The sequence below is a fragment of the Adelges cooleyi genome, unplaced genomic scaffold (assembly GCF_023614345.1).
Source record: "Adelges cooleyi isolate 19-005CV unplaced genomic scaffold, UGA_ACOO_1.1 ACOO_flye_CR_arks_rails_tigmint_CR_PRNA_30, whole genome shotgun sequence".
Classification (NCBI taxonomy): domain Eukaryota; kingdom Metazoa; phylum Arthropoda; class Insecta; order Hemiptera; family Adelgidae; genus Adelges; species Adelges cooleyi.
Genome location: NW_026095971.1, coordinates 23,451,448 through 23,512,395, shown reverse-complemented (window position 1 = coordinate 23,512,395; position 60,948 = coordinate 23,451,448). Strand labels below are relative to the sequence as shown.

The 60,948-nt window shown below is 31.6% G+C and overlaps 2 protein-coding genes across 13 annotated transcripts; one reads left to right on the top strand and one right to left on the bottom strand.

Annotated features, from left to right (window-relative positions):
- The first annotated feature begins 2,048 nt into the window (after window positions 1-2,048).
- Window positions 2,049-30,225, top strand: LOC126839134 (uncharacterized). 12 transcript variants are annotated; one of them, XM_050574209.1, is made up of 11 exons: window positions 2,049-2,297; window positions 4,064-4,130; window positions 4,196-4,225; window positions 4,316-4,378; window positions 4,506-4,565; window positions 5,181-5,210; window positions 5,426-5,455; window positions 5,701-5,751; window positions 6,054-6,080; window positions 6,427-6,513; window positions 6,819-7,075. In XM_050574209.1, the coding sequence occupies exons 2-11, from the start codon at window positions 4,070-4,072 to the stop codon at window positions 7,055-7,057; spliced, it is 678 nt and encodes a 225-aa protein (XP_050430166.1). In that variant the 5' UTR covers window positions 2,049-2,297; window positions 4,064-4,069; the 3' UTR covers window positions 7,058-7,075. The 12 variants fall into 12 exon arrangements, 8 of the variants coding, with proteins under 8 accessions (XP_050430166.1, XP_050430167.1, XP_050430171.1 ...); XM_050574213.1 differs by lacking the exons at window positions 2,049-2,297; window positions 4,064-4,130; window positions 4,196-4,225; ... (6 more) ...; window positions 6,427-6,513; window positions 6,819-7,075 and adding exons at window positions 15,341-15,403; window positions 24,716-24,799; window positions 26,963-27,029; ... (6 more) ...; window positions 29,335-29,421; window positions 29,736-30,225; XR_007685788.1 differs by lacking the exons at window positions 2,049-2,297; window positions 4,064-4,130; window positions 4,196-4,225; ... (6 more) ...; window positions 6,427-6,513; window positions 6,819-7,075 and adding exons at window positions 15,353-15,403; window positions 24,559-24,799; window positions 26,963-27,029; ... (6 more) ...; window positions 29,335-29,421; window positions 29,736-30,225.
- A 4,640-nt stretch (window positions 30,226-34,865) lies between these two features.
- Window positions 34,866-54,349, bottom strand: LOC126839122 (zinc transporter ZIP1-like). The gene is made up of 2 exons (XM_050574186.1): window positions 52,298-54,349; window positions 34,866-35,323 (listed from the first exon to the last, which is right to left on the bottom strand). The coding sequence occupies exons 1-2, from the start codon at window positions 53,466-53,468 to the stop codon at window positions 35,196-35,198; spliced, it is 1,299 nt and encodes a 432-aa protein (XP_050430143.1). The 5' UTR covers window positions 53,469-54,349; the 3' UTR covers window positions 34,866-35,195.
- Window positions 54,350-60,948: the final 6,599 nt, after the last annotated feature.

Sequence of the window (60,948 nt, the reverse complement as noted above, 5' to 3'; positions counted from 1 at the left end):
TCATATCTCATTCAAAATAAGGTTCTTTCGTGATACACAGTTGTTGATTTTCTAAATGTGTTCCTTAAGTGATTTACACAAAAAAACTTAAATAACTTTAATACAACTTTTGGGAAGTTAAACTAAACAATGTAGTGTGATAAACTTATTGCTTAAAACTCTTTGACTTTTGATCAAACTGTTGATGTTATGTTAAATCCACTCTAATCACATACTATCGACTTGGACTCGATTACTTTTTAGAATACGTATAATTGCCTAGACGTTTCAATAATATGCTGACGCCATGAACTATATTATACTTATTTAACGTTGAGTTTCGACTTTTGTTGTTCGCGCTAATTGTTATTGCTAAAGCCTAGGTGAGGATACTGATGATTATATGGTACACTATGTAGATAATATACAAACGACATTCACAAATCATAATCTGATCACCTACTCTTAGGTCATTAACAGGTCTGTACAACTTTTCTCAAACTAGAAGAAAATATACTTAAGTGTGGAACGCCACTGAGAAAGTCTAATAAAATCTTGTTTCTGAGTCAACTCCAAAAGTGAAAGGTAAAAAAAGTATTGAAAACATTGTCGAAGTTATAAATTAGGCCTTTCGGGACGTTTTAAACTGCCCGTTGTTGTTTTTATACACCTATGTATAAATGTACATGGTTAAAAGGGTTTGAAATAATATTTTTGGTGTCAAGTAAAAACAAGTGTTATTTGATAGTACCCCATCAAGCAGCATAATATTATGTATAGTATATTAAATCGGATGATTCGGTATCGCTTTTATAAAATGTGTAACTAATAGTATAATTTCTGTTGCTTTTTGTTATTTTCAAACCGATAAAATTCTTACACGGGTGACCTACATATAATTTTAGTTTAACATGAAAACATGTTATTATTTGAACAATGCACGTGTACAATATTTTTCAGCAACGTGTATTACAACTTAGATTGTACTTAGACCCTGAACTGAGAGGCCTCTGTCCCTCGGAATTTGCCTTGTTATTTAGCAGATAGCCTGTTAAAGCGGAAACACGACTTAATAAATCATATTTGTAATGATACAAGAACCACTATTTATTTAAATAACGATTTTGTCCAACACTGCCAAAGGGGCTATAGCCTGCCCCAGAATTTTTTTTAGCCGCCCTCTCTTGATAATACATATATTTTCTACGATCATGCTAAATGTGCAACTGAAAAGGTTTTTTTTCCTTTCATTTTCCCACATAAATAATACAACTAATGGCGAATAATAATCAACTAACAATTTAATTTCCATGTCAAAGTGGTATCTGCCTGTTACGAGCATTAGGCTTTCCGGATTGCGGCACGCTATACATTTTTGAAAAATTAACACTTATAGCATTAATAGTTCTAACTAAATATCATGAATCTCTTGCTGTGTAATAAATTTGCAAGCATTTATTTCGCCTTTTGCGTGGTGAATCAAGATTGTTTGCTAGTTTGAAAGAGGATCAGATTTTGCAGATTTTTAGTAAAATATTATTATTATTATGAAAAGTATTCTTAGCGGTTGACATTGAGTTGACCTTTGAGAATTTCGTTCATATTTCATATTTTTTTTATGTATACAAATGATCGCATAACATACCTACGTCGTTTTTTCCCTAAGCAGAGCTAGTGAAAACATTTGGCCGTTGTGTACACTGCACGGTATAGCTGCGTCTCGAAAACCAAAATAACGGCTAACTTAACGTAGAACCAAACTTAGCGGTGAATGTTATTCGACCTAAATTTACATTATAGCAAAGAAAAAAATATGTTAAATTCAATTTTCTTATACTTTCGAAAGACACTGGGCTAGCTTTTAGCAGCCGAATTGTCGACGAATAATAATATAATTAATATGATTAATTATATCACACCATACTATAATGTATGTTATTCGAATTTTAGTATTCCGATAAAGTTAAAGTCGCTTTAAATTTCAATATTTGTAACAGTTGAAACATTTTTTGTAATTCCATAATAATAAAAAAAAAGTACTATTTCGTCGAATAACATATTTTTTTTATTCAAGCGTATTGCGTAGAAAAACATAGTCCAAACGCCGCTTTTTATGTATTGTTTGTCCACGATAAATCGCAAAAATAAAAATGAACCGATTTTGTAAATAAATGAACATAATACTTACACTGCAAAAAAATATTTGGATTGTGATTTTTCGGTCGACATAAAAGCCCAACCATAAGTCACAAGCAGTACATTTAGTTTCAAAAGCTGAACAAGTCGACTGTTGTCCAAGAACCAACGCCACAATTTAAGTGAGTATTTCTGTTAAACTCTAAAAATTGTAGTAACGTTTAAACTAAAAAGGTATGAGCCTAAAGAGTCAAAAGTGTTTAAGAACAGTAGTAGGGTTTTACTATTGCTAGTTATTTTTTCAATCGATTCTTTATCATCGTCTTACAATATCCACGTTTTTGGAGAGAATTCTATAATAGATTTTGGTGTTTTTTGGCTTGGAGTGTACCATAGGAAGTGTAGTGAATAAAGGCATTTTTTAAAAACGTTGTCATAGTACCCCACAAAAGTAGAACTCTTTGCGTATACAACCAAGATTAAAAAAATATATATTTTGTCCACCCCAAGTGCAAGAAGTAAAATTCAGCAGAATAATGAAAAATATAACTTTATGGGGAACTAAATTTTGAAAACTATGTATAGTTTTATATTTTTAAGAATTTTCTGTAATCACCAAAATAAAAAAATTCCAAACTTAAAAACATGCAAAAACAAGTGTTTTTCTTTTGGAAAATGATATTTACTACACCGTTGACTATTTTTTTTTTACAAAAAAATAATTTTAAAAAAATTAACATAAAACCACAATTAACAAAACATTAAACATTTTTTATTTTAAAAGAAAATTTGCAAAAACTAATTTCTATATATGTTATAAGAGAAAACTATAACACATTATATAACACAAAATATCATTTTGACCCATGTTGATGATGTTTTTAAAAAAGATCAATAAAAAAAAATTAAAATAAATATCATTTTAATGATAAAATATAGGAAACATATATTTTCTCGTTAGACTTGCTAAAAAGCACTAAGCCATAATAATTTATTGTTTGTTTAATAATTATCAAACAACGTATAAGTATATAATGTTTATAATAAAATGATAAATAATAAATAATAAATGATTAATAATATAATAAAATTATATAAAAAGAAAATGTTTTTATCATCCATGTTTTTTTGTTTATCGTTAAAACAAGTCAGTATACAGTGAAGAAAACATTTATTTTCAAAAAAACTGTATTATTCTCTTTAAAAATTAAGTAAAAATTAAAAAAAACTAATTTTCATGTGTTTAAGTTTTTAGTTTGAAAACGAAACGCTAAAAACCATTTTTTTTCCTTGTATTAGACAAAAATGAATACTTTCCAAAAATTAGATTTTATTTATGATGTATTATGATGGAAAATCTAAATCATTTTGCTGAATATTCCTTTTTGACTTGGACGAAATATTTGTTTTAATTTTTTTTTTACGCTATTATCAAGACGTTACCTTTGTGACATATTATGAAAACGCTTTATAAAATTTCGTTTTTTACTCCATCTCTTTAAAATGTAATCTTCTTTCCACTATAAACTCATAAATAGTTTCGCTTTTAAGCTATTATGCGTAGTCAAGTTTAAACACTTGAGAATTAAGTGTATATAACATCATAAAATCTAACGTTAATAAGAACATTTCTACTTTTTTTCTAATTTCCATTTTGAATAGTGTAACCTAATTATTTTATACAATGCAATTTAAATAGTTAGGAGAATTATTTTTATTTTTGTCTATCTTCATTATTAGTGAAATAACTGTAATTTAGGCCAAATAAAGTACTTTTAAAGATATACCTTCCTATTCAAAAAAATCAGTTTAACGGTCTAGGAAATATATATATATTTATTTATCATATAAAAACTGCCAAAACCATACCTAACCTAATCTTCTTATCTTTGCACCGAAGGCAACTGTGACTAATAGAAAATGTTTTTTTATTTATTATTATTCGCAGATAAAAATGAAACTCTTCTGTTTATTAGTATGTTTTTTTTTCGTGGATGTTTTGGCAAATGATTTTGGTAATTATTTTATTTTCATAGTTTAAAGTAGTTTGATAAAAATTCAATATATCACTTTTTTACAGCGAATTATAAGAAATATGTTTTCCAGACAAGTCAGTAACATTTTTATTTTTTAAACAAATGTTTTAAATGTTTTTAGAACCCATTGTTTTAATACATATTTTTTAAATTATGTATCACAGCTGAAACTATCAAACATGCTTATTTTAAGAATGATTTAACTGTAGGAGATAAATCTGGATTAAGTAAGATATTATATTTAAAATAATGTACTAATACATATATATACATATATATAGATACTTTGTTTTGCCTCATTTGATTTAATTTTAACATTTTAGTATATCCAAAGTCTTCATTTGTTTATTTTAGATGGATTGGAGTATGTAATTGAGACAATGAATGATAACACTGAAGACTACAAGGATTTCTGTAATCATAATTAAAATCATAATAAAAAACATCGAGACAAAAGTAGAAAAAAAAATTTGTAATTAATTTAACAACTGCATCTCTAGTTTATTGTTATGTAATTGATGAGTGTTATAATTGTTATATTTTTCACCGAAATCTAAACAGAAGCTTTACGAAAAAATACTGACGTTAGCTCAATCAACCTCGCCTGTTTAATATATTTTATTCTCATCGACTAATCTGCATAAATTCAGCTATTACATTTCATAAGGATTCTCTAGTCTGTATTTATAGTTTTTTTCTACTTTGACCTTCGTCTTCTAATTTATAATTAGTTTTAGTTTGTTAATGGGTGGGCCCAGAATGGGCCCATGCACTCAGACCTACAGGTCCATTGTGCGCAACCTCTCACCGAAGTCCTGTTTCACATAGTTTGTCATGCCCATGTCCTGCTTAGTTAATAACCTTCTAAGTTGAATAGTCCTGATTCCTTTATAAATCTCAATGACTCTTTTATCCCAATATCCTTGATTTCATCCTGTCCAGGAAAAGGTAATTTATAATTATACAATGTAATAGTTTACTATAGGAAATACAATGAAATACTATTAATTTCTATAATGTCAATTTCAGGCAGATATAATTTTTTGCTTGCTGTACCAGGTAATAGTTTTTGTTGAATTTTATGAAAAAATTTCCAATATTTCATTTCTATTGAATTTTCCAAAGAGACTCTCATCTTAATGAAAATACTGTGGAGCATGATTCTTCAAAGTTACTAACACACATGTTTTTCCTACCATGAAATTCGTCTTCCTGTTCATAAAATAACAGAAAATTAAAGGCAATATCACTAATTTATATGTTGTTAATTTCAGAACATACGGAAATTCTCCCCAGATTAGCAGGTAATAGTTTTAATTGGACTTTATGGAAGCGTTTCCACATAGTTGTTTGATATTCTTTATGCACACGAACGAAAAGTAAAAACCCCTTTTTATGGATCATATTTATCATACGTATTCCATATTTATTATTTATAATTACTTTGAGTATGATCACATGTATTTATTGACAAATGCCATTATGAAACATCGGTTTCAATCATAAAAGTATGTAGGGACAATAAAAATTATTTTTTTTTAAATTTTAGAAGCCAATAATATTTTTGAAAAAATGTTACAAGACATAGAAGTATTAATAGGTAAATATACAATTAAAAAATTAATAGTTAAATATTTTTGTAGTTTTAAAAAATAACTCGATTTATAACATAAAATCATAAATCTGTATATGTTTTATGTTTAAGCTTTTAAGAACCATTCAAAATATAAATCAAACCGTTTATTTAATCATCGCTATAAGATATAAATTTAACATTTAAATCAAATGTTTTGCATTAATTAGTATTGATCTAATTATTCTCAGTTGTAGAGTGAATGTTATGTAAAAAATGTATAAACCGGGTTTTAGTAACTGCATAATGCTTCGCTGTGTTTGTTACAGGTTATAGATTTAATGGAAATTACCATGGTAATTACGAATTTTTTGATAGTCGTAAATAGCCTTAAAAGCTTGGTTTTTTAGAGTTAATACTTGCTCAATATTACTTATTTAGTGTTCCATGTCAAATAATTGTTATAATAAACTTAATATTTTGTTGAGGAGAGTATGACTACAGTGCTTTTGCGTAATAAATTCTTTGGGATTTCAAGTATAGAAAGAATACATTTGTTGAGTTGCAACACTAATAAATGGTTGTATATAAAATTATATGTATCACAATTATTTGAAATGTAATGCAATAATTTTGTATAAAGAGAAAATAATATATTATTTGTTTCTTCGCAACACGATCATTTAATAACTATTTTCATAGGTTTGGAAACATTGAAAATACTTGCAGACAAAAGAAGAGACTTTGTTGCTTGGGCTATAAAACTTATAATCGGACGTCGAATAATAGGTATATATTATTATGGAGTTGCATGTTTTTTTAACACTATTAATATATTTATATAATAATGAACAAGGATTCAACTGAATTTAGTTTTTAACAATTAACCATAAAAAATTTAACTACTAACACGTATTTACATGTAACACAAATGACATGCATGTACAATACGTACAGACATGCTTATTGTATTATTTTTTTATGACTTTGTAATAACAAACAAAACAGTCGTGTCGTGCACCAAAAAGAAAAGTAGTAACTGGTAAACTAATATTAGCAAACTAAAAAAAATATGTTTTCAAATGTTTTAATAGGAACTGTGCAGGATGGAGATGATGAAGCCTCTTTATTACTCAAGTGTCGTTTTCTAGCAATATACCATAGTACACAATATCCAGAACTTTACATAACAGAAGTTGAGATTTACTTATATGCCCGTACATGTATCTTAACGGATAAAAACGATGACAAAATACCATACACGACAGATGACGCCGAAAAACTTAAGGAACTAATACGACTTGGACGTCCTCAAAATCCACCCACAACCTAACCTAATGTTAGAAAAACACTGGCATCTGTATTTTGTTCATTTCATAATAAATTATAATTTATCTTTACAATTATCTTATATCATATAATTATCAATTATCTCAAAATATCTATACAATTTTAGATATTATAATGAATATAAAGATTCATTACAATATCTGAAATTGTAAAATATTATACATATACTTAAGCTGACGGGAAAAGAACCGTCGGTGGATTTTTTTCAATAACATATTCCACATAGTACATTTTTTTGTTAGTACATAATATAATTTGTCTTCATCTGTTTTATGGCATGTCTACTAATATAATAAACAATTACCGAATAAGTAAGTTGTATTTTTATCTAATCTATTCCATCTATTTATTTTTGCTTTTAAGTCATTTCCTTATTTCTGTTGTACCTTTATTAAATGACTGTGCAAGTTTTGGTGACAGGTCCATAAGTTTATATTCCTAATAGATAATTCATCTTAATGGTTATTATATAGAGATTTGATTTTAGAGGTAACATAACCTAAATGGAGTTATAATGTTGGGTGACTAAATAAAACAGTGTAAAATATATATTATATATATGTACTGCCAGTTAGAGATCTGTATAAGTTATCTGCTATTTGATTGGTCTCCAACACTCATACTTTATCTAAACAAGTTAATAAAAGAGATTTTATAGCATATGACACTACTGTACGATACACAAATAAAGAATTTGGTAAGAAATTTGTAGATTACCTAGGTCCAAATTCGTTACAACCTGTTACCATTGGATTTAAAAAAAGTATAGTTAATTGTAAAGCGTTAAAAAATAATATTATGTACGTCAAGAAAATTGTTAAAGTTTGGTTATTAAATGAACTAATGTAATGTTAGTGTATGTTATGTAATTATGTTATGGATAATTTTAAAGTTTATGTTGTTATTTTGTACTTGTTACATCTTAGTTATATTTTTTTCCCCTGCAGTTTATTCCATAAGTTTAAAACTTGATTTTTTGTCTAGTTAGTATTGTATTGTGTTTGATTATCATTTGTTTTTCATTGTACTTTATTATTATATTTTGTTTTCTACTGTGTTTTTTTGTATTGCGTTTAATAATATTTGCTTTGTACTGTACTCTACCGTTATTATTGACTTTGTTTTTGTGTTGTACTGTTTTTCTAAATATTAACGATGGCCTCGTACGACAAATGTGTTCTTAATAATATCGTTTTGTGTATGTATCCCTATATCTCTGTATCTTCTTCTTCTTATCTATTTATCATTTTTGTATATTATTTTTTGTCTATGTATCTTTATAACTTCTTCTTATTATCTATGTAACATTTTTCTACATTATTCTTTTTTGTGTATATATCTTTCTTCTTTCTTTATAACTTCTTCTTTTTATCCATTCACTATTTATTGTGTACGTATCTTTGAATTATTTTTGTATAATATTATCTATTTTGTGTAAGTATCATTTTTGTAAAATTATTTTTTTTATATGAATGTAATTTATATTATGTGTTAAAAAAAATATAATTGTTATTGGGAAAAAAACAGGACCGGTTACAATAACTAGACTAGATACCTAAATAGCAATGCAATGGTATTGTATTGGTTTAAATATGATTTAAATAAGAACAATGCCGGGTACGAAAATTAATCCTATATCATTGTATTTTAAATCAAAAAGAATGTCGATTTCGCTTTTTTTTGCAACGCACTTATGTGTGCTAAATTCTAAGTTTGTAAAATGGTTTATGAGAATTTTGTATTTGATTTAATGAATATGTTATTTTTTTTATCTAATATTTTTCAACTATTTATTTCTGCTTCTAAGTCCTTTCCTTATTGTTTTACCATAATTAAATGACTGTTCAAGTTTGGGTGACAGGTTCATAGTTTATATTCCTAACAGATAATTCATCGTAATGGTTATTATATAAAGTTTTGATGTTAGAGGTAACATAACCCAAATAAAAAAAATGTCGATTTAAATTTTTTTTTTGCATCGCATTATTGTGTGCTAAATTCTAAGTTTGTAAAATGGTTTATGTGGATGTGTATTGATTTAGGGAAGTGTTTTTGTGTGATATTACTCATGTTTTGTTATTCTCATTGCTACGAAACTAAAAAAATAAGACGCTAAAAACAATAAACATTTATTTGGTTTTTTACACACAGTAACTTCAAGTATCTTTTATGCCTAACGCATTAAATAATTTTAAAAAAAATGTGGGTATTTTATACAACGAAAATTCAATGTATTCAATAAAATCCAATACATTATTAATTGTAAACCCAAATTTGGGCCTCTTATTAAAGAATTCCGTACACGTTGAAAAATCGTTCTAATCGTTAAAATTGTTCTAGATACAAAAACAAATATTATTAAGTATTTTAATATTTATTAGATATGTCATGAATATCCAGTGTTGAGATGTATCCTAATTAAAATATTGTAATTCATTTACATCTATTTGGTTATTTAGATAAATTTTCAGTTATCATCTCGTCTCAACACTGACTGCTTTTTCTAATACTAAAATGGAATTGTATTGTTCGTATTGAATTTTTCATGTTATAAGATAAATTTGAATACATTTTGTATGTAATTTCATACAATTTTGAACACACGTTTTGAAAATTCTAATACTAAACTTGCTTTTTTCAATTTATAAAAACTTAAGATTTAGTTTTTTTATTAAAAGGATTCAAACAAATTTCCTCAGGATCCTTACCCAGACTTTTTTTAGCAACTCAAAAGGTATTCTTTTTTTAATTTTCCCACATAAATAATACATCTAATACCGAATAATAACTAACTATACGCAATACATTTTTGAAAAATTAACACTTATAGCATTAATAACTCAAACTAAATTTCATGAATCTTTTCCTGTGTAAATAATTTACAAGCATTTATTTCGCCTTTGCGGCGTGACCCAAGATTGTTTTCTACTTTGAAAGAGGATCGAATTTTGCAGATTTTTAGTAGAGTAGTATTGTTATTATGAAGAGTATTGTTACCAGTTGACATTGACCTTTGAGAATTTCTTTCGTATTTCATTTTTTTTTTTATGTATACAGTTGATCGCATAAGATACCTACGTCGTACTTTGTTGTTGGTTTTTTTCCTAAGCAGAGCTAGTGAAAATATTTGGCCGTTGTGTACATTGCACAGTATAGCCGATTTAATTTAAAACAAAAAACGTTTTCGAAAAATATTTAAATTTTGTTTTTATTGATTACCAACAGATTTGCTTATGTATATATTTCAAATTTTTATTCGTTTATTTATCATACACAACTTTAGCAGCTCTGTGGTGAATGAAGTGTATCAGATAAAGTTCTGAAACTCTTTGTTGAACTTCTACATGCCAAGGTATTAATTCTAATAAACATAAAATCAGTTCATCGGTTTCGGAGATCTGCGAGTGTAAAGAAAATTAGGTAAAACTGTCAATTTCTTTAAATGTAAAAAACATTTCATTTTTCATATTTTGTATCTTCTTGACAAGCTCTTCCTAATGAGCTTAGAAGCGACTTTCTATAACTTTTGGTATAAGAAAAAATTGATTCAAAACGTCATAAAATCGAAACACGCTGACTTTTGTACCGCATTGGTATGAAATCCTATCTACTTATATCTTATTTTCTTACATAAAAGCTAAGACAACTGACAAGCAATATTTATCTTCTCACTTTTAGTGTGTAGAATTATGATTTTTTTTTCCTATTCCCAACATTCTCTTAAAGTTAAAGTCATGTTTTTTTTAGTTTTATAATTGTTCATTAATTATAATAAACAAAATATGAGTATTATTTAACGTTTTAATTCCATTTATATTTTTGTATGTAAAAAAAAACTATTGCTCGAACTTATACCGAATTTAATTAAACTGATACATATGTATTATACCTACCACAGGCATAGGTCCGGATGGTCACATAGCGTTCAACGAACCCGGTTCTTCCCTGGTGTCCAAGACTCGGGTCAAGACGTTAGCACAAGAGACTTTGGAGGCCAATGCCAGATTTTTGCTGTAGGTTCTTTCGTTAGCCATCTGCCAGATGGGTTTAACTTGGATAGTAATTATCGTTGGCGTTACTCAAGTCAGTTTATAATATGTTTGCAGGCACTTGGCGCTATTCACGAGAAGCTTATTGAAAACAACTGAGAATTCAAGACTACCAGGAAAAAGTGGCGCGAACGGTGGCTTTGAATTGGTTATTTTTGCACATTATTCAGTTGTGTCGTTTGATTTCTTCTATTTGTTGACTGTGTCCATTACTTTTTATATTCGTCTATTGCAGTTACTTTTTTATATACTTCATGTTAATCCTTACTCTTTCTTGTCCTTTTATTGCTCGGCAGCATTCCGAAGCCAATAATGTAGTAATATAGTATGTTTTTTTATGATTATTTATTATCTAATGTATTTTGTTATTTCAATCGTCAACAACGTCGGCCGCCAACCAAACACTAGGCCTTCTGGCCAGTCTCGACCGTCGGGTACGGTCAACGATTTCGAATGCGTGCAAGGCCTAGGCTGTACGTTCCCATTCGAAGCCACAGACGTCAAAGCGACCGGCCAAGCAACAGGAACGCGGTGGCCCGCTTCGGCCAAACCACCACCGCCATCGTGGACGCCGAGTATGAAGCTAGGCTCGCCAAGTTAACGGCCATCGCTATGAGCTTGAGAAGAAGGCCCGGACACGTCCAACGATAAAGGATTTCACTATGCGGGGTTTTAACATACCCTTGTGGCTTGTACCTCCAGACCTATTTGATTCACTGTAGTTATTTATTTGATTCATAATAATATTATTATTGTCATTTGTTTGTTGTTGATTATTTTGTATAATTATTTTACTTGGCATTTTTCCTATTTGTTTATTGTTTTCAAATCGTTTGTTACCATGTTATTCTGTGAAAATAAAAATAAAAAATACTAAATAATATATGTTCCATTTCTTTAGTATAAGACAGGATATTGAAGGAAAAAAAGACTATGTGTACATACCTAGTCGTTTTCTGGAAATTTGTCACTTTGATCTATGAAAAGTTTAATATATTTTGTCTTTTGTAAATAATCTAATGAGATACAACGTAGTAGAAATACTTACCTATTTTACCACGGATGTGATGACAAATCCTAAAAAAGTGTATCTGATTCGACAATAGGTGCTGTCAACTTATGATATACCTAATACCAGTATAACCTTAGATGTTCTATGCTATTTGAATAGCAAGCGCTTTCACAAACACAAAATATATATTACCAAATCAAATCCGAAGAAGGAATTCCGTTTTTGAGTAGGTATACTTAAGCCTAACCTTTATTATTTGTCTTGTTTTAATCCTTACACACATCAATCGGGCAACATTTATGGGAACAACGTATATTATGTCTAATATTTTAGCTGTAGAATTGGGTTTAGAGTCATGAGCTTCTAGAAGGTTATTCAATGACATAGCTTTTATTCATAAATTAATAAATGGTAAATATTATCCTGTCCAGAATTCCTAAGCAAAATAAACTTTAAAATTCCAACCTTTATCATTCAAGAAATAATCGCCCGTTCTTAATACCACAATGCTACACAAACTTAATAAAATATAGTCCGGAGTAACGCATTTTAGATGCATGTGACAATGTACTTAATTTTGATTTTTCATTTGATTCCCAACTTACATTAAAATAGATTATATATTGAATAGTAATGAAGCTTACGTGTGTTTATTGTGTATATATTTATTTGTTATTATTTCTTTATTTTGTACATCTAATACCTAAGTTGTCGCTGTATAGTTTCTTTTGTGAAACTTTAATAACTGCGTACTCGTTACCCATTTGTGGTGTTAAGAATTTAGACAAACAAATAAATATAATAATAATATGTTTTATTGTAACTATCAACTTGTCTTGATTTCACCGTGTACTTGTTTTGTCTAATAATCTTTGTGAATTCAAAGTGTTTATGTCATACTTGCATTGTTTTCAAGTTTTCTTGAGTGATTGTTCCACATTCTCTTGTAAATCTTTATAATTATCAAAAGTTAACTTTGTGCCCAAAAGCAATGTCTTTCGTGTACAATACACTTAAGGGCGGGCTGTCCATTGGCATTATGAGACTCTTGGAATGTATGGCGCACACGGAGCCCGATGCCGACGTCCAACCAGCCAGCGGAGATGCCGCCGAACCCGGGAACGCGGCACGACGGGCTTTGGATCGGTTCATTTTTGCATACCAATTAATTATGCACATTTTGCAGTTTATATGTTTAATTTCCAGCGTTAGTGCACTTTGCAGTTTACTTTTTTTTACTTTTTCCTGGTATTCCGTCCACGTTGACAGTGTCCGTTATTTTTTGTACTCGTCCATTGTAATCCTAACTATTTTATATTTCCTAATAATCCTTAGTATGTTTTGCCAATTTATTGCTCGGCACTTTCCGAAGCCGATAATTTTCAATACAGTATGGATTATTATAATTATCTACTATCTAATTTATTCTGTTATTTTCATATATTTAATTGCTCTTATTAGCTACGTTATTTTTTCCACCGCATTAGTCGGTTACAATTGTTACACGCTGTTCTCATATTGTAAAAAATTGTTTCCCGTAATCTCCACCAACGTCGGCCGCCAGAAATCCGGCTATCTGGCCACCAGTCTGAACCTCTGGGTATGGTCATCGGTTTCCGGTGCGTTCGAGGCCATCAAAGGCGCACTTCTGTACAAAGCCGCCGAGGTCGTCAAACCACCGACGGCCGAAGCCCAAAGCGACGGCGGCGGCGACGATGTTGCCAGGGGACCGGCCCAGGAACCCGCCGAAACGCAACCGGCCCAAGAACCCGTACGTAGGACACCGGTCGTGGCGGCCCGCTTCGGCCAGAGCACCGCCACCGGAGACGCCATATACAGAGCCAGGATCGCGAGGGTAAAGGCCATGGCCATGAGCCTAAGAAGCGAGCAACGGTACCCGGTCATGCCCGTCGTCGACGACAGAGGATTTTATTATTCCGGTTTCTAACGTACCCTTGTGGCTTGCACCTTCTACCCCCCCCCCACATACCTATTTAATTTACTGTAATTATGCATTTGATTCTACTTAATATTGTTGCATTCTCTTGTTAATCATTTTGATCATTAATATATAAATGTTATTTGTGTTCAAATCGTTACCATGTCATGTTATTCTGTGTAAATAGAAAAATCATTTTTCATGATATTGTGGTGACCCTGAAGGAAGTCCTAACCGCACAGGAGTCTGTACGTTGGAACATAAAGTTGCCCGTGGTCTTACTCGCTTTACGAAGCACTGTCAAGGATGACATCGGTACCAGCCCGGCGGAAATGGTGTATGGCACGACGCTGCGGTTACCAGGAGAACTTTTTTCACCCCACACCACCAGTAGAGCGGTCTCCTGAGCTGGTCACGGCCATCCGGGAAGCAATGGCACAAATCCGACCGACACCTGGTACCAACCACAGCGTTCAATTTTCATACCGAAAGACCTGGCCAACGTGACTCACGTCTTCCTTCGGGTAGATGCGGTTAGAGCACCTCTGCAACCGCGGTACGAGGGCCCATATGCTGTGTTGGCACGACGAGATAAGACTTTCCGGCTACAGTGCAGCAACCGGCTCGCCTCCGGCCAACGCGGTTCACGTTTGTTCATATTAAATATTCGGTGCTGATGCGACCATCTTTTGTGATAACTTTTGTAATATAATAATTATTTATTTTTGGACCTCGTCCATTGTGCAATGCGCTATATAATATAAACTATTTTTACTAGGCAACTATTGTTTAGCCATAACCTCCAAAATATAATAAATGTTCCATTTCTTTATCGTTGAAAAATACAATATAAAAAAGTGTATGGATGTTTGATACATTTAATTTTTAAGATACAGTAAAACAAATCGGATAAAACAATTTCAAAATGAAACGATATACCTAATCGTTATTATTTTCTTAGACAGAAATATTATTATATTGTATAATACCTAATATTTCCTTTTATTCGATATCCAATGCTTACAAACATGACAATAATACAGCCCTGGTATTAATACAATATTAATGTCGATATAATTAAGTATAGTTTCTTTAAGAAATAAATAACTTTTGTTCACAATAACGTGTTGCTGCACCGGATACAAAATAATTAGTAATTACTACTATGTGGGGACTATATAGTACACAAACTAAAAAGATAATGACAGAGAAAATAAACATCAGCTGAGTGTATAGAAGCTAAATAGTTTCCATTTAAATAACACAAGCAGTGACACGCCCGCCGTGAATGCTGCACGTCGCATTGAATTGATATAAGAAATCAAATCGGTAAGGACACTTGAATACTATTATATTTTTTTTAACACATGTAATAAATATGTAACAGAAAACTAAAACGTTGATTTAAGGTATGAAAAATTTAATTCAAACTGTAGGTACCTACCTATTTTCAAAACGTTTATACATCTTGATGATTACTTAACAATATTATTACAACAATATCATAATGACTATTTCCTCTATTGATTAAACTAAACGTATCGATTAATACAATTTATAATGGATAACATCGAATTGAGTCCATCCTACTTTTACAACGATTACAAAATCATGGAGTGTATGACTGGTGAAAAACAAAAAAAACATTTTTATAATTAATGGGTTTAAGTTTAGGTTCCATAAAATGTTAAAAGACGAGGAACAACGGTGACCTTGTTGCAAACACTCATGTAAGTGTTTTTTTTTTAATTATCCTCTAATAATGTAGTCATAGAAAATTGCAATGAACACAATCACGAAAAGTGTGAAGAAAACGTGCTTGCTAGACAAAAAATTTGTAACTGTATTAAAAGGAAAGCTGTGGATGATATTTCTGCCCGACCATCAAAAATCTTACATAATTAATTAAAAAACTGTGACACAATTCTCACGACAAAAGACGTTATTTTAATCAAACAAAACATTCATTATGCTCATTCGTTACTTCACCCAAAATTACCTAAAAGAACAAAGTAAACTTAAAATGTTTTAAAATCGATGAGTATTATAACAAATAACGACGAAAGTTTTATGTTTATAAACAATTTCGAAAACTCGATAGTAGGATTTTCGACGAAAATGAATTTAGAAGTTTTGTGTGATGTTAAAAAAATATATATTGACGGGACGTTTTAGAGCTGTCCTAAATATATTACTCAAATATTCACGATTCATGGTCTCTATAAAAATTCATATGTTCCCCTTGTGTTCTTATTGTTGCCCTCGAAAGAGTCGAATACTTATGTTAATGCATTTCAACATGCAGTAAACTATTGTTCATCGCTAAGTTTGACATTTCTCCCTTCAGAAATTTATGTGGATTTTGAAGATGGCATCCACAATGCAATTAAAAAAGTCTGGACCAATGTTAGAATTAAAGGATGTCGATTCCATTTGGGCCAAAGCTGGTGGCGAAAAATTCACAAGTTGGGTCTGTCTAAGGAATATAAGACTAATTCTGAGAAAAGTAGATATCTCAAGTAATTTTTCGGATTGCCATTTTTAAACGAAAATGACGTAGTTGAATTTTTTACGGAAGATTTGATGGCAATAAAACCATGTGATGATGATAAAATTGACAGTTTCACAGATTACATTTTAGTTAATTACATTGACAATGAAGTTGGACATTTCCCCCCGAAAGTTTGGTGTGATTTTTCAGCAAGCACTAATCGGACAACTACTAGTGGTGAAAGTTTTGCCGTTTTGCTGCCTCATCCTGTATATTAATTTCTTGTTATTTTCTAAAGAAAAATCGATTTTCTTACATTTAAATTAAAATAAATCGTATACTGGTTCTGTGATGGAGAAAACAATACATTTTACCTACATATATTACTTATTAGTTAAATATTACTAACGTGTATAGCCACTAGCGGTCGGCTGTTGCCTGTTATTTAACAATAACCTTTTATGGAGATTTTAAAAATTGTGTTTTTTTAATAATAGCATAGGAGCAGTATCATGATGTTAAATGTTCACGAGATTTGATCTAGTCATAAAATAAAGTATTATCATTTATGACTTAATTATTATTAAAATTTATCTTAATTTGTACATAGTAATAAAATAATGAAATATTTTATACAAAATTAGAGCTACAAGTTGACAAACTAAAAAATTAAAAATAGCACGAAGCAGATTATCTAATATTAGACAATTTAAACAATCAAACGTGAATCTCTTTAAATGAATAACAGTATAACAATATGCAAAACATGAGTTTTCCTTTAAAAAAATTGTGTAATAAAAAATACATTTTGAGGCGGTATACTGCATAAAAACCAACACTTAATCTGAATCCAAAAATCAACAGTCCTCTTCATAATTTGCAGGTAGTTGGACCTTATATACTCATAGTTGACCTTCGGTAAGGTTATATAACGCAGGCTATAAAATAACGAGATAACGACAGTGGTTTTGTCGTATCAGAATCATTAAGTGTCTTAATAAGTACACGGATAGGTTTTTTTCCCAATAAATCGAGTGTCTACTATAATCAGTTACACGATTTAGTCGTCTGTGATATCATGTAATAAACACAATATCATGATACCGATCATTGGGCCCTAACCTAATCTAACACGGATAGACGTTACCAACTAATAGTTTTTAGTGGCTGTTCATTTCTCCCATCTGGTACACCGGGTTTTTAGTTAAAAAAAAAAAAAAAAAAATTGAATTTGTGTAAACTTTAAATCAAAAGTGGTACTTGAGCACAAAACTTAATAGTATCATTCTGCATAGATATACATAAAATTGTTTTAATGATTTGATCAATTTTTTTAAAAGATTTTAGGTGTTTTTGTTAAAATATACGAAATCTGCGAAAACACAGTTTCCCGGCAATTAAAAAAAAACTGTAGTGCCGTATTTTTTTTCCGTTTAATATGTTATGGATACATATGACTTCCAACTACTGGCAAATTTTCAACCCAAAAGTTTTAAAATTACGGCTAGAAACCCCGAAAAACAAAAAAACTTGTACCCCCCCCTAGGGGGGTGGGAAATGGGTATAGTTTAAATTTGACACAACTGACGTGCGCGGGCATACCAGATAAATATTTCTTATACATTTCAACTCGATCCGACTCTTTTTCTCGAAACTATAGCCAGTAAAAGTTCTAACTTAAAAACTCGTACGGTTTTTTTTTTGTTTTTTCAACTTTCGTCTGTGAAGAATTAAACTTTTTCAACTTTTACCCCACCCAGTGTACAAACTAGACAAAATTTGTGATTTATAAAGTTGCTATTCGAAGGAATTGGTCTAGTATTAAAAAAGTTACAGTGTATACAGCGAAAAAAAAAGCCCACATCAGAGTAAAACAGATATAAAACAGAATTATGTGGAATATGTTATTAAAAAAATCCACCGACGGTTTTATTCCCCGTCAGCTTAAGTATATGTATAATATTTTACAATGTTCAGATGTTCTAATGAATATAGACATATTAATAAGATAAATAATAATTTATTATGTAATGAACAGAATACACATGCCAGTGTTTTTCTAGCATTATGTTACAATATGGGTGGAGTTTGTGGATGTCCACGTCGTATTAGTTGCTTAAGGAATTGGACATTATCTGTTCTGCATCCCATTTGGGCACCATTTTTATCCGTTAAGATGCATGAACGGTTAGTTAAGTCAATGTCAACTTTTTTTATGTACGATGCTGGAGATTGTGTACTATGGTATAATGCTAGCAAACGACACTTGAGTAATAAAGAGGCATTCCTAAGTTCATTCCTTATTGTTCTACCATAATTAAATGACTGTGCAAGTTTGGGTGAGGGTTTCATAGTTTATACTCCTAATAGATAATTCATCTTAATGGTTATGCAGAGATTTGATGTTAGAGATAACATAACCTAAATGGAGTTATAATGTCGGGTGACTAAATAAAACAGTGTAAAATATATATTGTATAATATATATAGCCAGTTGTGGAAAAAATATCCTGGTTGGTCAACTGCAATTGTATTGTATTGGTTTAAATATTATGAGTTAAATAATAACAATGCAAATCCTACATAATATTTTAAATAAAAAAGAATGTCGATTTCAATTTTTTTTTACAACGCATTACTGTGTGCTAAATTCTAAGACTGTAAAATGGTTAATGTGGATGTGGATTTAGAGAAGGGTTTTTTGTGGTAAATTACTCATGTTTTGTTGTTCACATGGCTACCGAACTAAAAAAATAAAACACTAAAAACAATGAAAAATAAAAATGTGTTGTGTTTTTGCACACAGTAACTTCAACATCCTTTATATCTAATACATTAAAGAATACAAAAAATCTGAGTATTTCATACAACAAAAGTTCAATGAATTTAATAAAATCTAACACATTATCATTTGGAAACCTAAATTTGGGCCTCTGGTTAAAGAATTCTCTACGCGTCGAAAAAAATAATCGTTCTACTCGTAAAATTTGGTCTAGATAAAAAAAAATCAAATAAAGTATTATTCTTATAAATAAGTATTCTAAAGGAAAAATAAAAATTTATATTGTTTGCAATGTCCGTTCAGCGTTCTGACTAGTATAAAGGATTGCGTTCCAACTTTTTTTGGATAACACTGACTAGAGTAGGTGCCTCTGACACTTCAAAAAAACAAAATATTTATTAATATTAAAGTTATAACATTGTAATTTGAATAGTTTAATACATTATTTTATTTTATTTTATTGGAACTTGGATGTACAGCAGCTATCCGAGTATTGACTTTAGCGTCTCTTAAATATTGCTGAAAAAATATTTTACCCCTACCCCGCACGTCTATTACGTCTTCTAATGCTAATTATTTTAAAACTAATAGTTGGAACTAAGCTTGCAATATGTATTTTTTTTTTTAATAATATTGTCTATCTAAAAAGACAACTATTTATAGGAGTTACCGTTTGAAAATCAAAAGTTAGTGTCGAGTTTTCGAGGAAGGGGAGGGGGAGATACAAAAAAAAAGTTTTATATAACAAGTTAGTATTTTATACACAAACAAATTATTAAACATTATTTTTTGTAAAAATCCAATTAAAGTAGTGTAGGGCGCTAAAAGAATCACCCTGTATTACATTATACGTATTTAAAATTTTCTCATTTCTGTATATTCTGTCTAAAGGTATACAACACATTTGTGTCTATATCGAATATGTTTAACATAATACAACTGAAGGTCTTTTACATACTAACGCATTTAATAGTACGAACAATTTGTGCAAATCTACCACCATGAAGATTTTCCAAGTGTATTACTCAATGTTTTTGCATACCGTTACGAATTTAAGGTAAATAAGACCCAAACCAAATATTACTAACCGTTGTTGTTTACGCACTTTAACGTTTTTTTTGTAATACGCTAGCGCATTTCATACAACGAAAATTCAAAGCATAAAATAAAACCGTACACATTATAGTTTGGAAACCCAAATTTGGGCCTCTGATTTAGAAAAAAAAACCCGTACACGTTAGAAAATAATCGGTCTACTCGTTAAAATTTTTTCCAAAAAATAAAGCCAGTACAGTTAAGTCGTGGCTTAGTGGGGAGAAGGAGGTCACAGGGCTACAGGAATTATTATTTATTTATTTCGCATGGCATGAACAACAAACACATAATACATTTCAAATTGTAACAAATAATAAAACAGATCATAATCATTTTACATACATTGTTTTTAGTGTAAAATAAATCAACGTATAATAAAATAATATTAGTCATCTATAAGTCCAAGTCAAGCTCACTTAAGCACCTACTCTTATTTTAGAAATTATAATTACTCAAATTACATGCTGTTAGGGTTCTTTAACAACGCATGTGAAACTAACAACTTATGTACTTACAAGCATAAGACATTTTAAAATATTTCTGAACACTTTTCAACCGAAAAGTTAGGCTTATGGCTTTTTACAGTTCTTCGAGTGAATGCGAGACTGTCTTATTCTAAGATGTGGTTGCACTGTATCAGTGCTTGAAAAATTCCTTTGAAAAAGAAACTAGTCCATTCCCGTTCCAAGCTTGAAGAAAGGAACTAGTTCCTTCCATCGTTCCCAAAGGGTAAACCACTCTTAGAATTACTGTGTTGCCAGGTTTGGGGATTTTTCCTTTTTTTGGAGATTTTTTTTTCGTCTTGGGGACATTTTTGGAGAATTTAATTTTTCTGGGGAATTGTGGATTTATAGTTTTATGGACTTTGTAAGTGATAGAATTTAATAAATCTTGTGTTTTCTATCTGATTGCGCACACGATGTACATTCGCTGCTAAGGTGGAAGTTGAATAGTATTTGATAGACATTCACAATGGTAGGTATATATTTTATTTCTTCTGGTAAGAAACAAATACAACAGAAAGGTTAGAAAGTGTTGAGAGTAAATAATACATTTTATGAAATTGATCACATTATTTTCAACTTAATGATAAATTATTGTGGTATGATGTCTGACTGAGCAGCTAAATCTATATAATATAATAACCGGTATAGCAACTAAATAGTTCTCAATTACAAAAATACGTATTATTTAATAATATAAAACAACTGTCAACTTTAATAAAAAAAAACCAGTACAACGGGGTCGGGGCGTAGTGGGGACGGGGAGTTCACTGGGGTAAATAATTTGTTATAACCGAAGTTTTGAAATAAATGCTTCGATGGATCTGTGAGAGTAGGTTCAAACCAGTACAGTCCAAACCAATCATAGTATAAATCAGCACACTAAGAAAGTTTTATATATAAGTGAGTAGTAGTAGTAGTAGTAGTTCGAGTTCAGAATTAGTACATGGACCGTGTTGAAAGTAACCGAAGAAAATTCGTACACGGGTAACCTTCATATATTTTTAGTTTAACACGAAAACATGTTATTATTTGAACAACGCAAGTGTACAATATTATTCTGCTCGTGTATTACAACTTAGATTGTACTTAGGTCTTCGACTGAGAGGCCTCTGCCCCTCGAAATTTGCCTTGTTATTTAGCAGATACCCTTCTAATCGAAAAACACGACTTAATAAACCATTGTAATGATACAAGAACCGCTATTTATTTAAATAACGATTTTGTCCAACACTGCCAAAGGGGCTATAGCCTGCCCCAGAATTTTTTTTAGCCGCCTTCTCTTGATAATACATGTATTTTCTACGATCATGCTAGATGTGCAACTGAAAAGGTTTTTTTTTCTTTGATTTTTCCACATAAATAATACAACTAATGGCGAATAATAACCAACTAATAATTTAATTTCCATGTCAAAGTGGTATATGCCTGTTACAGACATATTCCGGATTGCGGCACGCTATACATTTTTAAAAAATTAACACTTATAGCATTAATAGTTTTAACTAAATATCATGAATCTTTTCCTGTACAATACATTTGCAGGTATTTATTTCGCCCTTTACGGTGTGGCTCAAGATTGATTGCTAGTTTGAAAAAGGATCAGATTTTACAGATTTTTAATAATATATTATTATTATTATGAAAAGTATTGTGATCGGTTGACATTGACCTTTGAGAATTTCTTTCGTATTTCATTTTTTTTTTATGTATACAGTTGATCGCATAAGATACCTACGCCGTATTTTGTTGTTCGTTTTTTTCCCTAAGCAGAACAAGTGTAAATATTTGGCCGTTGTGTACACTGCACGGTATAGCCGAGTCTCGAAATGAAAAACAACAGCTAACTTAACACAGAACCAAACTTGGCAGTGAATATTATTCGACCTGAATTTACGTTAAAGCAAAAAAAATATTTTAAACTCAATTTTCTTATACTTTCGAAAGACATCAATCGGGCATAGCCCTCAGAAACTGTTTAATTTTGACGAATTTCTCATGGAGTTCTAAGAGTTTTTAAACGGCCTGAAGTTTTCTAGACCTCCCCCCTCCCTCCCATTTTATAGGAGTTGATGGGTAGTTTTTTTTAGGAAAATATTTTAAAAGGGACATTAAAAAGGAAAAAAAAAACAATTTTTTATACTCGAGAAAAAATATGTAGGTATATATTTTTATCGAACTGTTTGTCTTTATATGATCACCACGAATCGACAACAGCACAACAACAGTATGAGTTTTTGTTTTTCTGCCTGTAAGAAAAAATGAAACGGCGAATAACACCTAAGAAAACAATTACTGCCCTTTCCGACCTGTGAAAGTTTCATAAATATTTGTAGACTCTTTGAACAAAACAACCGAGAGTACTTCAACCGTAGTGCTTACAATATACTAAATTTTTCTGAAAAATATACAAAAAATATATGCATACTCAAATAACAGAATGGAACCCTTTTGTGCAATTTTTGCTTAAAAATATATTTTTAGTATTAGGGTGGATGCGAGATTAGGGTTAATAAATTGTAGTCGTTTTTTTCCATAATATATTGTAGTAATATTGTTAATTATTAAACATTTTTTTTTAAAACCTGTTGACAGTGCAGTTGAATACAGGGTTTTGAGAAAATCTCATATTATATTATATCCCCGCCCCAGATATCAGTCTAGTTTTCTGACTTTAAGACCTAAAACTACATTGAGAAAAAGTGAAATAACGAAAAAGTTTCCACCCCTTTTTGGGAAAATGGTTAAAAATATGTTTTGGTCCAATTAAGTACTTTTCGGTCGGTACCCCACCCCCTGCAAAACTTAAAGTGCAGTAGCACATTCAATACGCGTCGAATCGACCTGGGACCGCCGGCGTCCACCTCGGGGTGCTAGGGCGGATATCATATTAAAAGTGACTTCCCCTCCCCCCCTATTTTTTGGAAATTTTGAGTCGCTATGACCCCGCGGCAAATAGTCGCACAGTACTGGTTCAAACGTTGAACATTTTGATTTTAAGTACTTCAACAGGTACGTCATAACTCTAGGGACCTACCGTCCCTTCCAAGGCCCCCCCCCCAAATTTGGGACGAGAGGTCATATACTCAGCACACGCCTTAGGGCAGCCAAAAAAGGTCCGCTTACAGTTCCGGCAGTATCCCCTTTATAGGCGATCCCTTCGGGGCGAACCACTATTATTCATAATTTGTGGACAAATATAATGTATTAAAAGTTAATCATTTACAATCAAGGTAGCTACAGTAGTAAACATGGTAAGGTTGATTAAAATTCTTATTTCACACGGTTATGTGATCCTAACCATTAACCTAACCGATAACATGTCTAATCAATTAATTCGAGATCGTTTAACAACTCAAAGGTCTGGCCATTGTTTTGGATTGAACATAATTAGCATAAGGCACTTTGTTATAAATTATTGCTGAAAATGATTAGTCAATTTTAATTGTATATAACACATCGTAATATAATTAATGTTATTTGCATTTTAGTATTTCAATAAAGTTGAAGTCGCTTTAAATTTCAATATGTTTAACAGTCGAAACATTTTTTGTAAATCCATAAAAAAAAAAAAATTACTATTCCGTCCAATAATATATTTTTTTTATTCAAGCGTATTGTGCAGGAAAACAGTCCAAACGACGCTTTCTATGTATTGTTTGTACACGATAAATCCCCCCAAAAAAATGAACCGATTATGTAAATAGATGAACACAATATTTATACGGAAAAAAAATATTTGGATTGTGTTTTTTCGGTCGACACAAAAGGCCAACCATAAGTCGCAAGCAGTATATTTAGTACCAAAAGCTGAACAAGTCGACTGTTGTCCAAGAACCAACTCCACAATTTAAGTAAGTATTTCTGTTAAAATCTAAAAATTGTAGTTACGTTTAAACTAAAAAGGCATGAGCCTAAAGAGCCAAAAGTTATTGTGTTTAAGAACAATAGTAAAGATTTTTTATTGCTAGTTATTTTTTTATTCGATTCTTTATCACCGTTTCACATTCACAATCCACATTTTGGAGAGAATTCTATAATAGATTTTGGTATTTTTCGTTTTATGGCTTGAAGGAAGTGTAGTGAAAAATGGCATTTTTTTAAATAGTTTTCATAATACATCACAAAAGTAGAACTCTTTGCGTATAAAACCAAAATTTAAAAAAAAAAAAATTGTCCTCTCCAAGTAAAATAAGTAATATTTAGCAAAATTATTTCGATTTAGTACAAAATATATGAAAAAAAAAACTTTGTAGGTAACTTAATTCATATACGTGTACAGTTTTGTTTTTAGAAAAAAATTGTTATCACCAAAAATAAAATTAAAAAATGCAAAATTAAGTTTTCATTTAGTTTGACTCAATTTTTTAGAAAAATATTAGTAATTTTCCAAATGAAAAAAAAAATGATTATAAAACAACAAAAAACATAAAAACCGGATTATAGAAATTTGGAAATAATGACTTCTAATTGATAAGAGCGAATACTTTTCTATGATCTAGAAAAATAATGTCTATATTTAGTACAAAAAATCATTTTAATGCTAAAATTTAGGAAAAAAATATTTTCCTGTTTGACATACTAAAACCCCTTATCGTTTGTTTGATACACGTATAAAAAAATTTTAAAAATATTTTGTCTATCCCAAGTCAAAATTGCAATATTCAGCAAAGTAACAACAGTACAATGACGAAAAAATTATAACTTTAAAGGGGACTAAATTTTGCAAAATATGTAGTTTTATATTTTTAACATTTTTCTGCAAACGCTAAAACTAAAATTCCAAAATAAAAAACATGAAAAAAATGGTGTTTTTTTTTACATCAAAAAAATTTTAAAAAAGCATTTAACATTTTCTTTTTTAAAAAGAAATTTCCAAATAATGATTTCTATATATTTTATAAGAGAAAAACATGAAATTAATATAACACATCATATAACACAAAATATCATTTTAATGCTAAAATATAGGAAAAATCTATTTTCTTGTTTGACTTGCTAAAAAGCACTAAGCAATAATAATTAATTGTTTGTTTAAAAATTGTATACACATTATAAAATATCTAATATAATAATATAAAAAAGTAAGGTTTTTATCATCCGTGTTTTTTGTTTTTTTGTTCATCGTTAAAATTAGTCAGTATACAGTGAAGAAAAAGTAAATTTAAAAAAAAAAAACATTATAATTCACTTCAAAAATTAAGTAAAAGTTAAGAAAAAATAGTTTTTGCGTGTTAATAAGTTTTTAATTTTATTTCTAAACATTTTAAAACGAAACGCTTAAAACAAATGTGTACATGTATATAAGACAAAAAAAAATGAATACTTTCCAAAAATGAGAATTTATTTATGATATATGATGGAAAATCTAATCATTTTACTGAATATTCCTTTTTGACTTGGACGAAATATTTTTTTTTACGCTATTATCAAAACGCTACCTTTGTGATATATTATGAAAACGATTTATAAAATTTCATTTTTTACTACATCTGTACTATTTGAAAATAATATTTCATTACTTTTTACAAACGTTATCTTTTTTCCACTATATCATGAATAGTTTTAATCTGTTATGCGTAGTCAAGTTTAAACACTTGAGAATTAAGTGTTCATAACCTCACATCATAAAATCTAACTTTAATAACAACATTTATATATACTTTTTTCTAATTTCTATTTTGAATAGTGTAACCTAACTATTTTATACAATGCAATTTTAATAGTTAACAGACTTATTTTTATTTTTGTCTATCTTCATTATTAGTGAATTAACTGTAATTTAGGCCAAATAGAGTACCTTTTAAGATTTCTACCTTCCTACACGAAAAAATCAGTTTAACGGTCTAGGAAATATTGTCAGTCTGGTAAAAAAATGTGTAAATACACAAAAATATATATTTATCATAATATATTTTCATATTAAAACTGCCTTGCAAAACCATACTTACCTAATCTTCTTATCTTAACTGTGACTAATATAAAATGTTGTTTTTTTTATTTATTATTATTCGCAGATAAATATGAAACTCTTCTGTTTATTATTATGTTTGTTTTTTGTGGATGTATTGGCAAATGAGGATGGTAATTATTTTATTTTCACAGTTTAAAATAGTTAAAATTTGATAAAAATTCAATATTTCACTTTTTTACAGAGTCTGTTTATATAAATTATGTTTTCAAGACAAGTCAGTAACATTTTTATTTTATAAACAAATGTCTTTAATGTTTTTAGAATCCACTGTTTTTATAAAAAAATTTTAAATTATGTATGACAGCTGCCACCTTAAGAGAAGCTTATTTAATGGAAGATTTTAGGATTCATGCAGGAGATAAATCTAGAAAAAGTAAGATATTATATTTAAAATAATATACTAATATATATAGATGCTTTGTTTTAGTTCAATTGATTTAATTTTAATATTTTGGTATAGTTCAAATCATCATTTGTTTATTCTAGATGGATTGGAGCTTGTAATTGAGACAATGAATGATGCCACGGATTTCTGTAATCATAATTAAAATCATAATAAAATACATCAAGACAAGAGTAGAAAAAATAATTGAAAATAATATAATGACTGCATGTCAAGTTTATCGTTACGCAATTGATGAGTGTTATAATTATTATATTTTTCACCGAAATCTAAATAGAAGCATTACGAAAAATACCGATGTTAGCTTAATCAACCTCATCTGATTAGTATATTTAATTCTCATCGACTTAACTGCATAAACTCAGCTATTACGTTTCATAAGGATTTCTTAGTCTGTATTGTTTTAATATATTGTTAGTACATCGAACAATATATATAAGGTCTAAGTGACTTAATATTATTTAAACTTAGTATTTTAAATAAAGAAGTTACACGCAAGTTATGACATAATTTTATATTAAACAATGAAAACAAGACAGCGCCTTTTCTTGTGATTATACATTGATATGATAAGAAATATTACAACAAATATTATATAGTTTTTTTCTACTTTGACCTTCGTCATCTAATTTATAATTATATAATGTAATATGTTACTATGGCAAATCCAATTAAATATCATTAATTTCTATAATGTCAATTTCAGGCAGATATAATTTTTTGCTTGCTGTACCAGGTAATAGTTTTTGTTGAATTTTATGAAAAAATTTCCAATATTTCATTCCTATCGAATTTTTCAACAAGACTCTCATCGTATTGAATATACAGTGGAGCATATTTCTTCCGAGCTACCAATACACATGATTTTTTTACTTTGAAATTCGACTTCCTGTTCATACTTCATAACAGAATAGAAAATTAAATGCAATATCATTAATTTATGTGTTGTTAATTTCAGACCATTTAGAAATTGTCCCCAGAATAGAGGGTAATAATTTTCATTGCATTTTATGGAAGCGTTTCCACACAGTTGTTTGATATTCTTTATGCACACCAGATTTTTGTTTTAATTTCAGCACTTCCAGCATTTGGTGACAAAACACAAAGTAAAAACCCTATTTTCGTATTTCATATTTATTATAAAATATTGCATAATTAATATTTAATACTTTGAAAATAAACATATGTATCTATTGACAACTACCAATTTGACACATCGGTTTCAATCATAAAAAATATGAAGGGACATTAAAAATTATTTTGTTTTAAATTTTAGAAGCCAATATATTATTACAACTAATGACACAAAACTTAGAAAATATATTGGGTAAATATATAATTAAAAAATGTATAGTTACATATTTTTGTAGTTTTAAAGAAAAACTCGATTTATAACTTAAAGTCATAAAGCTATTAATGTTTTATGTTGAAGTTTTTAAGAATCATTCAAATTATAATTTAAACCATTTATTTAAACTTCGATATAAGATATAAATTTAACATTTAAATCAAATGTTTTGCATTAATTAGTATTGATCTAATTATTCTCAGCTGTAGAGTGAATGTTATGTAAAAAATGTATAAACCGGGTTTTAGTAACTGCATAATGCTTCGCTGTGTTTGTTACAGGTTTTAGATTTAATGGAAGTTACCATGGTAATTACGAATTTTTTGATAGTCGTAAATAGCCTTAAAAGCTTGGTTTAGAGTTAATATTTGCTCAATATTACTTATTTAGTGTTCCATGTCAAATAATTGTTAATAATAAACTTAACATTTTGTTGAGGAAAGAGTGAGAGAGAGTGTGACTGCAGTGTTATTGTGTAATAAATTCTTTGGGATTTCAAGTATAAAAAGAATACTTTTGTTGAGTTGCAACACTAATAAATGGTTGTACATAAAGTTAGTTGTATCACAGTTGTTTGAAACGTAATGCAATAATTTTGTACAAAGAGCGAATAATATATTATTTATTTCTTCGCAACACAGACATTTAATAACTATTTTCATAGGTGGGGCAACATTAGAAAAAATTGCAAGCAAGAGAAGACGACTTGTTGCTTGGACTTTAAAAAATGTAATCGGACGTCGTATAATAGGTATATATTATTACGGAGTTGTGTGGTTTTTGAACCCTATTAATATATTTATATATATATATATATATTTAATGTGAACAAGGATACAACTGAATTTAGTTTTTAACAAATAACCAAATAAATTATAACTACTAGCACGTACTTTCATGTAATACACTAAGCATGACTAGTACAGTCATGCTTACTGTATTATTTTTTTATGACTTCGTATTAACAAATAAAACAGTCGTGTCCTACACTATAAAGAAATGTCATAACTAGTAAGCTAATATAAGCAAATTAAAAAAAAAATATATTTTCAAATGTCTTAATAGAAACTGTGCAAGATGGAGATGATGAAGCTTCTTTATTACTCAAGTGTCGTTTTCTTGGAGTATTCGCTAGTACACAAACTCCATCAACATACATAACAAAAGTTGATATTGACTTACCTGCCCGTACCTGCATCTTCACGGATATTAATGAAGGCATAAAAAGATACAACACAGCTGATGTTGTATTTCTTGAGAAACTAATACGAGAGGGTCATCCACAAACTGCACCTTATTAATCTAGCGTTAGTTAAACACTGGCAACTGTATTCTGTTCATTGCACAATAAATTCAAATTTATCTTATTATTATCACTATTATACATTATAAAATCTTTAATTGTAGTAAAATATTAACATTTACTTAAGCTGACCGGAAAAGAACCGTCGGTGGATTTTTTCAATAACATATACCACATAATACATTTTTTTGTTAGTTCATAATATTATATGTTTATTTCTGTTTTATGACATGTCTACCAATAAAGTAAATAATTACCGAATATACAAAGTTGTATTTTTTTTATCTAATATTTTCCAACTATTTATTTCTGCTTCTAAGTCCTTTCCTTATTGTTTTACCATAATTAAATGACTGTGCAAGTTTGTGTGAGGGTTTCATAGTTTATACTCCTAATAGATAATTCATCTTAATGGTTGTATAGAGATTTGATGTTAGAGATAACATAACCTAAATGGAGTTATAATGTCGGGTGACTAAATAAAACAGTGTAAAATATATATTGAATAATATATATAACCACTCGTGGAAAAAATATCCTGGTTGGTCAACTGCAATGGTATTGTATTGGTTTAAATATTACGATTTAAATTAGAACAATGCAAATCCTACATAATATTTTTAATAAAAAAGAATGTCGATTTCAATTTTTTTTTTTACAGCGCATTATTGTGTGCTAAATTCTAAGATTGTAAATGGTTTATGTGGATGTGTATTGATTTAGAGAAGTGTTTTTTTGTGGGATATTACTCATGTTTTGTTATTCACATGGCTACCGAACTAAAAAAATAAAACTCTTAAAACAATGAAAATGTAGTGTGTTTTTGCACACAGTAATTTTAAGATCTTTTATATCTAACGCATTTAACAGTACAAAAAATTTGGGTTTTTCATACAACGAAAGATCAATGTATAAAATTAAATGCAACACATTATCAACTGGAAACCCAAATTTGGGCCTTTGGATAAAGAATTCCGTACACGTTGATAAAACTCAATCCGGAGAACAACTGCCGGTTATCCTACAATAATATTTATAAAAAATTATGCACCAATGATTATAAAATTGCACCAAAATATGGTTATAAAATAACTTTTGCCCTAACTGCGGTTTCCTTACTTAGTTAATTTGGTTTTTTGGTTAATTTGCAAGTTTGTGGTGAGCGCACGCGAATATTATAGAACAATCGCGCCGCGTCTCCGGAAGAATACTCTCAAATACTCAAGCGCGCACCACCGGTTGCCAACCATAGAAAATTCTACGGCGCTACATAGTCAATCTCAGTCTCACTCGAACGCTCGTGTTCAGTGTTGTCTTTTATGTTGTTAAATAGTAGTGTTAATAATAGTACATTTGGTTTATTTATTTATTATTATATTTAATATAAATATAATATTTTCACTAGTTACTAGTGTATACTCATTTACTTCCACGCTATACACCTTAACCATAAGTTCATTAAATGTATTCAAAAATCATCTTAAAATAAATTCACCTAACTAATTTATTAGCAAACACGTTTTGTGGAATTGCAAGCATTGTTGAGATAGATACATCTTAATTAAAATATTGTAGTTAATTTCATCTATTTGGTTATCTAGATAACCATTCGGTTATTATCTTGTCCCAACACTGATTGCTTTTTTTAATACTAAAATGGAATTGAAATGCTTTTATTGAGTTTTTCATATTGTAAGGTTATTTTGAATACATTTTGTATGTATTTTTATATATTTTTGAACACTCGATTAGAAAATTCTAATACTAAACTTGTTTTTTTTCAATTTACACTACTACAATTTTAGTATTTTATGTTATAAGAATTCGAACACATTTTGTGGAATTGAAGAGATTGATGAAATTTAAATATTAAAACCCTAATATTTTTTTTTAATTTTATTTTGTATTCTGATGTAATAAAAAACATATGTTCCCATTTGAAAAAAAACGGTAGTCCATAATCTTATTTTAATAATAAAAATTATTTATTGTAAGTAATATTAAAAATTACTATTTATAAGTATTATAACCAGTTACTAATCACTCAACTTTTTTTAGAGTCATTTTCAATTTAATTACCATATCAAACAAGACGTATAGACTGTTTCATGTTAATTATGACTCAAAAAAATAAAATTTCTAAACTGGTCGTCGACTACTTACATTTTTAACTAACTGACTTCTATTAATTAGTAGATAAATCGTAAAATTTAAACAAAATTATTAAGTTTAAACTAATTTTTTTAGTAACAGAAAGTTACAACCGTGAAATTATGCTGCAAATTTTTTATTCGACAATATTTTAGACAAGTTGCAACGTCAGATGTCTTAGCCCTCAATTAAATCATTATTGCCCTTTTTTTAAACATGTCATTATTGGACTGAAATATTACTGACTTTTCTGGTTTTTTTTTTCTTTTTTTGTGTATTATATATTTTTGACCAGTTATAATAGTTTGATTCTTCTTCCCACCGTGTGCCGTTAGGTCGTTCAATTATTGCACATTATTATAATATACAATAAATACTGACAATTGCAAGCAGTTAGCGAGACCAGTGTTGACCACACAATATTGAACAGCAGCTGTCACCGTAGACGATCAGCTGTCAACTCAGTTCGAAGAAACAAATCTGGTCTGAACAACAACATAATAATAGTATAATATATCTTTATTGTTAATAATAAGCCATGTTCTTATAGCCTACCTACACAAGTATTGTCTCATTATAAAAAAATTATTAATACAACAATTTTGAATTAATAACTAATATTGTGAAATAACACTACCAAATAAATTGTCTAAAAATTTGTCATTTTTATGAAAAAAAATGAGCGTGTTTTATCCTATACGAATCACCCTATCTATATAGTGTATTGTAAAATATATTACAGAAAAGGGCTTACCTGGATTTACCCTTGGTGGGCCAACCCACTTAAGTATTTTATGGTGTCGGGTTTAGGGTCCGAAAACGTTTGCATTTTTTAAGTTACACGGTTTTTTGACCCAGACCCGGTCGATAACCTTTTTTATCTACCCTTGCTATTAACCGCTTATGATCCCTTTCATGTAGTTATGATAAATATATATCACCGTTATGGTAATATATTTATACAAGGTCTTAACCCTATCGTGGCCAACCTGATTTTTTAGTGACATACTGAGAATTATTTTTAAAAAAATTACGATAAAATAAAAGCTATAAATGAGTTAAAATCCTGAAAAGGTTTTATCATATTATAAAATGGGCTAAAAGTATCCCTATAAAAAATTAATTAATTACATTAATTAGATACCTCCAAACCGTTTGAAGATATACTTTTTTTAATTGTATGTAATTGTTGAGTAGAGATTTCAAGAACTTAACCTGTAAATTCTAGGATGGTATTCAGAAATTAATCTCTGGCCCTCTATCCAGATGGGTTGTTTAAATAGATTATATTGTTATAATGACAGAATAAAGATTATATTTTAATGACAAAATACGGTTAGTGTACTTACACAATACACATGTTCAATAGACCTTGTGAGTTTTCACAAAAAACGAAATTAGCTATATAGCCAACACATTCATTGTATTAAGCAATGTGGTTCGTTAGTATTTAATTTTTTTTTCTCTTAGAAATCCGAGAAGAAATGTTGAAAACTCAAGATTTGGTTAATTTTATAGCAATGGTACATATCACATGTTGGTTTGATGTTTTTACAAGAACATCAAACAATAGAATTCGAAACTGGCTGTTTAAGCATAATTTAATACCTATTTAGCAAACGAATAATTATTAAACATATTTTTTTTTTAATGCACTGGAATGCTTTCCATTTTTTTATGAATGCTAATGTATTCATTAATTGAAAATAATGAATAATAAATGGGAACGCATTACATTTTAAAAGTAATTTCCCAAACACTGCATAATAAGACATTGAAAACAGTTTTCACTATGAAAATCGCATCATGAATTCACATTTTTTTATCAAACGTTTGTCTTAACCAAAAAAAAAAATAAACTTTAAAAGTTTTATAACCGAAATTAATATTTGTCCACTTTTAAGTTATTCTGCATATTTAAAATGGCTACTAGATCAATCATATTTTTGTTAAACACTGCTTATTCTTTTCCTCTTAACGAATAGCTTTTTTGGATAATTCCTTAAGTACGATACCACTGGTAAATTATATGAGAACAACGTCTGTACCAAATTGATTTACAGTTGATTCAAGATTATGATATAATTGACCATCACAAGGCCATATGATATTAATAAAAAAATTGTATGTCAAAAGTAATAGTTTTAGAGGAGAAAATTAAATATGGAAATTATATATTCACAAAAATAGCATCTATCAAAAAAACAAGTATAACGTCAGTATGATAAGTATTATTTATAGTTCATTTTTATCAAATCAAAATGTTAAAGATTTCTACTCATACGTCTTATTATGCAACATATTATTTAAATCAAATGACAACTATGCCTGGAAAAAATCGTTGACAATCTTTGATCATTTTTTGAAAAACAATTTCCTCACATCAATATGCAGCGTATGATAATTTATAAAAAAATTAAAATTAAAAATACAAAGTATATTAAAATTTCATTGCAAACCCCGTAAAATTGTTTAAAGCCAATCACATTTTAATAATCTTATCATTTGATTATAATAATAACCGTGTAGTCGTGCTTCTGCAAAGAGTTTTTAATTATAATAAATAAAATAAAAAGTATAAAAATAATTTCAAGGTTGCTTAAAACTGTTCGTCACGTCGTATATATGTTATTATTAATCAATTATTATTTTCATTATTATTATTATTATTATTATACGGTACATCTCATTTCCTGAATCAGCATAAATAGAAAAACATTGGGTTTTCAATGTAAATATAGGATAAAAAAAGAATAGCGATTCGAAAATAAAACGTTCGTAGTGGGTAAAAAAACAACATTTTTTTTTATAATATTTAATTATCAAAATTATTAAAAAAAAAAATTACATCAATGGAAAATAATTTTTTAACCGTTCCGATATCCGCACAAGATCGTCTCTTCTCTTACAAAATAAATAAATAATGAAAATACCTGTAAAAGTATTCGATAATACATTGCGAAAAATATCATTACATTATAGTCATGACTAATATCATAAAAAATATAAATTATGAATTAATATTAAATGTAGATCACGATGGGCTTGGTAACTTAGAAAATTGGGTAATTCTAATGTGCATGCGCGTGTGATGAATGATCGTGCACGTGAGATGAGTGTTCGTGATCCATAAATTGGTGGTGTTCATGATCGTGTTGGTGGTGATGGCTCTCTGGTAATCCATGACTGTGTTTGTGCGCTAGAAAAAGAAAAGAAACACCACATTAATATTATAGTCCAGAACATGATAATATAATATAAATTCCATCTTGAATTTTCTGTCTGCGACCATCGAGCTAATCAAAAGCACAGTAGCACAGAATAAACAGAAACGAAACTAAAGCACCTAACCTAACCTTACATGGGCTCTTATGGGACGAGATAAAATCATGTCCGACATCATGAAGATGGGCGACAGGTGCATTGAACAGTGTAACCGAATGAATCGCAGAATAACTTTTAAAAAAAACAAATATCTGCGTTCTGGCACCACTGGCTATCAATTTTAATATGTCTGACCGTTGTTTGATAACCTCTAAGATTCCCTTTCGGTTTATTTTGTGACACTAGCATTGAATTCATCCGAGTTCAGATACTGCGTGTAAAATAATTTAACGTTAAAGTGTTTAATTTGTACATAATATACATTAAATATGAATCGATTATTTATGAATGAGGTTCAATCCGAAAAGATTAGCTTTCGAAAAAATAAACCGTTTTCCAAATTTAATTTTACTTACAAAAATGTATTAAATATTTATATGCACTATACTTATTTAAATTTGCAAATACCAGTTTTTTAAATGTATTTTTTATCCAACAGTAAGAGTTTTAATACAACGAATTTGACCCTTTCCAAATACAAATGAGTTCTATCACCTCTTTTCCGCATAAATAAAATTACTAAATCATAAACGGGATTATGTGCAATAGAGCGATGCAAACCAAAACTACTTTACCAATGTATTTTATTATGACTATTTAACAGATGTTTATAAAAATCGTTGATAAGAACTTTTTTTCCTAACTTCGCAATCGCCAAAATAAAATAAATAACTATCATACGAATTTGACTCCTTTCAAAAGTAAACCATCCGTTTATAGCCAAAGAGCATATTAATATTTATTAAACAAAGTAATTTTTATTTTAGACCAATTTTACATAAAATATATTATGTAAAATACTAGGAATTATAATGTTTGTTATGCGTGTAAACAAATGTATGCATATTGTGATTACAACATTTTAAATGTTTTGCTAAAAGAGTAAAAATGTATATACTAGCATAAAGGTTAATATCGATATAGAGGCGAATTAGGTTATTCCAATTTAGTCTGTGACAATTTTTTTTTAACTTATTGGTCTATGCAAGTTAAAAACAATAAATAGACATACTAGCATTGTAAGTATAAAAAAAAAAAACCATAAAATAACTAACTGACGCTTGTATTGCACAAATTAAGCCTAACCTAAAATAGTGTACCAATAAATCATAATATTATATAATTAATCGAGACTGTTGTGTGTTTTTTTTTTTTTTTTACACTAAACACACGATCCTCGTTGTTGTATGGAACAAAATAATAAAAAAGGAAACATATGAATTCAAACGTAAGAAATAGGTTTGGTTTTCATAGTGTTCGCATTATGTACCGTACGCGATAATAACCGCATAGAGTATATTATTATTATGGCATGATAGTATTACACAACGTGATATTTAGTTTAATTTCTACAGCACAATAGAGCACGGCTCCATATAATAAAAATAAAAAATGTAACCATTAAACTGCACGAGACGGTTATTACGACATCCTAGTCGGGAAATGGGTCCTCTTAAAAAAATATACTCTCCCATTCAAGACCTTTTAGAGTAAATCTTTTTTTTTTTTAACTGTGACATTAACAATTAAACGCAAACGCCTCTCGTGGCAGCCTTACGAAAATATTGTCTTATTGTTGTGCAATCTTATTCGATTATTATCTGCATGTCGACTGTGTGACGACGTTGACCGTTTTACAATAAATGCATAAGTACCTATAATAATAATATGTATTACACACACTACTATTATGATATGCATAATATTACAAATTTAATGTATTGTGTGCAAAAACATCAGATGTTCGTTTACCTCGTATAATATTAGAAGATATTTGGCGGAAAAACTTTATTATCGCCTTAAGGGCAAATGGCGAATCTCAAGATAACACATTTGAATGTAAATAACAATAAAAGCCGACAAGACGGTCACAGCGGACACGGGTAAATATTCAGCCATCTTTGTGGGAATTAGAAGCTTATCACATGTTTACAACTGTTATCACTGATTATAACAATTAAAAGTTAAGTTGCTAGCACTGAATCATAGGTATATATAAATATATATTGTTTTAAACACACATAATACCCACAAAAATGGCCGACGTCGACTTCCATTCTTAAAATATTAGTTAAGTAAATATGTTTAAAATTGTTTAACTCTGTGTGCATCTTAAAAGCATAAAATGAGAACATTTTTATTACACCCGCCAATTGTTCCAATAATTAAGAGGTAATGTTTAATTAATTGAATTAAATGTCAACAATTAATTTACTAAAAACCAATTATATTTATATTTTTACTTGAATAATGTGATATCTAGATGATTAGTAAGATAACGTTTCAATCGAATAATACACAACTCTGCTTGTGGTGTCTTCTGAGTTCGCATAATATATTGGACAGGTTTAACTACCTCAAAATATATACCTACAATATGTTGATAGGTCGATATGCTAAATAAAAAATTTACCCTAATGTCGGGGGCAATTTATAATTGGCCAAATGGTTAATCACTCGGTTTCTTTAACTATGTAATTACCTACACCGAAATTACAGTAAACAGAATTTAGGATACAACACGGGTAAATTCATTGAACTGTAATTAAATAAAGTACAGTAGGTATAATTGCACGTCTCGTGGTGTTTGTGTGTATCCGGAAATAATGTTTGGGCTGCTATTTTTGTTAATTAATTTATATTTGCGGCCAGGCAACCGACCTTATACCTACTCTTTTTGAGGGCGTTTACCTCTATGTGAATATAACATAATATTATATTATTGTTATTATTATTAATATAAATATAAACTTCTTAAAAATATATATAATACATGTCTGGCGCTAACAATAGCCGTTTGATTCAAAGAGGAGGGCACGAGACGACCGCCGTCCACCCACCTGGGCTGGCTCTCTTCAGTGCTAAATTTCTACACAATAATTAAAACCAAAAAAAAAAAAATGACGATGATCCCATTTTATTTTTGCATAATAGTATATTATATCATTACAAGTTTTGAGCGCGAATTTGTAATAATCATTTTTTTTCCTTTCAAAGGACTGCGATATAATTGAAAAGTACGTGCCCAAAAGGAGGAAGGAGAATTTCGATTGTCGACTACTCTTTAGAAAATTCCAAGACTATTATCTACAATCCTACTACTGTTGGCGGTTGACAATAGATAAGCATACAAAGACAGCCTTCGCCAGTGTTGTGTTCATAGGAGAGTTGTTGAGCCAGTCTGATAGATAAAATCGATTAGCCAACCTGGGTTTAATAGTAGGTACACTTGGACGTAACAGCCGACTGTATGGAAACAATAATAATAATAATAATGTAAATCAGAATGCCAAGGTCGTACGCCACCACAGTGCCGTGCTGTTTAATTAGACCGTTCCTTCAGAGATAATATACTATTTGTTATGCATTTTTTGTCTTGCAGGACAATATTACTCCAGCCAGACACGCTGGTGTCATTATCTCAAAATTGAAAAAAATGTACTACTACCTTTCTCTTCCCATGTGCCCTTCGAATGAATTGAAATAAATAAATGAATAGTGAACCATTATGAGCTGAAAGCTTAGAATGTTCTTCATTTTGCTTTTTTAAATATGTAAGGCTTAACATAAGTAATTATTTTAGAATTGAAAGCATGGAATGTATTATTGTGAAGACACTGGCGGCTCCAATTCCATGTATTGGCTCTATTGTAGTTTGTGTACATACCAAAGATACCGGTCAGTAGTTTTTCGGATCGTTAAGGTATTTAATCAATTTTACTACCAATAATATTAATCTTTTTCCAAATGATAGTTATTTGCTAGGATTGACAAACAAATTGAAATGAGCATAATTTAAGTGTCATCCCGATCTGCAACTTTTCGCTCATCAATCATGTCCAAAGCCTAGTTAATATCTCGGTTATAGCAATGAATCTGCTCAAGTTACAGTTTGTTCTAGTTTTTGTGTAGTGTCTGATAGAGAAATCACATATATTTTTAATCCAAAAGCCAATAGTTCTTCCAGCTCAAGAACAGTCGAATAACAAGACTTTTTGAATGGACAATCACAACAAATGGTCATGACAGTTTGCGGCGTTATCTTTCAGGATAACACTGACTGGTATTAAGTGTTTCATGAGTTTTCCCAACATAATAGATACCCAGGGCAAATAGCTTTGCACTATTTACATTATTATATCACGATTTGGCATTTGCAATACATACATTAATCATTATACATACATACAAGACACACCCAAAAACCACACCGAATGTTCTAGTTTTGGTAGTCGTTGCGACATTATAACAATATTATAATAAACCTTCGCACTATAATCATAACAGCTGACCTTTCAACCTAAGAAATAGGTAGGTAAAGAAATGCGGCCGCTGTTAATGTCTGCAGAGAAAATCGCTATACAATATAAAATGGAATTGAATAGAACGCATTTTAAGTGATGCCAAATTAACGTTGTGTTTAAGAACTATGCCTTAAAATACTTGTAACTCTATTTGAAGATTATATATTGTTAATTTCTTTAAACACAGTCAGTATATTAAAAACGGTAGTAAAAAAGAAAGAACTAGTAATGTTATGTTATACTATACCTATGTTTAATAAGCTATATATTTCCAAGGTATTATAGCCAAAAATGTTTTGTTTTTAAGCCAAAATAAAAAAAAACGCGATGCGTATCATTTTTTTGTCACGATGCCACAAATTTAGTATTTCCAGATTACCTTGGAAATTGGAACACGTTCAGATTTTAATTATAAACTAATTTTTAAAACAGTAAGTACTGTTATTCATAAGGATTGACATCGTTACCAAGCCACGATTTACATTATTTGCTATAATTACATCAAAATATGTTGTTAAGTTATGCCATTTGAAACGATTTTAATTGTTATTTGTTGAAGTTGTAGCAAAAAATGTAAATTTTACCATTATTTATCTATGCTTATCATTAAAATACAAAACCAAAATAATCATACAAAAGGACAATAAAATAAAACCTAGATTCTAAACAACACCCATGTTTAATTGTTTGTTTTCTAAAATGTTAATTAGTTTGTGTTGATTATTCTTATCTTAAAACGCTAAAAACTAATATTATATATTATATTATCGAAAAATAATTAATTGCCGTTTTCATCACAATCATCAGCAGCTGCGGATGTACGTTTCCGCTTCGAATTTGAATTTATTCGCGTTGTGTGGACGTTGAGCCCAATGAGGATAAGGTGCTTGTAATTTGTATGTATAAAATATATATTGTAAAGGAATAATGCATAACGAGTCGTCCGGATTGACGAGCTCAGAATAAGTAAGTGATTTGAATCATGTCAAAAAACCTTTATGCCATCAGTCTAACAAAATCCTTAGAAAAAAACAATTATTAGTGTATTGTGTTCTTTTCATCTGTTTATTTTCAAGTTAACAATACAATTATAAAGACCATACAACAATACCACAAGCAGCTAGCTGTAGACTTTTACTACTAACCACTAAATTATTTAAACCAATGGAAGTAAAATGAAGTAAAATTAATTTTTTAATTTCAAGACTAATTCACTAAAAGAGTGGACCAATACAATGCTGCAATTAACCACAGGTGTCTGTGAAGATTGGATATAGTCTACTAAAATAGACATATTTTATGCATTAGGGGAATTCCCAAGGGCACAATTTGAAAGGAAGGGATCTTGAGTACACTAAGCAGCCATAGTTTTGAAATTAGTACGCCCAAAATTGTAAATAGTGAGTAGAAGGGGATTTTTAATATTTCCAGAGCTTAAGCCTTAAACACCCCCGCTTATTTTGCGCACTTATTGCGCCTCTGGGAATTCCCAATAACATGGAATTTATCAAATTCCGTTTCAGCATTTTTACCCGGAAATTATACAGTTAGGTTAGGTTAGGTTTATCATGGCAATTATATGTTAAATTACAATTGTGTCGTGGTCGCTTATAAATAATGTTATAATTGAACATAATATTATTTTGTTGTTACTTAAACGCATTCAACTACGATAACTAATTTCACAGCGAGAAAGTGTCACTAAAGCATTTGTTAAGTACCAATATAAATTAATAATATTGAATTGGATTCAAACATCTAAATTGGCCCATTGAATTTATGTACATTTAATTATTTCGAATAGAAGTATAAAACCAAAATGATAATCCCACATAGATTAACAATAACCGATTTTCGGCAATTTTAGCTAATGATTAATATCAAAAAAACGTTTAAAAATGAAAAGAAAACAAAGTTATCAAGCAATAATACTTTATCTGTGTGTAGGACTCGTCCGAAATAATTATTTCACATAAACATTTGAGATTTAATCATTTATAGGCTAATTTTCATTTTTTTTTTTACTTAACATTAGATGACTGGCGGATTTAAATTTTCTTTGATCAGTCGAACATAACTTTGGAATAGATCAAATGATAAACTAAAAATTGGTAAAGTAACCAATTGTTGTTTAACCTTTATAGGATTATCAATATTACTTGTCAATATTATAAGCATTAAACTAAACTGTCATTTATTCAGTGGTCAAATATATAAATGGTAAATGGGGGCTAAATAGGAAGGGGTTGAAAATAAAATAAGATGAGATAAGCAGAGTATTTTTGGAAAACACATACTAATACGTATACTATCTACATATATTAGAGAAAAATGTTAATCTACACACCTTCTCTTTCTAAATTGAGAAAAACAAAATGTACAAATTTTTTAAATAAAAATTCTAAAACATATATAACCAAACTATAATCAAATTATTAAGAGAAACCCCCTCAAAAAAAAAGGGGGGAGGAAATTACACCTAGACCATTGTAAATTATATCAAGTTCAAATGAATATACATTTGAGAAGGTATTGATTTTATTTTACCCGTAGAGTAATAAATGAATACAACATTGTCGTTGAAATTATATTAACATAATAATAACTGGGAACAATAATATTGTCACGTGCAGTTACGACGAGGAACGCATACCGTACACGTTAAAAATATATATTATAAATTATAATACACAAGTCGTTCAAGATGAAATAGATTGGCAGTAAAAAATGATTTCCAGTTGATAATATTATAACAGGAACATTCGTCGAATACATTTGCTAAAACAGTATTTTTATGTATAAATTATACACTGACATATTAAGTAAGTTATTTTTACATATGATTTGAATTATTTATACTCATTTTGATAGGTGGTTTGGAAAAAGCAAATGGCGCATTGACAACGATAATTTTCCACTTTTGGCCAACTACAGGGCGATTCTCTAACAGCTATGAACCAGTCAACAATTTTTTTTCTCTCCCTTGTGCCCAGTGGCGGATTTACGGGGGGGGGGTCCATGGGGTCTGGACCCCCCCCCCCAAACGCTAATATAATGTTTTATTTGAAATGAAGTATATATTTAATGTAATAAAATAACATGTTGAAGTATAATTTTTTGATATTTTAATATTTTTTCAATTATCTTATCTATTCTTGTGTAGGCAAACGGAAGAGTACCTACTACCTGCCCCTATCGAAAGCTTGTATGTGTATTAGCCATTCGCATTAAATTGCTGATATTATGTTAAATTATTGACGATTATTATAGCTACAATATCTGTATTTCCAGTAATCGATTATGTTGCGATATTGAATTTATACGTATTTTTCCTTTTAACAGTTATTTTAGAAGGGACGATTATATTACTATTTTATACTGAAATACTAGTATTGACATTTGACTGACGCGGACATACGGTAACGCAATACGAGTAGTCGAACTCGGGAAATTACAAATTGTCTAAGCTTAATTAGTGAAATTCGAGATTTCTTCATATTTCCCAAACGAAAAAACGTTTTATCACAGAAAATCCTAGATTCTTCTTATGACACTACAAAAAAAACACTGAAACGTAGTTGTGAAACGAGGTGGATTGAACGATACCACGCAGTGCATGATTTTTTAGAGGTTTTCGAATTTGTTGAAGAGTCTTTCGGTGAAATATCGGAATGGAATGATAGTGATACTAGTGGAAAGGCACAACGATTGCGAAAATCCATGTTAGATGGAGGATTTAACATTGCATTATTAATTTAAAAAAAGGATTTGGATTTGGGTTACCTCTATCAAAACAATTGCAAAAAGTAAACATTGATTTGAGATTAGCAACTAAATTAGCTGCTGAAACTCTAGAAGAAATGAAGATATTTAGAAATACTGCTCAAAAAACATTTCAACAAATATATACAGCTGCACTTGATTTAGCTGGAAAATTTCAAGTAGATATAACAATGCCTAGAATTACAGGAAGACAAGTATAGAACGAACATTCAAACAAAATCCACCGAAGAATACTACCGCATATCTATATTTATTCCATACATGTTTATTCTTACATTAATGAACTTGAACAAAGATTTGTCCATCATAAAAGTACACTTTATAATTTTCAGTCATTATTTGAATCCGAAGAAAATGAAGATAACTTCATAAAATTAGCCGATTATTACAAAGATGATTTGGAGTCCATAAACCATTCGTTATTATCAACGGAGTACAAGTTATGGCAAAGAAAATTAAAAAACATGACGGAAAACCCGGAAAACGCACTCCAAGCTATGACTGTTTGTAACAAAGAAATATACCGAAGTGTCTTGAAATTATTCCAGATCCTTACTACTTTACCAGTCTCCACTGCATCAAATGAGCGCACCTTTTCAAATTTGAAGCGAATCAAAACATATCTAAGAAATACCATGACTGAAGTAAGGATAAATTATTATGTCAAATTTAAAAAAAAATTATTTGTAAAATTAATTAATACAAATATTATTTTTAGTTAAATTTCAGGCTCGATTGAACGGCTGGGCAATGTTGTCGATTCACAGGGATGAAAGCTGTTTAACAGTTGGTTCAGTATTAACCGAACTTTGTAAAAAAAAAAAAGAAGAGTAGATTTTGTTTTGTAAAATAAATATAATATAATATTTAACATTAAACTTTATGTGTGAATGACGATATATTTTATAATATATAAATAAAAATACAGGCAACACTTTTTTAATAGAAATAATGCCTCTGAAATATATATCATTTTTCAGGACCCCCCCCAAGAAAATGTTGAAAATCCGCCACTGCTTGTGCCATAAGACAGAAACGGAGACCGAATAACATTATACAAACACAGGGTGAGGTTGGGTTTAGGTGTTTTACACCATTCAAATTATGCTCACATGTACGGTGCTTATGTCCAGCAACTATGTAATTCTAATGCAATGACACGGCAAATACAATGGCGGCAAAGAATACGTGACCCGGCGACACGGTTAATATAATAATAAAAAAATTAAATGTCCAAAAAAAAAATTGTTACCGACACAGCCACACGACGCACACACCTTAAGGTCAAGTGTGAATGCAACATACCTTTTTTTTTTTTTTTGTACGGACTCGTGTATTTATTTTGCCCGGAACGAACGATTAGCTATTGTGCAAATTGTGTAACGGCACGAAATCGGATAAAAAAATTATTTTCATTATTATTATCGAAACAAAATAGGTAGCTAACGGGCTAACACGAGACGTCGGTACCTATACACAGTAATTTGTGTCGGTGAATGTGTTAATGGCTTTCACGGAACGCCGATCGGGTCTTTATCATTTCCGTAGTTCCTGTACTCACGTAGGTACATGTATCGTGTGTCCGTTGCAAATCGATACCTATATTATTAATAATATACCCTTAACCCCGATGACATCAGCCAGTGTATGTACACACGATTGTACGATTATTGTATATATCCCGTAACACTGTCGGGCGCCTATTTTCGCCAACGTGTGGGCGATGGAATGAAATATAAGGATATTTTTGGACCAAAAAAGAAACGCTCGAGAAGAGAATACCAGAAAATATCAGAACAGAACAAACCTAACCTAACCTAACCTTTTTTTTTTTTTTTTTTTTTATCTTAATTCGTACTGCAATACTAGAGGAGAAATTGTTATTCACTTTGCTTCTCCTCTAGTCTGCCTTAAGCTAATAAACGCCTACACTAATATTTACAAATTATTACCTATCTTATACTATTTAAACTTAATACTAATGCCTCCCCCGTTAGCCGCACCCCTAAGGGCCCGTTGCCCGGTTAGCACCACGTGGAGGTGGGGGCAGGACTTCGCGTTGGTTAGGTCCTACTCTTCTTTCTCTCTCTCTTCGTCTCTCCTGTTCCTCCTTCTCGCTCATCACATACTCTACAAAATCTACTATTTTACACCAATTCTCACTACTCTCTAACATCTTGAAAACAAGGTTTTCGGGGAAGAGCTCCACCTCCTCTTCGTCCGAGCTCAGACTGCAGTTGAGACGCCTCCGTCTCACCTCCCAGGCATCGCAGGTGAACACTGTGTGTTCAGCATCGTCCTCCGCTGTACCACACTGTGAGCACAACGGGCTGCCTGCTTTATCCCGGTCGAACAGGTACTTGTTAAAGCACCCGTGACCGGATAATACCTGGGTGAGGTGAAACGTCAGCACCCCATGCCGTCGACCCAGCCATGGACGCAGAAGAGGGATGAGCCTCCTCGTCCACCCTCCTTCGTTCCCCATCATCCACCGCAGTTGCCACTCATCCAGGATCCTGTGCTCCTGGAGGCGCCTAATATCAGCTGCGTCCATACCCTGTCGTAGAAAGACCCTCCGGTCAGAATGACTTCTGGCCAAAAGGTCGACAGGATAAACCCCAGCCAAGACCAGGACCGCCTCCCTCGACACCGTCCTATACGCTCTTGTTACCCTAAGAGCTATGGTCCTCTGCGGCCTCAGTAATGCGTCCCGGTAGGATTCGTGCCGAAGACACTCAGCCCATACCGGTGCAGCATACAGGAGCTTGCTCTGGACCACGCTCGATAACAGCCTCCTCTTCGCCTGCGTCGAACCCCCGACGTTGGGCATGAGCCGACCGAGAGCCGTGGCTGTCTTCATCGCTGCCTGCGCTGCCTTGGCGATATGCTCTTTGAAGGTGAGTGAAGTACCGAGTTGAACGCCCAGATACCTCACTTCTTTGCTCAACTCCAAGACGGTGTTTTGAAGCACCAGCCTTGGAGGTAAATACGCCCTCTTCGCCGTGAGCATTATCGCCTGAGTCTTAGCGACCGACAGCCGCAAGCAGTTTCGATCCATCCACTCGGCGATCTTTGCCAGAGCTGGATTAACCACCATCTCCAAGATGTCGGTAGTCTCCCCCAACCCCAAAACCGCCACGTCGTCGGCGAACCCTACCAAATGCACTCCTCCTCCATAGTCCCCCTCGAGAAGCCCATCGTACATGAGATTCCAAAGTGTTGGCCCTAGAACCGAACCCTGGGGAACCCCACTAGAGATGAGCTTCACGTTACCCCCATACTCCACGCTCCTGTCTGACAGATAATGACGGAGAAGCCGTATGAGGTAAGCAGGGACGCCCTTGCGCACTAGCGCCTGATCTATCAGCCGCCACGAAGCGGAATTAAACGCGTTCGCGACGTCCAACGAGACCAGGACGCATAGTTTGCGCTGCCAGAGCGGCCCTCTACCCGCCCCATTTACGACATCCATCACCTTCTGCAGCGCATCCACGGTTGACCGGCCCCTCCGAAAACCGAATTGATTGTCGGACAGAGACCCCGTATTCCGCAGGTGCTCATCCAGCCGGTTCAACAGCATCCTCTCAAACAGCTTGGCTGTTGTGTTGAGAAGGCATATTGGCCTATAGGACGAGGGAGCTTCCGAAGGCTTTCCCGCCTTGTGAATTAACACAAAACCTAACCTAACCTAACCTAACCTCACCTAACCTCACCTAACCTAACCTTTTCATGACGCGTATTATCAGCGGTCATCATGTGTTACGAAATTGAGGCCGAAATCGATACGAATTCAATTTTTTTTTTTTTAATTAATAATCTAAATAAGATAATATCCAGTACTGTAATCAAACGGCCACAATATCTTATCAGTTCAGGATTGTTAAAACAAACACAACAATGCTGTCTTAGCATCAATGATGTGATTGGCACAATGTCACAGGACGCAATGGCTTGGAATTACTAAAAGCACTAAACGAGAGACTTGCATGATTAGATGCAATATGCATTGCATTTAGCCACCTTCAACGTGTACACTTTGTTTTGATAATATGTTTTTTTTGCTCAAACGAACAGCAGCACAACATGAAAATCAAATAATCTGACCGTATCTGTACACGTACTAACTTACTCTCTGCGTTCAATTAATGTAGCTGACTTCAATTAAAAAGCTGACTGTATAGTTTGTGGTCGCAATTCGTTCACAGTCGCTTTCGGTTACCCGTGCAGGGCCCAGATAGGATAAGATTTATGTATGATAATGATGTATTAGCACAAGAGAATCAATCAAATACCTAGGGCTGAAAGTTGAAAATTGATATATGTAGAATGCTATAGAATGCCTATGCCTTGTAATACGCATGACGGAATGTACACCAAATTTTAAATCTCTTTTGTTTGTGCCCAGAGCCGGTCAGTGTGCACAAGCCAAATACGTGACTGGCTGTAGGGTGACCGTGAATCATCGAGCCTGAGTACACAATTAAAAAAGAAAAAAAATCCGTCCGGATGAGTAATACCAAGTTATACATGGCAATAGTATAATAGAATTCCCGTGAATCAATCATGAGACTACTACACAGAAGAAAAATATTATGGCTCGTAGTACAAACAAAAAAAGTAATTGTACACGAGTATAATATTGTTATAATGAAATAAAAATCATCTAAAAGATCTGAACACCAGAGAGAAACTCGTCAGACGACGGTACCGATGCAGTTGTGACATTAGGAATGAGAACGGTATTGGCAATCATAAACGTTTAGCCTTGAACTGTGCCAAAATTATCATTAAGATTGACTGCAACCAAGAGAAGAAACTGGTTATTGTCTGACCGAGAAAATTGTAGTTATTATTCATTTTATATAGGAGTTTCTGTTATATTTTTTATCACACAATTTCCTATACTTTTAAGGTTTACCCCCCTTTGAGTCTCAATGCCTTCCCTATAAATTGTGTCATATTATTATACATACAAGCGCAAGTTTCATCAAGTTTGGTTGCAAATGATCCGAGTGTTCCAGAGTAATGCTTCAGGGACATACACACATAATTTCATTGCAAAATCTGACAAAGTATATACAATTTTGGTCTTACTCTCCAATTCAAAATTGAGTTTTATGATTGAAAAATATTAAAGTCCTTGAACCACAATTATACCGAAGACGTTGGTAATTGACAGTTATTATACACTAAAAGATATACATATATATATATATATATATATACTAATAAGCAATACATTAATTATGATTTATATGTTGTTTCCAATTGCACAACAATTTTAATACACGTACATTAGTTTAATTACTTATTGCTGTTGGGTTGAAATAACATTAGAGAAACCTGTGTATCAATTATGATATAAAAAACAATTAATTAACACTGTTTAATATTCATCAATGGAATCCCAGTCGACTATATGCGCTTAATTACCTCACATGCTCATCGTTTATAATGTTAAAGGTCAATTGGCCATGACGAGGAAGCTATGTAGTATAAAACTTATTAGAAGATTTTGATGATCGGTAAAAAATTGAATTATGATTTGAATAAAAAAAACATCAATTATTGCCTCAGTGAAAGTATCCACTCGAGTCAATTTTTTTTTCATTTACTATTTCTCTCTATTATAAACCAGATAAGTTTAGGAAAAAAAAATCCAAGTAATTTATCTTTACATTTCACAATCGCGCTCACAGATATACATAAAAAAAACTAGATTGCTAACTAATGATAAGAATTAAAGTCGACGTCGGCCATTTTTGTGGGATCTATGTGTGCATAAAGTCTATGATACAGTATAGATATCAACTCAACTTTTCATTTTTATAAACAGTGATAACGGATGTCAACATGTGATAAGGTTCTAATTCCCACAAAGATAACGGGAAATTGTAACTGCAATTATTGGCTTTACTGCTCTATTGGCAACGTGTACACTTAGCAATCTAGTTTATAAGTTTATTATATTTATACATCTGTGATCGCAATAAATAATATAAGAGCTGAGACAACATTTTATTGACATGGGTTTGAAATCACATGATTTACTTTACTGTGAGCCATTTACCTTATATATAAAAATAGGTGTAGGTATGCTTGTACGTTCTAAATTATTCAGAATTCAACGCTGTCGTGGATAGATTCTAAAATATTTTAGAGCTTTTATGAGAATTTTGTCATATGAAACCGAAACAAGTTGCCAAAGGCAGATAATACAGTGAAAGATATTTTTAACGTACGTCGTACCCATAACCTAGTAAACGACATATTTTATATCAGTACATAAGAATGATAATTGGGATACTTATGGATATTTGTGACGAAGCCGGTTTTTTTATACAGCAACCATATTATTATTATTCTGTACAACACTCTGAGCTACATACATTTATATTTTATACACATACCTACTGCATTTATTACTAGTTTTTTTTACATATTTTATTGAGCGCTCGTTACACTGTAAGATAAGGAATAACTAGAAACCAATTTTTTTTTTTTTTACAATACCGTCACCATGACATCACGGCAAAATGTAAAAATGCATGAAGTAGTCTTTATAAAAAAAAAATAGATGAATTACCTGTCGTACATTTAATTATGTTTCACCAAAAAAAAAATCCTTATATGTTAATATCGTTATGTTATTGCTTTCTTATACTTGCTTTAATAAATTATTGTGCAGTTATTTTACAATATAATTGCACACACTTCTTATCAACCATAATATTTAAATGATAACTACTACTTTTATAACGAAACACATTACACGAAATTTTATACTCGATCTGTGGTCACACTGATTTCATTTTAGTTATGTGTATATGTCTGTGTTATGTACATCAGTAAGTAAAATAGTATGAAGTTAGCGAAAAGACGAGCTGCAGTGTGACCAGAATGTCAAAATTACACTAATCTGGTACACATTTAAACATTTTTTCCCCAATTGCAACCATGCGACACAAAACATATTTCTTATCACTTTATCAGTTACAATGTTAACACATTATCATATGAAATTCAAGTTTATTTTTCGAATTACAGTTCTGTAAATATTTTCACTCGATGATGTATTCTATTCTAATTTCTATTATTTAAAAGATATTAACATGGCGTACTTGACCGGAAATTAATGAAAAACAAACTGTCCCTATGGACAGTTGTACTGAACTGAACTGGTGGCTTGGGAAAATAATTCTGGAGGTCAACGAGCCGACATGATATTACTAAATAGATACGGAAAAACGCATTACAATACGACCAGGTTTTATCGTGGGAACGAAAATAATATAATGAAATGTAGACAACAATCACGAATAATGCAAAACCGTCTGAAGTAATAAGAAAAAGACACGTTTTGAGAATTTTTCGTGACCCTGGACACAAAAATGATAGCACTCAAAATGATAATATAGCATATCATCTGGATCAGCCTTGATAATATTATTAAATATCAGAATAATTTTGGAAATACAAATAACAGACATGACGAATCGAATATTATGTTGTTGATTTTTTTAACAGAAATGAAAAAATCCATTTATACTCGCAAGTATAACTTATAATTATGTATTAATATTATGATACAAGTTAAAAAAAACGCTTGCCAAGGCAGTAGACTTTAAAAGGTTTTTAATTTTTAAGACAATTATTTTTAAAAAAATTCTATAAAAAGTATGTTTATGTTATTATGTTTCAGATTCTTCACTGCCCTACTAGATGCCATAGTGATTCTAATAAGACAAAATTCTAATAACAAAATAAGACTAATAACTAAGACAAATATTGTCTATCTTGGCAAAGTTAACAACCTTGTATGAGTTGGTTGAACGGGAAGCTTTCTCGAGTCTGTGAAATCGAATGCTACCAAAGAATCTGACGGGATTTCCGCTTATGATTCACTAAAAAAAAAACTCTAACCGGATATAATCGGTATGGTAAAGATTACTAGTTTTTTTATTAATTTTTTACATTAGCGTTGTCTGTTTATAAAATTCAGTATTTAATTGATGATATTACTTAATCTTAACACACTGTCTTGGTACCAAAACATACCTCGTAAATGAATCACACTGTTTACAATATACATTGACATTAAGGCTACTTTAAGTAATGCATAAATTAAACAAGTAATAGTAATAAAATATTCATATTATGATCTGTTTTCTGTATAATTCATTTTAAATATCGTTTGAATAAAAACCATTTTTTTTTGTAGCATATATTCACACAGTTTATGATTAATTCTTAAAATGTATGCAATAAAATATAAACTACCTATTTTGAAATACATTTGAGGGTTGAAAGGGTGAAATCAGAAACTCCCACCAGAGAACTTTTCACCAAAATAGGTTCAATAGATTTTACTTCCAAGTTACCAATGTAGCATCATTTTTAGCCTATCAACTTTCATAGATTTATACTTTTATTACTATTTTTAGCGTCGTTCATTGTAAAAGTGATTGATTTTTGAAACAAAGATATTTTTGTAAATTAATGTGTAGAAAAGAATTACAAGTACCTATTCATTCAGTGCTTTCTATTTATTTTTGCAGTTGCGTCTCTTTTATAATGAAATATATGACTAAATGTGACTCCATCAAGCAATAATATATGTATTTTTAAAATTTCAAGTTTCACCACTTTTACATTGAACGACCTATTTCTTATTTAAAGTAAGTATGTTGTGCTTTATTTACTTGTCAGTTGCAGCGTGAGCATTATGCAGAATCCGGTAAGGATGGCCAACAAGTGTAGGAATCCGGACTGTTTGTGCCTGGCCAGCACCTCGAAGAAGACCACGTACAACAGCGTACCGGCGGCCAGGCCCTGGAGCACCACGGCCACCGTGCCTGGGGATCCGTCGATCGTGCCGCTCGCGCCGTACCGCACTAGCCACATGCCGCCGGCAATGCCCACCGGCGTGACGACGGCGAACGTGGCCACGTACATGACGAGCACGGGCACCCGGGTTTTGGACCAGGCCAGCTCGAGTCCGACGCAAAAGGCTATGACCAATTTGTGCGTCGCCACCGCGATGAACAGGTACCACACGTTTTCGATGCGCTCTTCCAATCCAATGGCCAAGCCCTCGAATATCTCGTGGAACGACAGGGCGAGCACGGCGAAAAGACCGCGGAACGATCGGTTGGCCGTCGTGCCGCGGCCGGCGTCCGCCGCCGGTTTGGTCTGTTCCTCGGCGTCCCTGATCTGCCGGTTCTTCCACGACGCGTGGTACCGCTTGTCCTTGGACTCTTTCAGCAGCTCGTTAATGCTGGCCGTCGACGCGCCCGTCACAGACGGCACGGACGTCGGCGAACCGGTCAGCGAGGCCCTCGGTATGGACATGGTGCACCGCCGCAGGCTCATCGACCTGTGCAGCACCGCTTCGGTGTCGTCGTCCGAGTCGACGGAACACTTGTCCAGCACGGAATGCACGATCTCGTCGAGGAAATAGACGAGGAAAAACCCGGCGCAGAATATCAGATCGCCCAGGCTGCTCAAGCCGTCCGGCAACATGCCGGCCTCCTGGAGATTCCGCACGCCCTCCCGGACTTCCGGCTGCAAGTGGAGCAGCGTGGTGAACAGCAGCACGCCGCCGCCGAAACACAGCAACAGCGACACGACCGGCGACGAGGACGCCGCGCCGTGGTGATGCGAGTGTCCGGCAGAGTTGGACGACGCCGCCTCGACGGCCGCCGGTTCCTTGTGCCACCACTTGGCCAACTTGATCGGTATGACGCCCAGGACGAACGACCCCAAGCCCAGGACGATCATGGCCAGCGTTTTGGCCATCGTTATCTCGTCGACGACGGCGAAAGTCGACGTGCTGGTAACCGTCGTATCGGTACTATTGCCGGACGCCGCCATGTCGATTTAATTAACTATACGTTACTTTAACGATTCTGTAATTCGTTTTATTTTTTTTACGTCAAATTTGATTTCGAAAAAGGAAAAACTTTGTTGTATAAAAAAAAAAAAAAAACGACTAACGACCGCGTAAACGGAACACACGGTGGCGTAAGCGTTACGGCCTCCCACGGTCGGTACTGCGGGGCTTAAACGTCGAAAACGGCGGGCACATAATAATATCACACTCGTGACCACGAATGGCTTTTGCCTTTGCGAACTCGACAACGTCGAATTTTAAAAAAAAAGTACCACGAATCGGGCCGAGCGCGCGACTACCACTTCGGCCCACGGTATAGTGGCGTCTACCGTCTAGCTATGCGCCGATACGCGGCAGCGGCGGCAAGACTCAGGAGCCGCCGCCGCCGCCGCCGGCACCACCACTACCGAGAGGCGGCGGCACAATTACCACTACTATGGACAAGATCCCTCTCACTCTCTCTCTCTCACTCTCTCTCACTCGTTAACTCGCGTCTGCCACGTTCTGAGAGTGACCACAACGACGATGATGAGTAACAACATATACACATATTATTATTACAATAAACGTGTGAGTATACATGTGCGTGTATGACGTTGGCGGACACCCCGCCTGACCGGTGCGGTGGCCGGAGAAACGGGCGTTCGGACGTGTAAACATGTAGTACAAATATTATGGTAAAGCATGTGTGATTGAACTACCGCCGTCGTCGTCGTCGTTGTTGTTATACGACGGACTCGCGGAAATGGCGTTCTGATCAGAAAAATATGTTATCTACAGCTGTTTACCCGCGGGATTCGATCGCGCACACACTTTGCTTTCACCGTACGCGCGAAAGTAAATTTTCAATCCGTCGGCGCCCGCATCGTCGCCTAATAAAACATACAACAATAAAACGCCTAAAACACACGTGTGTTGCGCACTTGGTTACGGTCGATGATTGATGTATTCCGTGTGCCGGTGTGTTGTCGTCGTCCGTCCATTACGCATTACCGGCGATTGTTATCGATAATGCGCCGTGCTGTCACCCGGGCGGCCGTTGTTGCATAGTACACACGTTGTTGTAGACACCCGAAATTGCGCGTTTTCCCAGTCAAAACTGCATTGACGTTTTCCGATGCCGTTTTCGGCACGTTATTGCGTCGGTATCGTAATCGGATTGCAACCGCCGCGCAACGTCCAGTCGCACAGTTTTGTCCGTGTGCCCAAAGGTACTACCACTTACTTTCTCAATAGAAAGTCCGCAAGCAATCAAAACGCAAACGCAGTTTGATTTTGTCGATAAATGTCAAACCACCGTTTAGTGTTGTTCTGCTCACGCCTATTATAATAATATTGATAATAATAATGCATTAAAGATGATGCGGAAGTCCTAATTAAGAAAGGGCGCAAGTCTCAAGGCAAAAAAACAAAAGTTGCAAATCTCTCTATCTGGAAAACCCTTCTATGCAATCTATATGTAAGACAGGGGCAGAAGATAATTAATGTAATTTAAATTTACTATATTGTATACAATGTATCATAATTAAAACCTCGAGGTTCTATTTTCTGGTACACACATCGAAACTGTTAATTATTTTGCTTAAAGCTATCCATTATTCTTCACTGTGTTATACCTATAGCTCACTATTCGTCTTTTCCGGGGGGGGGGGCTTAAGGCAGTAAACTCGTTTCAATTAGAGCAAATATATCAGATAATAATATACAACGGTACTGTTACACTACTACATGATCGAACAAGCGAGGAATACATTTGCACAAAGTGTATTATTGTAATAATTAGTCCATCATATGTATAAAAACAAGTGAGAGAGCTTCAAAATTATTTTTTGTATGTAATGTGAAGGAAATATCTATTTTTGTCTTAATCGCCCATAGACACTTCTACTAATTAAGTTTTGTTATGTTAAAAAAAGTTTGAAGTTTATCACATAATATTATATGCAAATTAGTATTTATGAAACGTTATAGTTTTATGTTCAATAGCATTTTTTTCCTTCTAAATAATACAAATACTTGAAGAAAAAAGTCTTATAAATCTTTCTTTGTAGTGTACTTCTGAGAATTATTATTTTATTAATAATTAACCGATTATAGTTGTGCATCAGTTTGTAGTACGTACTACGTCTCGAAAGTAATTACTAATAATTTTTATTTAATGTTAATATGATAATAATTAACCAGCCCAAAACCACGACCTTGTCAAATGAAAATAAATTGGGATTAATTTTTAATTAAAAAATAAGTATGTGTGACTGTGTGAGAGCGTTGTAGACATTTTTTTTAAATGTTTAATTGTTATTATGCTTTTATTTTTGATGACCGGTCAAATAAATTTTAACTACTGTATTATCTAATTGCTCTAGGAATGAAAATTGGCCCCAAACAAATAGGATGATGTGCTTATAACACTCAAAAAACATAAGGCACCCTGACAAAGTGTTATTGTAAAAGTATTATTTTTTGGCAGTCATAAGCAAAATTTGATAAATGATACTATTCGTTAACAATCGCTCAAAAGTAGTAATAAGCACCAATATTAGAAATGAGGGCTTTGTGTGAAATATCAATATAATGTAAACCATGTTTGCTTGGGCGTCCCGAGGGTTGTGGGCGTGTGGCTGATATTGATTTCGGAGAGATAGTAAAATTGCCTATGTTGCAGTTTGTGTGAGAATTTAATTTTCTGTGGAATATTTTCTAGAAAAAGCTAATAATCTGCTTACATGAGTTGAATTTGATCAGAGTGTTAAGTTTTGAAAATTGTTTTTGTAAACAAGTAAACTAGAAGTATTCATTTTAGATAATATTTCTACACAAATAGTTGGCCTAGAAAAAAAGCAAGCCGGCCAAATATTTTCTATTATTTACCTGTTGTTTTGGTCGGACCGCTCTTGTTTGAGTTATTTTCGACTTAAACTAGTTTGGAAATGTCAAGCTTGCAAATAACAAAAGTAAAAACATTCCTTTGCTTCCATATTACATAATAATTGTGTTAAATAAATGTTTTGTGTTGGAAAGCGTTGAAAAGAAGCGACATAAAGATCAATTCTCATAGGTCGAGGACCTTTCTTAAACAATTGTGTGTAATCGTTTTTTTTCTAATAATTGCAAGTACCCGGGGGTTTTATTGACATTCTCTAGTGCCACGGTCATTTAGATAAGACAACATATTATTATTACTATTATTATTATTGTATTCCTACGTTGGAACTCCCGTTGTTCACTTCCGGTATACGAATATAATCAGGTGTTCTTCACCTTGGCGTGTAATACTCATCAATGCATTGGGTTTTTTTTCTTCAAATGTTATTATTAAATCATGACTCAATTACTTACTTTCACGAAATTGTTCACATTTTTCGTTCAAACAGGAAATAATATTGTATTTTACCGCAACGGTTATGCGAGTATATTTTTCTAGTTGGCTGCGTTGATGCAAAATGTATCCTTCATTCGCATGTTGAGTAGGTACATTTATATTTAGGTACACGACACAATTGACCCATTAAATTACACTTGGTCGCCGGAAATAACTGTAGGTAGACCTGGAGGTTATCATTATGTGTTATGTCTATATACACAACTAAAAATAATAATGTATAGATATAACATTATAGTGGTGTAGCCTTAAGAAGATGATCGTCGCGTTTTTGTGTCATGAGTATCTTCCCCGTGTTAATTTTTATCAGTGTCCTAGGGCCTGATATTATGAAGTAAGCAAAAAGGCGAGCTGCAGTGTGACCAGAATGACGAAATTGCATTTCCCTGGTACATAATATTTTCAATTCGTTTCACTACTGCAACCGTGTAATACAAAACATACGACTGATCAGTTTTAGACTTTAGTACTATCACATTGTCAAATGAAATTCGAAATTATCTATAATTGACATGCTTCTATAGACAAGGATTATACTGTGTGCAGTGTTTTACGACCTACACAAAGAGTATTTATTTTTATTTGAAGTGGCCACACTGTCGCTCGCCTTTTTTGTCACTTCGTCGCTGAGTAAATGTTACAGCTCTATAAATTGTATTTTTTACTCTATGAGGTAGGCTGAAGACTATTTAAGATCAGTCGACCCACAGATGCACTTGGTAAGATTATGCACACGGTTTTTCCATATTATGACACATCACTTGACCCACATATTATAGAACTATTTCTGGCTCAATACCAGTGGACACGAAATATGTTTAATTAAAATGTACGGACACTTAAAACACAAGACGGGATTACTGCGACATTGGCCTATATCTAGGTATAGTTGAGCTGTGTGTTAACGCATATTTTATACATGACCGTTTAGATGGCGGATTTACCTACGCCCTTTAGACAAATTTGCAGTGCCGTTTATGTGAAAAAAGTAGGTACAACACACAATAGACGGTGTCCGACGAGGCCAAAAATTAATAGATCATAATCTCAGTTGTTGACAATAAGAATGCGCCCGAAACGCTCAAAACGGCCATGACTTAAAATCACAGCGCGTGTCCAAATGTATACTTAAAAATTAAACAATAGTGATAATTGCGGCTTTACAAGTGCTGCGAATATAATGTAGTTGCAGTAGGACTGCAAGAAAATAATTTTGCCAGTTGTGAACACCCACATATAATCTAATCGAGTTAGATCAATGACATTCTTAATCTAATGTGATCTCAATTTTTCACTATTTTGTTTTTTTTGTATTTACCTCCCTCCAAAACTAATTATTTTTATGTAAATATTTGAAACTTACACGGTAACGTATATTATATTAAATTAACTTTTTAAATTGAAAATATTTTACTAAAAATGTTGACTGGCTGATAACCAACCATTTTTCAAGTCATAAGAGTTTAAAAGTTAGGACGGGAGACTAATAATTAAACCCAATGAGATATTGAGTTGTTTACGATAAAAAAATGATCACCTTGTACTTGATATCTTTGTGCAAAATTGACTCAACAAAATATGTAAATGGTTCCGTCTAATATTTCAAACAAAAGCACACAAAGAGCTTTATTTTTCTTTTCTTATTTAATTTTCTTAACTCCTCGGACGGCATTGAATTATAGTTTAATACAAAGAATTTTAAATTAGATACTTAAATTATTAATGTATGTTGTTACGCAGCGAAATTTTAACTAACACAATGTATTCAAAGGTGTTTAGCTGATGGCACTTTGGATATTATTTATTTATATACGCTCTAAAAATAATGGTAATAATATTTTTGAAAGTGGCGAACTGAGTTCAAAATTCGGTCAAACTTAAATGTACTTAACATTTTTATACATTAGTGGTAAATTGTATACACCCTATGCTATATTTATATTATATAAAACTTAATGGAAACACTAAAAAAAAGTTACAAATTAAAATCAAAAACTGTATTAGCTAGCAATTCAATTAGATTAGGACTCAATGACACTAGCAGATGGAAAAATAGGACAGTTAATAGCTGATCAGCGATAATGAAGGCAAATTGTGAAAGACGTTATAAACAGACTATAATTTAAACAATAATTACTTGCAAAGACTCATGATGACTGCTGAGTGCTGTATTAGTAAAAGTACATTCAAAATGTATTTTTAATTTAAGATTTTGACAAAATTTGCCTATACTGAATCCCTAAGAAATTGAAGTATTTGGCAGGTGTCGAATTTTTTTTTTTACTGTGTAAACTTTAGCTCTACGACTATTGCTTTTATGTATTTTAAGTGAATTTGTTTCCAGCCCCTGCCTATTTTCGTTCCTAAATCCGTCCCCAGTATACCATTAAACCATTAAGGCTAGAAAAGAGCGTATAAAACAATTTCTAGGTTTTTTTTTAAAGTTATTATTATGATTTGCGTAGTATGTTCTATATTTATATATATATTATATATTGTAATAAATTGTAGACCATTGTTTTTTCTATTGTTGCGCAGTAATTTTTTTTTTTTTTTATCTCCCAATCGTCAATTATTCATTGTGTTGTATATTAACTGTTAACGGCTGGGTTTAATTTTTGCGTCAGATATGAATATGTGAAACAAATATTAATCATTTTTCCGCATTTGGATTTTTCAACGTTAAACAATGCTAATGTGGGGCGTGGCGTTCGATTAAACATTGTGACATCCGAGCCCACTCAACCGTTTGTGGCAATGACGGTCGAAGATTCTATTTCCTTAGAATGGTGCACACGTGTGTATTAATAAGTTTTATGATGAGGAACCGACAACGATTATTCAGGAAAAAAAAATACAAAGAGCTATGATTCATAATAATAATATTATAGATCTACACCTTAGCGCATCGTACACGACTCTTAATACCAACGTTTAATTTAACTGCTTTGTATTGTGCAGTGTATGATGTAATAAACGTATATATATATATATATATATATATATATATATATATATATATTGTACCTACCTATAATATTGTGTAATGAATACTTGATAAATTAATGATAATTGATCCCTATTTTATTCTGATAAGTAATAACACTTGGTTTTAGCTTAATACTGGGTTTTGCATGATATTGTCTACACCGAACCCCTCGAGAGGAACGGAAATTGCTTATTTATTAAGGGGCAAAGGATAGGCAATACTTGACAATAATTAATATTTTAGTGGCCATTTTAAACACGCCGACCAATTTTAATACATTTATATTACATTATTTTTTATGTTATAATAAGATTTTATTATTTTTAAATATTAAGTTTTTCTGCGAAGTTATGGCGAAAGTTTGATAAAAAATAACTTTCGTAGAAGTCGCATCTTCTGGCATTGGGCGGACTGTGTTTACATGTCTTTATTTTAATTTTATAAATCGTCTGAACGGTGTATTATTTAAATCCGTTTGTTTTGAAATGTTTAAAAAAGAAATTCTTTAATACGAAAATTCCACGAGATAATAACACGTTATAGCTTGAATATATTATTTAATTGCAGGAATGTGTCATTTTGTTTAGATGTTGTTTGGAAATTCCTAACAACAACCGAGTTGGCTGAAATGAACCAAATAGATGTACCTAAGAAGCTCGGTTGAACATCTTGTGAAATATGTTGACAAATACATTGTTGTATACGTTTCTTTGGATAGTTAACAATATCTATCATACAGAGATAAATAGAAGAAGACTATGAGTCTTGACAAATGAGTCAACATTACTATTAATCTGATATATATTTTACATTATATTTATACCATTACCCTTACACCATTGGATTTGAATGATTTTATTGCACAATTAAAACCGGCCGTTAAGTAGACGTGTAAACGAGTCGTCCAAAACGCGAAATAACTGTTGAACACGATTTACCTAATAACATTAATGTCGGTCAAACGATTGTGTGATGATTGATTTTCATGGTCAACATATTTTATTAACGATCAGCTCAGGGTAGGTAGTTATTATATCACAGGTTTATAAAATAAACTAGATTGCCAAGTGTACATGCCGCCGATAGAGAT

Bases quoted from the DNA above. Each gene is read 5' to 3' on its own strand.
- LOC126839134 (XM_050574209.1), top strand. From the start codon at position 4,070: ATGAAACTCTTCTGTTTATTAGTATGTTTTTTTTTCGTGGATGTTTTG. The intron at 4,226-4,315 runs GTCAGTAACATT...TATGTATCACAG, and splicing joins GAAATATGTTTTCCAGACAA to CTGAAACTATCAAACATGCT. The intron at 6,514-6,818 runs GTATATATTATT...ATGTTTTAATAG, and splicing joins AATCGGACGTCGAATAATAG to GAACTGTGCAGGATGGAGAT.
- LOC126839122 (XM_050574186.1), bottom strand. From the start codon at position 53,468: ATGGCGGCGTCCGGCAATAGTACCGATACGACGGTTACCAGCACGTCG. The intron at 35,324-52,297 runs GTAAATAAAGCA...TTCTTTTTCTAG, and splicing joins GCTCACGCTGCAACTGACAA to CGCACAAACACAGTCATGGA.